This window comes from Taudactylus pleione, unplaced genomic scaffold (genome assembly GCF_031769625.1).
Source record: "Taudactylus pleione unplaced genomic scaffold, aTauple2 ptg000366l, whole genome shotgun sequence".
NCBI classification, from domain to species: Eukaryota; Metazoa; Chordata; class Amphibia; order Anura; family Myobatrachidae; genus Taudactylus; species Taudactylus pleione.
The window spans coordinates 7300512-7372600 of NW_028284767.1; the positions used below are offsets into that span (position 1 = coordinate 7300512).

At 44.1% G+C, this 72089-nt stretch overlaps 1 protein-coding gene across 1 annotated transcript; it reads right to left on the bottom strand.

Moving 5' to 3' along the window:
- Positions 1-19818: 19818 nt before the first annotated feature.
- On the bottom strand, positions 19819-41675 carry LOC148508461 (visinin-like). Its single transcript, XM_088444487.1, has 3 exons — positions 41207-41675; positions 23381-23492; positions 19819-21986 (listed from the first exon to the last, which is right to left on the bottom strand). The coding sequence occupies exons 1-3, from the start codon at positions 41585-41587 to the stop codon at positions 21889-21891; spliced, it is 591 nt and encodes a 196-aa protein (XP_088300613.1). The 5' UTR covers positions 41588-41675; the 3' UTR covers positions 19819-21888.
- Positions 41676-72089: the final 30414 nt, after the last annotated feature.

Consider the following 72089-nt stretch of genomic DNA (forward strand, 5'->3'; position numbering starts at 1 on the left):
ATGGCAATGGTGTAATTTCTAAAAATCATTTTTAATAAAGACCCGAAAATAAATTTGATTGTCTAATGTATTTGGGTAATTAACAGGACCAATTCTATTGGTTAGTGTATGAGTCATGTGTTCGACAAGGCCACAAATCTCTTGAGAGTTATGATAGGCTTGATGCAGTGACATGCGTAAGCAAATTTAAATAAAGAAATGAACCCAGGAAAATATGCATGGTTAAAAACAAATAAAACAAATGTTTAATTGGCTCTAACATGTATTTTGACAAAGAAAAGCGAATGTTTAAGCCGTACGTATTCTGCGGGTAAACACAAACACGGACAAGAGTAAAGTTTATTGCATTGTCCAAAAAAAACAAAAAAAACAATTAAGATAATTGATATATTGATTGACATGATACGATTGAGGGAGGTAGGCAGAATAAAGGAGCAGGTAATCGGAATCTGACAGACCCACTTCCGTTTTGTACTTGTGCGTACGTTCCCTTCAAGCCACTTTGGGGATGTACGCTCGCTATTTGGCACGCTCATTAGTTAGAGGAGGGGTCGGTAGAGTTTGGGGAGGATGTTTAGCTGCGTTCGAGAATATCAGCGTGTGCTTGAATTTACATATGTGTGTACGTACGCCGAACGTACGAACGGCCACTTGCGTCCGGGTCTGAATGAGGGCCTTGGTCGGATGTGGTGTGTCTCTGATACCTACCCCAGTCATGTGGTTCTGTCCTCAGAACCACCAGCACTGTGCAACAAAACTTGTTATGGTAGTGACACTTCGACTATGCAATATATACTTATATAAATACTTATATATTATATATTATACTTATTTATTATACTTGCCTACTTTATGGGGTGGTGTGGGGCTCTCATGTCATTAGGCCCCGTCCCCATCAAGACAAAATGCCGCATATCGTGTGTCCGTGGGGAGGGAGCGGAGCTAAAATGTTGCGATTCGCTGAATTTTATTCCCGTCCCCTACCTACAGATCCGTGACTCCTGGCAGTTATCTCCCCATATAGCCCACCTCACTAGGAAGTGGGCTACAATTTGGAAAGCCATTCCCCAATCTCATTCATTCAGTTAATTTGTGTCTATAATATAGATCTTTCTGAAAGCACCTCATTGAATCCTAAAGTGTATGGTGTTCTACTTTCAACATAAACCTGTAAATGTTGTTATTAGGGGTGTGCACCGGCCACTTTTCGTGTTTTGTGTTTTGGTTTTGGATCTGGATCTTTCTTCGTGTTTTGGATCTGGATTGGTTTTGCCAAAACCACCCTTCCGTGTTTTGGGTTCTGGGTTTTGTGTTTTGGATCTGTATTTTTTTTTAAAAAAGCATAAAAAAAGCTAAAATCACAGAATTTGTAGGTTTTTCTGCTCCTATGCTATTATTAACCTCAATAACCTTAATTTCCACTCATTTCCAGTCTATTCTGAACACCTCACACCTCACAATAGTGTTTTTATGTCCAAAAGGTTGCACCGAGGTAGCTGGATGACTATGCTAAGCGACACGAGTGGGCGGCACAAACACGTGACCCATCTAGGAGTGACACTGCAGTGGCAGACAGGATGGCAGTTAGAAAAACTAGGCCCCAAACTGTAAATGCAAAGAAAAAAAAGAAGTGCAAGATGGAATTGTCCTTGGGCCCTCCCACCCACCCTTATGTTGTATAAACAGGACATGCACACTTTAACAAATCAATCATTTCAGCACCAGGGTCTGCCACACAACTGTGGCTGAAATGATTGGTTCGTTTGGGCCCCCACAAAACAAGCTGGCAATTAATGTGTCCCTGCACAAACTGGCTCTACGGAGGCAAGATGTCATCCTCATCCTCCTCATCCACCGATTCCTCACCCTCTTCAGTGTGTACATCCTCATCCTCACAAAGTATTAACTCGTCCCCACTTGAATCCACCACCACAGGTCCCTCTGTACCTTCTGGAGGCTGGTCTCCCTGGAAGAGCTGATAATTCATTTTGATGAACATCATCTTCTCCACATTCTGTGGAAGCAACCTCCTACGCCTTTCGCTGACAAGGTTCCCGGCTGCACTAAACACTCTTTCGGAGTACACACTGGAGGGGGGGCAACTCAGGTAAAATAGAGCCAGTTTGTACAGGGGCCTCCAAATTGCCTCTTTTTCCTGCCAGTACAGGTATGGACTGTCTGACATGCCTACTTGGATGCTGTCACCGATGTAATCCTCCACCATTCTGTCAATGGTGACAGTATCATATGCAGTGACAGTAGACATGTCAGAAATTGTTGCCAGGTCCTTCAGTCCGGACCAGATGTCCAAACTTGGTCCTGCCTGCCCTGCATCACCGCCAGCGGGTTGCTTAGGATACCTAAGTTTTTTCCTGGCAGCCCCAGTTGCGGGAGAAAATGAAGAAGGAGCCGTTGACGTGTCACGTTCCGCTTCAGCTGACAGTGTGTTCACCAGCAGGTCTTTGCACCTCTGCAGGCTTGTGTCGGCCGGAAAGAGAGACACCACATAGGCTTTAAACCTAGGATCAAGCACGGTGGCCAAAATGTAGTGGTCTGATTTCAGCAGATTGACCACCCTGGAATCCTGGCAAAGCGAATGAAGGGCTTCATCCACAAGTTTCACATGCCGAGCGGAATCGCTCCGTCTTAGCTCCTCCTTCACTTTCTCCAGCTGCTTCTGCAAAAGCCTGATGAGGGGAATGACCTGACTCAAGCTGGCTGTGTCTGAACTGACTTCACGTGTGGCAAGTTCGAAGGGCTGGAGAACCTTGCACAACACGGAAATCATTCTCCACTGCGCTTGAGTCAGGTGCATACCCCCTCCTTTGCCTATGTCATAGGTGGATGTATAGGCTTGTATGGCCTTTTGCTGCTCCTCCATCCTCTGAAGCATATAGAGGGTTGAGTTCCACCGCGTCACAACCTCTTGCTTCAGGTGATGGCGGGGCTGGTTCAAGAGCGTTTGCTGGCGCTCCAGTCTTTGGCACGCAGTCGCTGAATGGCGAAAGTGGCCAGAAATTTTTCGGGCCACCCAAAGTGTCTCCTGCACGCCCCTGTCGCTTTTCAGAAAATTCTGCACCACCAAGTTTATTGTGTGAGCAAAACATGGGACGTGCTGGAATTTGCCCAGATGTAATGCCCGCACAATATTGGTGGCGTTGTCAGATATCACAAATCCCCAGGAGAGTCTAAGTGGGGTAAGCCACTGGGCGATGATTTCCCTCAGTTTCTCTAAGAGGTTGTCGGCGGTGTGCCTCTTACTGAAACCGGTGATACACAGCGTAGCCTGCCTTGTAACGAGCTGGCGTTTCTGAGATGCTGCTACTGGTGACGCTGCTGCTGTTGCTGCGTAAGGTGATGCATCTACCCAGTGGGCTGTCACAGTCATATAGTCCTTAGTCTGCCCTGTTCCACTTGTCCACATGTCCGTGGTTAAGTGGACATTGTGTACAACGGCATTTTTCAGGACACTGAGGACACTTTTTCTGACGTTTCTTTACAGTCTCGGTATCGCCTGCTTAGTGAAGTGGAATCTAGACGGGATTTGGAACCGGGGACACACTACCTCCATCAATTGTCTAAATCCCACTGCACTAATGGCGGATACCGGACGCACGTCTAACACCAACATAGCAGTCAAGCCTCAGTTATACGTTTTGCTTCAGGATGACTGCTGTCGTACTTCATCCTCCTCGCTAAGGACTGTTGGAGGGTCAATTGTTTAGTAAAAGTAGTGGTGTTCCTACTTCCTCTCTGGGATGATGAATGACTCCCAGCAGCAGCAACAGCAGCAGTGGCAGCAGTAGGCGTAGCAATGCAGGATCCTCCGGAGGAATCCAGGATAGGAGAGTCAGTCATGCCAGTGACATGGCCTGCAGGACTACTTCCGATCCTGACTAAGGAGGAAATTGACGAGGAGGGAGTTGACGGTGTGGTTTGCAGGCGCTTGGATACAACAGGACAACGGGATTTAGGTGTCCCTGGACTGCTTACGGTCTTAGCCAAAGTTTCTGAACTTGACAGTAACTTTTTATGAACGCGCTGCAGGTGCCGTATAAGGGAGGATGTTCCTAGGTGGTTGACGTCCCTACCCCTACTTATTTCACCTTTACATATGGTACATATGGCAAGACAGTTGTTGTCCGGATTTGGATAGAAATATTGCCAGACCAAAGAGGTGGAATGTTTGGTCTTCTGCCCAGGCATGACCGTGATGGGCTTTTTCATCCCACGGACAACAACTGTCTCCCCCGGAGCCTGATTTAAACAAACCACATCACCATCAGAATCCTCCTCGCCAACTTCCTCCTCAGCGCCAGCTACACCAGTATCCTCATCCTGTTGTACTTCAACAGTGACATCTTCAATTTGCATATCAGCAAGTGGACTGTGGGTGCTCCTTTCAGCACTTGCAGGGGGCGTGCAAATGGTGGAAAGAGCCACCTCTTCCCGTCCAGTGCTGGGAAGGTCAGGCATCGCAACCACCACCACACTTGGACTCTCCTTGGGGATTTGTGATATCTTCTTAGAAAGCACAGTTCTTCGCTGTGCTTTTGCCAGCTTAACTCTTTTGATTTTTTTAGTGGGAGGAGGGCTTCCATCGTCATGTGAAGCTGAACCACTAGTCATGAACATACTAGGGATCGACCTTAGCCGTTCCTTGCCACTCCGTGTCGTAAATGGCATATTGGCAAGTTTACGTTTCTCTTCTGCTGATTTAAATGTCTTTTTCAAGGTCATTTTCCTGAACTTTGCCATTTGGGATTGTATGTGCCCTCTACTATGACATTGGGCATCGGCCTTGGCAGACGACGTTGATGGCATGTTATCGTCTATGTCATGACTAGTGGCAGCAGCTTCAGCACTAGGAGGAAGTGGTTCTTGATCTTTCTCTATTTTATTTTTATCGGAGAAAGTTTGGTCCTCCATTTATGTTATATCGATTTGATATATACGTGCGGCTAAACACAGAAAATAATTTTTTTTTTGGTTTGGACTGGAGTGTACTTTGTGGGTTACAGCACCCTTTAACGGTCAAGCCAGCCGGCCCTTTACTTATGACACAGGCGCACGCTTGGCACTACTTTGTTGATGCACGTGCGGCTACTGCGCACACAATTCACAAACACAGAAAATAATTTTTTTTTTGGTTTGGACTGGAGTGTACTTTGTGGGTTACAGCACCCTTTAACGGTCAAGCCAGCCAGCCCTTTACTTATGACACAGGCGCACGCTTGGCACTACTTTGTTGATGCACGTGCGGCTACTGCGCACACAATTCACAAACACAGAAAATAATTTTTTTTTGGTTTGGACTGGAGTGTACTTTCGGGGGTTACAGCACCCTTTAACGGTCAAGCCAGCCGGCCCTTTACTTATGACACAGGCGCACGCTTGGCACTACTTTGTTGATGCACGTGCGGCTACTGCGCACACAATTCACAAACACAGAAAATAATTTTTTTTTTGGTTTGGACTGGAGTGTACTTTCGGGGGTTACAGCACCCTTAACGGTCAAGCCAGCCGGCCCTTTACTTATGACACAGGTGCACGCTTGGCACTACTTTGTTGATGCACGTGCGGCTACTGTGCACACAATTCACAAACACAGAAAATAATTTTTTTTTTGGTTTGGACTGGAGTGTACTTTCGGGGGTTACAGCACCCTTAACGGTCAAGCCAGCCGGCCCTTTACTTATGACACAGGTGCACGCTTGGCACTACTTTGTTGATGCACGTGCGGCTACTGCGCACACAATTCACAAACACAGAAAATAATTTTTTTTTTGGTTTGGACTGGAGTGTACTTTCGGGGGTTACAGCACCCTTAACGGTCAAGCCAGCCGGCCCTTTACTTATGACACAGGCGCACGCTTGGCACTATTTTGTTGATGCACGTGCGGCTACTGCGCACACAATTCACAAACACAGAAAATAATTTTTTTTTGGTTTGGACTGGAGTGTACTTTCGGGGGTTACAGCACCCTTTAACGGTCAAGCCAGCCGGCCCTTTACTTATGACACAGGCGCACGCTTGGCACTACTTTGTTGATGCACGTGCGGCTACTGCGCACACAATTCACAAACACAGAAAATAATTTTTTTTTGGTTTGGACTGGAGTGTACTTTCGGGGGTTACAGCACCCTTTAACGGTCAAGCCAGCCGGCCCTTTACTTATGACACAGGCGCACGCTTGGCACTACTTTGTTGATGCACGTGCGGCTACTGCGCACACAATTCACAAACACAGAAAATAATTTTTTTTTTGGTTTGGACTGGAGTGTACTTTGGGGGTTACAGCACCCTTTAACGGTCAAGCCAGCCGGCCCTTTACTTATGACACAGGCGCACGCTTGGCACTACTTTGTTGATGCACGTGCGGCTACTGCGCACACAATTCACAAACACAGAAAATAATTTTTTTTTGGTTTGGACTGGAGTGTACTTTCGGGGGTTACAGCACCCTTAACGGTCAAGCCAGCCGGCCCTTTACTTATGACACAGGCGCACGCTTGGCACTACTTTGTTGATGCACGTGCGGCTACTGCGCACACAATTCACAAACACAGAAAATAATTTTTTTTTGGTTTGGACTGGAGTGTACTTTCGGGGGTTACAGCACCCTTTAACGGTCAAGCCAGCCGGCCCTTTACTTATGACACAGGCGCACGCTTGGCACTACTTTGTTGATGCACGTGCGGCTACTGCGCACACAATTCACAAACACAGAAAATAATTTTTTTTTGGTTTGGACTGGAGTGTACTTTCGGGGGTTACAGCACCCTTTAACGGTCAAGCCAGCCGGCCCTTTACTTATGACACAGGCGCACGCTTGGCACTACTTTGTTGATGCACGTGCGGCTACTGCGCACACAATTCACAAACACAGAAAATAATTTTTTTTTGGTTTGGACTGGAGTGTACTTTCGGGGGTTACAGCACCCTTTAACGGTCAAGCCAGCCGGCCCTTTACTTATGACACAGGCGCACGCTTGGCACTACTTTGTTGATGCACGTGCGGCTACTGCGCACACAATTCACAAACACAGAAAATAATTTTTTTTTTGGTTTGGACTGGAGTGTACTTTGGGGGTTACAGCACCCTTTAACGGTCAAGCCAGCCGGCCCTTTACTTATGACACAGGCGCACGCTTGGCACTACTTTGTTGATGCACATGCGGCTACTGCGCACACAATTCACAAACACAGAAAATAATTTTTTTTTTGGTTTGGACTGGAGTGTACTTTCGGGGGTTACAGCACCCTTAACGGTCAAGCCAGCCGGCCCTTTACTTATGACACAGGTGCACGCTTGGCACTACTTTGTTGATGCACGTGCGGCTACTGCGCACACAATTCACAAACACAGAAAATAATTTTTTTTTGGTTTGGACTCGAGTGTACTTTCGGGGGTTACAGCACCCTTTAACGGTCAAGCCAGCCGGCCCTTTACTTATGACACAGGCGCACGCTTGGCACTACTTTGTTGATGCACGTGCGGCTACTGCGCACACAATTCACAAACACAGAAAATAATTTTTTTTTTGGTTTGGACTGGAGTGTACTTTGGGGGTTACAGCACCCTTTAACGGTCAAGCCAGCCGGCCCTTTACTTATGACACAGGCGCACGCTTGGCACTACTTTGTTGATGCACGTGCGGCTACTGCGCACACAATTCACAAACACAGAAAATAATTTTTTTTTTGGTTTGGACTGGAGTGTACTTTCGGGGGTTACAGCACCCTTAACGGTCAAGCCAGCCGGCCCTTTACTTATGACACAGGTGCACGCTTGGCACTACTTTGTTGATGCACGTGCGGCTACTGCGCACACAATTCACAAACACAGAAAATAATTTTTTTTTTGGTTTGGACTGGAGTGTACTTTCGGGGGTTACAGCACCCTTAACGGTCAAGCCAGCCGGCCCTTTACTTATGACACAGGCGCACGCTTGGCACTACTTTGTTGATGCACGTGCGGCTACTGCGCACACAATTCACAAACACAGAAAATAATTTTTTTTTTGGTTTGGACTGGAGTGTACTTTGGGGGTTACAGCACCCTTTAACGGTCAAGCCAGCCGGCCCTTTACTTATGACACAGGCGCACGCTTGGCACTACTTTGTTGATGCACGTGCGGCTACTGCGCACACAATTCACAAACACAGAAAATAATTTTTTTTTTGGTTTGGACTGGAGTGTACTTTCGGGGGTTACAGCACCCTTAACGGTCAAGCCAGCCGGCCCTTTACTTATGACACAGGCGCACGCTTGGCACTACTTTGTTGATGCACGTGCGGCTACTGCGCACACAATTCACAAACACAGAAAATAATTTTTTTTTTGGTTTGGACTGGAGTGTACTTTGGGGGTTACAGCACCCTTTAACGGTCAAGCCAGCCGGCCCTTTACTTATGACACAGGCGCACGCTTGGCACTACTTTGTTGATGCACGTGCGGCTACTGCGCACACAATTCACAAACACAGAAAATAATTTTTTTTTTGGTTTGGACTGGAGTGTACTTTCGGGGGTTACAGCACCCTTAACGGTCAAGCCAGCCGGCCCTTTACTTATGACACAGGCGCACGCTTGGCACTATTTTGTTGATGCACGTGCGGCTACTGCGCACACAATTCACAAACACAGAAAATAATTTTTTTTTGGTTTGGACTGGAGTGTACTTTCGGGGGTTACAGCACCCTTTAACGGTCAAGCCAGCCGGCCCTTTACTTATGACACAGGCGCACGCTTGGCACTACTTTGTTGATGCACGTGCGGCTACTGCGCACACAATTCACAAACACAGAAAATAATTTTTTTTGGTTTGGACTGGAGTGTACTTTCGGGGGTTACAGCACCCTTTAACGGTCAAGCCAGCCGGCCCTTTACTTATGACACAGGCGCACGCTTGGCACTACTTTGTTGATGCACGTGCGGCTACTGCGCACACAATTCACAAACACAGAAAATAATTTTTTTTTGGTTTGGACTGGAGTGTACTTTCGGGGGTTACAGCACCCTTTAACGGTCAAGCCAGCCGGACCTTTACTTATGACACAGGCGCACGCTTGGCACTACTTTGTTGATGCACGTGCGGCTACTGCGCACACAATTCACAAACACAGAAAATAATTTTTTTTTTGGTTTGGACTGGAGTGTACTTTGGGGGTTACAGCACCCTTTAACGGTCAAGCCAGCCGGCCCTTTACTTATGACACAGGCGCACGCTTGGCACTACTTTGTTGATGCACGTGCGGCTACTGCGCACACAATTCACAAACACAGAAAATAATTTTTTTTTGGTTTGGACTGGAGTGTACTTTCGGGGGTTACAGCACCCTTAACGGTCAAGCCAGCCGGCCCTTTACTTATGACACAGGCGCACGCTTGGCACTACTTTGTTGATGCACGTGCGGCTACTGCGCACACAATTCACAAACACAGAAAATAATTTTTTTTTGGTTTGGACTGGAGTGTACTTTCGGGGGTTACAGCACCCTTTAACGGTCAAGCCAGCCGGCCCTTTACTTATGACACAGGCGCACGCTTGGCACTACTTTGTTGATGCACGTGCGGCTACTGCGCACACAATTCACAAACACAGAAAATAATTTTTTTTTGGTTTGGACTGGAGTGTACTTTCGGGGGTTACAGCACCCTTTAACGGTCAAGCCAGCCGGCCCTTTACTTATGACACAGGCGCACGCTTGGCACTACTTTGTTGATGCACGTGCGGCTACTGCGCACACAATTCACAAACACAGAAAATAATTTTTTTTTGGTTTGGACTGGAGTGTACTTTCGGGGGTTACAGCACCCTTTAACGGTCAAGCCAGCCGGCCCTTTACTTATGACACAGGCGCACGCTTGGCACTACTTTGTTGATGCACGTGCGGCTACTGCGCACACAATTCACAAACACAGAAAATAATTTTTTTTTTGGTTTGGACTGGAGTGTACTTTGGGGGTTACAGCACCCTTTAACGGTCAAGCCAGCCGGCCCTTTACTTATGACACAGGCGCACGCTTGGCACTACTTTGTTGATGCACATGCGGCTACTGCGCACACAATTCACAAACACAGAAAATAATTTTTTTTTTGGTTTGGACTGGAGTGTACTTTCGGGGGTTACAGCACCCTTAACGGTCAAGCCAGCCGGCCCTTTACTTATGACACAGGTGCACGCTTGGCACTACTTTGTTGATGCACGTGCGGCTACTGCGCACACAATTCACAAACACAGAAAATAATTTTTTTTTGGTTTGGACTGGAGTGTACTTTCGGGGGTTACAGCACCCTTTAACGGTCAAGCCAGCCGGCCCTTTACTTATGACACAGGCGCACGCTTGGCACTACTTTGTTGATGCACGTGCGGCTACTGCGCACACAATTCACAAACACAGAAAATAATTTTTTTTTTGGTTTGGACTGGAGTGTACTTTGGGGGTTACAGCACCCTTTAACGGTCAAGCCAGCCGGCCCTTTACTTATGACACAGGCGCACGCTTGGCACTACTTTGTTGATGCACGTGCGGCTACTGCGCACACAATTCACAAACACAGAAAATAATTTTTTTTTTGGTTTGGACTGGAGTGTACTTTCGGGGGTTACAGCACCCTTAACGGTCAAGCCAGCCGGCCCTTTACTTATGACACAGGTGCACGCTTGGCACTACTTTGTTGATGCACGTGCGGCTACTGCGCACACAATTCACAAACACAGAAAATAATTTTTTTTTTGGTTTGGACTGGAGTGTACTTTCGGGGGTTACAGCACCCTTAACGGTCAAGCCAGCCGGCCCTTTACTTATGACACAGGCGCACGCTTGGCACTACTTTGTTGATGCACGTGCGGCTACTGCGCACACAATTCACAAACACAGAAAATAATTTTTTTTTTGGTTTGGACTGGAGTGTACTTTGGGGGTTACAGCACCCTTTAACGGTCAAGCCAGCCGGCCCTTTACTTATGACACAGGCGCACGCTTGGCACTACTTTGTTGATGCACGTGCGGCTACTGCGCACACAATTCACAAACACAGAAAATAATTTTTTTTTTGGTTTGGACTGGAGTGTACTTTCGGGGGTTACAGCACCCTTAACGGTCAAGCCAGCCGGCCCTTTACTTATGACACAGGTGCACGCTTGGCACTACTTTGTTGATGCACGTGCGGCTACTGCGCACACAATTCACAAACACAGAAAATAATTTTTTTTTTGGTTTGGACTGGAGTGTACTTTCGGGGGTTACAGCACCCTTAATGGTCAAGCCAGCCGGCCCTTTACTTATGACACAGGCGCACGCTTGGCACTACTTTGTTGATGCACGTGCGGCTACTGCGCACTCAATTCACAAACACAGAAAATAATTTTTTTTTTGGTTTGGACTGGAGTGTACTTTGGGGGTTACAGCACCCTTTAACGGTCAAGCCAGCCGGCCCTTTACTTATGACACAGGCGCACGCTTGGCACTACTTTGTTGATGCACGTGCGGCTACTGCGCACACAATTCACAAACACAGAAAATAATTTTTTTTTTGGTTTGGACTGGAGTGTACTTTCGGGGGTTACAGCACCCTTAACGGTCAAGCCAGCCGGCCCTTTACTTATGACACAGGTGCACGCTTGGCACTACTTTGTTGATGCACGTGCGGCTACTGCGCACACAATTCACAAACACAGAAAATAATTTTTTTTTTGGTTTGGACTGGAGTGTACTTTCGGGGGTTACAGCACCCTTAACGGTCAAGCCAGCCGGCCCTTTACTTATGACACAGGCGCACGCTTGGCACTACTTTGTTGATGCACGTGCGGATACTGCGCACACAATTCACAAACACAGAAAATATATTATTTTTTTAGCACTTGGGGGGAGCACCCCTGATGGACAGAGCACCCCCTGGACAACACTACAGCACTCCTTTAGGACTGGGACACTGCACAGGACTTTGGAGTGGACACAGCCCCTATGGAGAACTGACTGCACAACACAGTCCAGCCAGCCCCTATGGACTTTGAAGTAGTGGACACAGCCCCTATTAACAACAGCAGCACAGCACAACACAGCCAGCCCCTATGGACTTTGAAGTAGTGGACAACAGCAGCACTACACTACACTACACTACACAGCCCTAACTCCCACCCTCCCTCTTCACTGTCCACAGCCGAGTGAGAAAATGGCGCCGACGTGGGTACCTTATATAGGATCCAAAACCCGCGAGACTCGGAAGGCGGGATGATGATGTTTTGCCTCGATTTCAGATCCGAGTCAGGCGGGAAAAGTCGAGCCTGATTCGGATCGGACTCGGATCGGGGGGGCTCGGGGGGGTTCGGATTTCAGAAATCCGAACCCGCTCACCCCTAGTTGTTATGTATATATGTTATATATAAAGTACAGTGTTGATGTGGGACCTTTGTTCAGTCCTTGAGGTGTATCGGTTGAACAACTTGAGTCATATGATATGATCTGTTTTCATTCAAGTACTTTGTATGCCTATTACATTATTCATATTAACAGTTTCTTTTATCATTGAATATAATACATTATATGGTTGGTTCTATCATTTGTGCTCTCTCTTTGAATAGTAGTTTACAGCCCCAGGGGTGAAATACACATTACATATAAGCCTAATTTGAAATATGTTTTTGATACGGGGCCACATTTTAAAAAGCAATCGTTGTTCTAAGAAAATACACTAGAGGGCGCCCTCCTCATTTACTATTGTTCACGACTGTTGTTAAAAGGACTTTTTTTTTATCTTCCAAATTAATTCTTTGGGGCATATTCAATTGGGCGCGAGGTTTAGCGAGGTAAACTACCTCGCGCCCCTCACACCCAATTTTGGAATACCGTGGGTATGCGCGCTCCCTATACCCGCGGTATCCAATTTAAAAAAAGTGGTTGTGGGGTTTTCAGAGCTGAAAACCCCACGCTGCGTAATTTAAAAAAAACAAGAGGATCTGCACTTCCCTGGCCGGGGGTCTCCGGTGGTCTCCGCGGCTCCTGGTGGCATCCCCTCTATCTTCTTACTGGATAGGGGGCTGCTGGGAGTCCAGGGGGCTCCTGGGAGGCTCCAGGGGCTGGTGGGAGGGGCAAGGGCTGCTGAGAGATGTAGTTCTCCCAGCGCCCATTCTGGAGGACCACATATACTGGGGGTCACACACAGTCATGCACACACACACTCACTCATGCACACTTACAAAAGCTCACACATACTGAGATACTCAGCCTGCTGCAGAAGAGCCAGCTCCCGACGCTGGATACAGAAGGTAAGTAATTAAGGACCAATTAAGCTAATTGGAAACTTCCAATTGCTTAATTAGTCTAAAGGGGGGGTGCTGCAGGGGACCCAGAGCAAGTTCCACTGATTTTTCCTTAAATTAATAATTTAAGCAAAAATCTCACTTGCTCTGGAGGTGCATGAATAAATATCTCCCGGACCTCAAAATAAAAAACACCTACGCACCTAATTGAATAGCAGGGGGCAGGATTGCGAGCCGGGGGCAGGACTGTGAGATCACTTCATCGCAGACCCCTCTTCACAATACCGGAATAAACGTAGCTGTAAAGCATGCGGGGGCCACGATGACACGATTCAGCCCGAATCGCGTTACCAGGCCCCCCCGTTGCGGGTTTCTCTATTTACTCTGGGGGGGGGGAGGCTTGCCAGCCGTTCCGGGGGGGCCAGGAGCGACACCCGATATTCGTGAGGCTCCCGGCCAAATCAGGAGGGTAGGCAAGCCTGGTATAGCTGTGGCCACCAGAGCCGTAACTAGACATTTTGGTGCCCTGTGCCAGAAAGAGCATTGGCGCCCCCCTCATTTTTCAAAGGGACATAATGCACCAAATAAAGGGCCATGGCTTCATGGGGAAGGGCCAGGGAAGAGATAGGTGAGGCCAGGAGATACTGGGGATGAAATAAGAGGAAGCTACAAGCAAGAATGATAATAAACAGAATTTTGACAGGCCCAAACAGCGCCCCCTGACCTGTGGTGCCCTGTGCGATGGCACCGGCTGCACTACCTTAGCTACGGCCCTGGTGGCCACAATATGCAGTATAAGGAATGGAATGACGCTGCAGCTCATATCTAGTGGCAGCAGCTTTTCCTACCCAGCCTGCTTTGTGTGTTGATCTGAGAGCATAATTAGTGTACCAGACTAGAGAGACCAGAAAGCAGTTGCCAGCAAAAAGAGCCAGGCGTCTAAATCATATTATTATTATTATATATTTTCACATTTATTACCTGCTCCCCGGGAGATACCTGGAGAGCAGACACAGCAGGCCACTTTTGGGGCGGGCTGGGTTTCTATGTCATTAGGCCCCGTCTCCATCACAACAAACTGCCGCGAATCACGGGAGTGCGAGGAGGGGTTGGGCTAAATGACGCGTGTTCGTGTCTATTAGCCCCGCCCCCTCCAGAACCGCGATTTGCGTCAATCAGCTCCCCATCCTGCCCACTTCATTAGGAAGGGGATGAGATGTGGGAGATCCGGATCCGCATCCGGATGCTGGGGGGACTACTACTGGGTGCACTGCTGGGGGGGACTGCTCCTGGGGGCATTGCTGGGGGGACTACTACAGGGGTCATTGCTGAGGGGGAGGGGACTACTGGGGGCATTGCTGGGGGGGCTACTACTGGGGGTACTGCACTGGTGGGACTACTACTGGGGGCACTGCACTGGTGGGACTACTATTGGGGGAATTATATAAGGGGCACTGCGTAGGGGGACCACTACCTGGGGCACTATATAAGTGGCACTGCATAGGGGGGCCACTACTGGGGGCACTGTATAAGACCCCTGACAATGAGCAGGTAATTTAAAAGTAATTAGAAGCCTTACTGTGGGGTATAAAATATTGTTAGGGGGCAAATATGTAAGTGGTACTTTGGTAATAGGCATTACAGTGTGCGGCATAATGTGTAATGGGCATTATGGTGTGAAGAATAATGCGGGCATTACTACAAGGAGGAAAAAAACTGCAAACTGTCTAGGGAGGTGGGGCACATTTTTAACTTTTGCACTGGGAGCCAAATAAATTGCGTATAAATGGCCCTGTAATTATTTTACCAAAATGCCATGGGGGGGGGGGCGTCAGAAATATATTTGGCAGGGGGGAGCAAAATTTATAGTTATGCCACTGCCCATCTGACAAAACAGACTCTATACTAGTGTCCTCTCTTCAATACAGAGACCATAACATTGAACTCTATAGAATAATTAGACATGATAAACCAGATCCATAATCTGCCTGCCTCTCCTTGCTCATTAAAATCTGCACCCCTTTTTAGATTAGACCCCAGATTTCACCCACCCAAACCTCCATTAATAAAATTCCTACCCCAGATATGATTCCCCACACACTCCTGATTAAAAAAAGCTGTACCTCAAATTTGATAACTCCCCTTCTTCCTCATGAAATATCAAACCACACACACACCGACACACGCAATTCCCTCATTAAAAAAAATGCACTAGATCACAGGTTCTCAAACTCGGTCCTCAGGACCCCAAACAGTGCATGTTTTCCAGGTCTCCTCACAGAATCACAAGTGAAATAAATAGCTCCACCTGTGGATCTTTTAAAATGTGTCAGTGAGTAATGAATACACCTGTGCTCCTGCTGGGTGACCTGGAAAAAGTGACCTGTGTGGGGTCATGAGGACCGAGTTTGAGAACCACTGCTCTAGAATAAACACACACACTTAAAAATAATGCCACAGATACCTCTCTCTCTTATTAAGCATCTTACACATATATATATATATATCTTAGATATATATACATATATACAGTATATATATATATATATATATATAAGGTAGCGAATGAACAGCGGCACTCGGAGACTGTCAGAGCGGTTTTAATGTGATCCTTTGCAACACCAACGTTTTGGGGCTTGCACGCCCCTTTGTCAAGGTAAATAGTGACTATTTACTTTGACAAAGGGGCGTGCAAGCCCTGAAATGTTGGTGTTGCAAAGGATCACATTAAAACCACTCTGACAGTCTCCGAGTGCAGCTGTGCATTCGCTACGTTATACTATTGCACTGTCAGCACAGGAGCAGGTTGTCCAGATCTTTTAGCAGAGTGCCGGTCCATTGTGTCTCTATATATATATACATAATTACTTAAAGTAGAGATGGTGGCACTCTCGGTTAATATATTCAACTTTTTTATTTATATCAAAATAACCCCGATGAAGATTTTGATATAGGGACATAGTGGAGGGGCACTGGGGCAATAAGTAGGTGATGGCAGAGGTAAGAACAGGGGGGGAGGGGGCGCGGGCGCACCGGGCAGCAGTACGCGAGGTGATCTGGCATATGCTGGGTAACTTTACTTTACATGAGGCCAGCGGGTGTAGGGGTATAGTGAGGGGGCCCTGCGGCAGCATGTGTGGACTTTACAATAGCTGTGTTGCCGGCAGGTGTAGTGACAGAGCGGGGGCACTGGGGCAGCCAGCAGGAGATGACCTGGGATATGCATATGCATATACCCTGGTCTCCTCTGATTGGCTGCTGGCGCATAAGGGGGTGGAGACAACAGGGAGAAGGCAGGAAGACAGCTGTCTTTGCTGCTCCTCTCCCCTAGCAGCACTGCTAACACCACCCTGAGATGGTGAATGCGGAGCTAGCAGAGGTTCCTTTATGAATCGCACTCACCACACAAATGTATAGTGATGTGATACATGCAGGAGCAGACACACCGCTGGAGAAGTAATAAGCTTCTCCAATGAAACCCTGCACTATGAATAGCTCGAAGCAGGGAGGTGTCCTGTTGTCAGCTAAACAGGACACTTCACTGCTTCATGAATAGACCCCCAAGTGTTTTTATATATCCTTTTCATGAAATCCAGTGAGTGCCCATCAGGTTTCTTTCTATGACTATAGTGGCACACGCTAGTATGTTACACATTTAATGTAATAAATGTCCCCTCACCCCTTCCCCTATATATATTTAATAATTATGTACCTCATATACCCCTTCCTTTATATATTTTATAACACTGTATACCCCTTTATATCTTTTGTGCTCATCTCCCACACCCCATACCCTCCTTACCCTTATATATTTTATACCTATCTTCCTTCCCTTATATATTTTATACTGACCTCCTCCCATTTCTTATATGTTGTCTGCCCATCACCCCCTATATATTTTATACCTATCTCCTTTCCCTTATATATTTTATACCTATCTCCTTTCCCTTATATATTTTATACTGACCTCCTCCCATTTCTTATATGTTGTCTGCCCATCACCCCCTATATATTTTATACCTATCTCCTTTCCCTTATATATTTTATACCTATCTCCTTTCCCTTATATATTTTATACTGACCTCCTTCCATTTCTTATATGTTGTCTGCCTATCACCTCCCTATATATTTTATACCTATCTCCTTTCCCTTATATATTTTATACCTATCATCGTCTTTCCCTATATATTTTATACTGACCTCCTTCCATTTCTTATATGTTGTCTGCCTATCACCTCCCTATATATTTTATACCTATAATCTACTTTCCCTTATATATTTTATACCTATCATCTTCTTTCCCTTATATATTTTATACTGACCTCCTTCCATTTCTTATATGTTGTCTGCCCATCACCCCCTATATATTTTATACCTATCTCCTTTCCCTTATATATTTTATACCTATCATCTACTTTCCCTTATATATTTTATACTGACCTCCTTCCATTTCTTATATGTTGTCTGCCCATCACCCCTATATATTTTATACCTATCTTCTTTCCCTTATATATTTTATACCTATCATCTTCTTTCCCTTATATATTTTATACTGACCTCCTTCCATTTCTTATATGTTGTCTGCCCATCACCCCTATATATTTTATACCTATCATCTTCTTTCCCTTATATATATTATACACCTATCAACTTCTTTCCCTTATATATTTTATACTGACCTCCTCCCATTTCTTATATGTTGTCTGCCCATCACCCCTATATATTTTATACCTATCTTCTTTTCCGTATATATTTTATACCTATCATCTACTTTCCCTTATATATTTTATACTGACCTCCTTCCATTTCTTATATGTTGTCTGCCCATCACCTCCCTATATATTTTAAGTACTCGTTTAGCTTACTTTTTGCTTGGGGTGGATTGTCAAAGATGACAAGTTCCAGGGCAAGCGCTCCTCTCAGTGCACATTTATTCTTCCACAAGCAGGACTCAGGAGGCGGAGCTGCCAGGATCGATAAAGGAGGAAACCAGGGACTTGCGCCCCCCCCTATCTCATCTCAGAGGGGTCACAGAAAAGAGGGAGGAGGAGGTGAATGGGTAGGAGATCTTGGTAGGAGGGGATCACATGATGCCGGAGCCCAGAGCACTCGGAGCGAAGAATAGGCCATGAGAGGAGCTGCTGCTGCAGCTAGGCATGCGCAGCAGCCCTCCCACGGCCATTGATTGTACCTTAGGTACAAACTAAGCAGCCCTTTACCGCTTCCCAATCGGAGCTCAGATGAGTTTCCATCGCGGTAGCCATCATTCAGCCCAGCAGCACTGTGAGCCGACCCACAGGGGGGAGCATGTGACAGGTGGCCGGGAGACAGAGAGAAGAAGCTCCCCGGCCGCTCTGACTGTATGCATAACAAATGTTTCCCAGGCGGCCGGGCAAGTGATGTAGCCAGTAGCCCCTAACTTTAAAATTGTAGCGGCCCGGGGGGGCAGATGTCACCCAGCCCCCCGGCACAGCCCACCCCTGCTCCCAGACTTGCTCTAATCCAGAGCAGGGGACTTAGGTTGTGGAATAGTGCCCACATGCAGAGGAAAAAATATTCAGCTCAGGCGGTCTGGACTACTGCCACATCTAATGACTTACTGGGATCACTGGCCCAGTATATGTATGATATCTTACATACACTGCACTTTGTATTAGGCAGACTATACTTTCATCATTTCTAATTATGCCCTTTCCATGGGCTGCCCACACTTGCTTTAACATCAAGCATTTGGAAACCTCCCTCTAGAAATCTTGCATTTGCCTCTGCCCAGTATTATTATCTGCTATTATTATTATTATTATTATTAATAATACAAATTAATATTATTATCATTATTATTATTATTATTATTATTATTATTATTATTATTATTATGATGATGTGCCATTTAAATTATAAACACAATCACAATTTTGTCTGCATCATAACCATCATAGTTCATGTTTTATTACGTTTATGCAGACTATTTGGCTAATGATTGGTTAAAACACACTAATCACAAATATGTTTTTAAATCGATGGTTTTTGCAAATTATTGTCAGTTTAGGCCACCAAATATTCTATTAATGTTTACTGAAACAATGTAACAAAAATGTAGTTATTATAAGAATTGAGATAAACCGATTTGATTGGCTTGACTATAGCTTGTTATGATAAGATGAAATCTCGTCTTGCCCTAGACATTTTCAAACTGAACAATGTTAAGCTGTGAGTGGCTCCCTCTTATGTCATCACTAGTTTTACAGACAAAAAAATGGAATGTTCTTAGGAAATAGCACTTCCTAGTATACATGCAACACTCACTTAACAAAAATATCTTTATTTCTAACACATTTCTAAATGTCTCATATATTAGTCAGCTTAATACGGTCTAAACAGTGGACTGTTGAATGCTCTGTTTGTGGTTAACTGGGTACTAATAATATTTTTGCCACTCTGTATAAAAAAGTTTAGTATTGATCTATTCTTGCTAAAGCAGATGACAGTTTTCAGCACATAAGTAAAAAGCAAACTATTAACTCTATATTGTTTTATTTTTTTATAATAATTATCATTAGAATAAAAATCTTGCTCAAGACACAGATGAGTATGGACATTATCACTTATAACAAAGTCAACGCTTATTATTAAATTGTTCAACATAAGAAGTGATTAAACAATTATATAAATAGAATTATATGTCAGTACTACAAAAATCTGAATTCACCAACGACATATTAACTTAAACATACAGTGCACAAAGTATAAAAGACAGAAAATAATAATACATTGGTCTTGTATCTGACTTATGAACCAGTTATGGAAACTACATCGTAAAATAGTTTTAACCTGAGTGGGAAGTAGCATGGGATCCTTACAATGGAGTAAGAATAATTACTTTGACATTGGAAAGAATGGGCTTATGTGTTGGCAGATCAGATACTTATAGTGGGTCTCAGAAAAAGAAATTACATGATAAAATATTGAATTTCCACTGCCACCATTATGGACATCTGTATTCATTTAATATTCATGAGTTAATTTAGTGGCAAGACCAACCATTCTATTTACCTGAAGGTTTTCATTGAAATTACTTGCTTACTTTAGAACTCCACTGAACTGAAGTTCCCCCTCTCTGGAGCCACAGGTACCCCAGCAATCCACTGATATGCCGCTTTCTGCACACTCCCTGCTGACAGCTGTTGAATTATGAATTTTAAACGGTGCCTCCATTCAGGGCCTGCAGGACTTGTGCAATGGTGCAGACTGGCTGGAACCAGTAGGTGGTTCATTAATATTGTTCCAAGAAAAATTAATCATTCTTAGCAAATAAAATATCAGAAATATTTTATGTAGCAAAATGTCAATTATCAGGACTTAAATTAGATTTAGGTATGAGAGAAAAAAATATTTTATTGTGAAAATAATTTATTCCAATATCTTAACAAGATCCCTATGAAATGGGTCAACAACACCTGACATTAGTGAAAGGCTCATCATTTTACTAGTAACGATCGGGAAATTGGCTAATTGCACCATACACTAACAATCTACAGCCCCGATTGGTCGTGAAATCTACCATGTTGGACAACCTGATTTACAGATTCTGATCACTCTTTGTTTGGAGTCAGCAATCGATGAACCCCATACATTGCAGATATATTTGCACAATCATCTGCAGAACGTGGAATTTCCCCGATTAATTGCTGATGTATGGGCCCCATTTTATATAAACAGCTTTTGCTTCCTCAGAGGCTACTCTAACTTTGTTACACTGTTTCTGATTTGTTACAGTGTTTATGACAGGGTTTATAATCTATGGTGTAAGAGGCAAAGCTGACAAGTAAAACCTACTATATAACTATGATATTTCAGTGGATATTGCAAAAAAAGGAAATCTCATTCTCCATCTACAGAATTACCACAAAAGAGGAAACAAATCCGTTGTTATTTGGAGTCTTTCAAGGATTTTTTAATTAGCATTTTTAAACCATATATAGGAATACAAGAGTCAAATATCAAGCTGGGTGTGGCTAATTATAATTGTGGCATAAATTAAGTATATTTTAATAATGATAACAATGAACGGTTGGTGTATTTAATGATAGTATACAGTATGTTCAGAATGTTAACATTCAGACAATGTCGACATTTTTGTGTTGACATTCTGAATGTGGATATTCTGAACATGGACTCGTCCACATAAAAGTAGTCATGCTTACAATTACCTTGCTCATAGTCATGTCGTGACAGACAATATTATATTTGCAGTTTCTGCATTCATGGTCATTGTTAGAGAATTACAGGGTCACACTTACTGTACAATAGACACACAATTACTGTTCTGCCACACCCTCACAGTGTATCCAATAGTGTTACCATCTTATTGCGATATGATAACTTCCAATTTACTAAAAATCCTTGAGAGGGAAGCTGTATTTGGTGTCTGCTAAACTTAAAAAGTTATTCAGGGACTTGTAGTCCAACAGCTGAAATGATAAAGACATCTATGCGTGTTCTATGTCATAACTGTATAGAGCCTTTGTTGTGGCCTGTAAACATTACAAGATACCTCACAAACACATATAAACCACATGCAATCACGTTTGGCATATTTTTATGCCTTCTAGTATTCCTTCAAGACTTGCTGGTGACTTTCGGGTCATATTGTATAAGCCGCATTATGTCATCGTTCATCATAACGCCTTGAATGAATTCTCCTTCAGCAATTTTATCTAGATGCCAAGCAAAGAAGACATGAATGAGACTTAACAATCGTTACACATGTATAGATACATCTATAACACATCATAGATACATCTATAAAGTATATTATATAGATTTTTCACTTAAATTATTCTTATGTAAATATCAAATGCAATAAGGATTATGCACTATCATTTGTAAATGATTCATATGTGGAGTAAACAAAACCAACCATTACTCTGTTACATTTTATCTATTATTTACTGCAATTTAGAGAATGAACGGAAATGGCCGATTGGTTGCTCTGGCTTGGTAAACATTTTACCTTAAATCAATATGACCCTCAATTTATTATGGATTATTTTTGTGACTGGAGCATGCATAATGGCTCAGTATGCTCTATAAGTGAAAAAAAATTATGTATGGATAATTATGAAAAAATTATTAACAAAATTGATACAGAAACGTTTACACGAGGTTCCATTTGTTAATAAAGAAATGCCACATTCATTCCTGAGATGGAACAATACGCTTGAGCAAAGTTCCCATTAAATGTCGCTGGATAGAACGCTTATGGCCAACTACAGACAATGGTCCTGATTCAGAGATGGACGCTAATGTGATTGCAGCTGCGATTTCGTATGCAACGCAGCTGCGAAAATATGCTAATAGTTCCAAAGATCACCAGAGCATAAGGACGCCCACTGCTGTCTTCTTACATGTGTTTGACGTCGCTTATCTGCATAAATATCGGTAACATCGACGCACATTGATTGACCATCTTGCCCTTGCGCAGACTTGGTAGCTCTCCTGATACGCAGAGGGCTCTCATGCTGCGTAGGAGATCACAAGGGCTAATTTATGCACACCCATGTAATGGCATGTAAACAGACAGACACACCTGCGTTTTTCTGACCACCCCCCACACTGTCAGCCTGTCACTCACTTTGCAATGGTTTCTTATGTGCGTCCGTAGTAGCAATGCGATCACTGTGCACACGCAGTGTGGCTTATACGCAGGCGCGATGGCAAACAATCGCTCGATCTGCGTATGTAATCGCCATTGCATTCATCTCTGAATCAGGCCCAATATTGTTCTAACTATGAATGAAAACTACCTCAGATTTGAAGTCTTTCAGAAGTTGCTGGAGTGTATGTAAGTATGAGCTATGTGTAATAAATTCACATAGTAAAACCTCATGCAGCAATAAGCTATTTATCGCACATGCTTATTTTTAGTGTGTGCTGTAAATGTTTCATTTGTTTTTTTGTCATGAAAAATTAACAAAAGTGCAACTGCAATACAAGTGAATGGATGTGATACAAATTTGACATAACGCAAGAACACACTTCACCTTTGTCATTCCACCAATAAACAAATTAATCTGAAAACTTCAGTACTGATATTTAAACTATTAATTACCATGGTCTTTCTTTTTAAAGTAAAGCCATAACTTGTCTGCTCTTTTCTGTGGTGTATTTTCATCATCTGGTAGATTTTTCTGTTCTTCTGGAGGAATCATCTTGAATATAGCCTGTAAATAAGGAGAATTAAGGATTTATGAGTGAATTACTTATCTGTCATTTCTCTAGGAGAACACCACCACCACCACCACCACCACCAATAATGTAATTCTCTATATACAAAATCAAATGCCCTGATTTACTGACTGGCTCACTGATTCACTGACTCGCTGGGGTTTATTTACTAAAGTGAGAGTTTTTAGAAATGAGTTTTAGAAGAGATGTTGCCTGTAGCAACCAATCAGATTCTAGCTATTATCTTCTAGAAGGTGCCAGTTAAATGTTAAGTAGAATCTGATTGGTTGCTATGGGCAACATCTCTTCTAAAATGTAATTCTAGAAACTCTCACTTTAGTAAATTTACCCCACTGAGCCCAAACCCCTGGACCTTGAAACATGAAACTTGGGGAGTATACACCTTCCATGACATAGTCACCCCCTAAGCAGGGCTTTTTCGAAATTCGGCTCCTGTGGGGGTGAAAAGGGCTAAAATGTTTGTTCCTCCTATGAATGTCCTGACTGACTGACTCATTGTGGCTGCAACACTGTTCGATATTCAAACACCAACTGTCACCCCATATGCTGTCAAACATCACTGTCCGTTGGTGTGGTTCCCCTATTTGAATAGTGAGAAAAGGGAATGTGTTACTACAGAGGTGAGAGAGGGAAATGTGTTACAACAGCAGTAAGAGGGGAATGTGTTACTATATAGGTGAGGGGGGAAATGTGTTACTACATAGATGATGGAGAGGAATGTGTAACTACAGAGGTGAGGGAGTGGAATGTGTTAGTACACAGGTGAAGGAGGGTAATGCCTTACTATAGCAGTAATGCATTACTATATAGGTGAAGGGTTAATGTGTTACTGGAATGGTGAGATGGAAATGGAAACAGTAAATATCTGAGGTCTACCCAGGTGAACCCGGGTACATCAGCCAGTGCTAATATATAAGGAAAATTGAAAAGCTGATACACTTATTAGGAAGTCCTTTAAATTATACCTTTGCTTTGAAATATCTTATGATTTGCCCTGTGTGGAGATGAGCAAAAATGTAGCCATTTGTTATTCATAATATTTTACGTTAGAGTTTGGCAAAACTTGTGAATTAAATTTTGATATTTGAATTAAACCTCCAACCCAAGTAGATCAGACTGGGGAAAAACTTTTACCTGACTTAATATCACACATTATAAATAGATCCAAAAACATACACTGTACACATACAATATGCATGTCTGTCTAGGCCTACAGGAGAGACCTTTGTTGTCTTTTATTGGTCATATTAAAGAAGGCATAGGTGTTGGTAATGTAACCCAGAATCGAGCTAAATATGTAAACAAGCATCCAGCATACTAAAGTGGTTGGAGGGTGAGTGGGTTAGTAAAGACTGTGGATCTGTGGATCTTTCTGATATCAAAGGAAAGAATCTTTCATGGGAAGTCTATGTAATCCTGTGTATCCGATGCAGTCTTAGAGCGAACAGTCATTTACAAAGACAATAAAGATTGCAGCCCAGTCAGAGGATGTAAATATGTAGAGGAATCCCCTAAAAACGTTTTCCATAATGTATTCCTATTTACTGTACTGTAGCTTGAGTTGTGGTTTAAGAAACAAATGACTTTCAGGTAGCTTGTACCAATGAGTAAATTGACAGCATAACCAATAGGATGCTGTTGTAGCAAGGTTTTGGCCCTGCTTATATAGAAGATGTTTATAAAGTGCACATTATCTGAAGGAGAGAATTGCAGATCCAAGACTACCAAAGGAATATATAGATCATATATATTTGTAACCAGGCATATATCAAAACATAAAGTAACCAAAGAATACGGTCTAGAGGAAAACACATTGACGTCATTGATCTAACAACAATATGCAACATGAAAATGGTGCTGATAAATATGGATGAGGAGATCAGGGAGGATAATACTGTCTGTGACATTGCACAAGGGAACAACCCAACAGAACACCTCCCCCCACCCCCCCGCAGCCCAGTGCTGATCGCAGCTGCTGCTCTACCAAGTAGTGGTTTCCAGCAGAACAGGATCCCTAATGTTCCTTTAAATGCAAGCCTGATTCACTAACTGTGCTGGAGGAAGAGCATCTGGGAATAAGAGGAGGCTGATCATCCAAATGTGTCGTGCTAGGAGGGCTAAACAGACAATAGAAACCAATGAATGGTTGCCAGCTCCTGAACCCACATTAGCATCCATGCACTTTACCAAGTTTGAGGAAAATGTTGGAGATATTGATGGACATTTGCAGTTGTTTGAAATTACCTGTAAACTACATGACTTGTTCAGGTGGGAATGAGTAAAACACGTAGGGGGAGATATATCAAGCCTTATAAATAAAGGGGAGATGTTGTCTAAGGCAGCGAAACAGATTCTGTCATTTATCTAGCACAGTGTTTGAAATGACAGAAGCTGATTGGTTCCTTTAGTAACTACTCCACTTTATCTCTCTTCAATGCTTAATACATCTCCCCTTTAGTCCCTACAATGCAAGGATGTGCAGTGGAGGGCTATTGTGCAGTAGAGGCCCTCAAGGACTGTGGAGACTATGAGGTAGTGTGGTCCTAAAACACTATGCCATTACCACTGAGACCTACCAGCAGGAGTTTTGGGACTTACACAAGAGCCCTTAAGTCACCCATACTGGCCAGGGGGCAGTGGAAGCTGGACAGCAGCACCCAGACCCATCGAGGGAGCCTAGAACTCCGAAGGTGCTAGACTCCAGCACTGCCGGACTCGGTAAGCAACTCCGGAGGTGTGTGACATTGATGCTGCTACAGTCTTGCAGGTTCACACTTCCCAAGTTACAGTGGCAGATGTATTTCAAAGAGAAGAGCCCATTGCAAGAGTATGTCACAACTGGGGTGCTGGCAAACAGATGTGAAGTGTTGCCTTCATGGATGGCCTCCCAACTGATGTGCTCTTTGGAAATAATATCACCCAAAACAAAGATTCAGGCAAACAAAAAGTTCCAAGCTGCCAGACTACAAAAATCAGGAATTCCCACAGTATCAACTGGCCCATAGGAAAATATTAAAGATGCTAGATGTTAAGCATGCCTTTTGCCTCCAGTGGAGAGGCTGTCATTTGCAGCTCATTGGAGTTTGTGTACCATGATGCTACTGTCCCTAGTAGTATTACAGATCCAGTTATGAGTAGTGGCATCCACAGTGACCTTGTTTTGACTGACTTTACCCTGAGTAACCCTGGTACACCCAACATAGACCCACCTTCAGTGTTCCCCAATGTAGCAGAGAGTGAGGGCTGCAGGAAAGAGTTCAGGGAAGCCCATCTCTATGTCCATCTCCGGAAGACATTAGTGCAAAGCTGGCAGAATCCTCCCAGGGATGAGTGCAGGAAGAGTAACCTGGCAGAGAGTTACTGTAAAGGTTTGCAAAGTAGGCAGAAGGGAATAGACAAGCCAGTAAGACAAGTTTCATTAGTGATTTCAAAGAGCTTTCACATGCAACTGCTGTCACTAGTCCTCAAAATCCATTTGGCATCAGGGGACGGACCAATCAGTGAACCACCTGACACAGAACATTTTCTTGCCAGGAATGCCAGATAATATCTGTACCATCTGTTAGTACTCTGATGTGCAGTGGAGAACCTATTAAGCTGTGACTAGTAGATTGGGTAAGAGATATATCTTCATCATAGTGGATTATGCCACCTGGAATGCAGAGGCTATGAGTCTGATTCAGAGGTAGACGCAGTGTTAATGCTGTATGCAAGCGGCTGATGGTTTCAGTCTGCTCATGTGTCCTAGTTGAATTGCGCATCTGTCCTGATGATTACGGCCAGGAGGCGCAGAATGAATTTGGATGCAGAGAAAGGCAATTTCAGTTGACGTTTCAGGGTTGTAACAGGGAGGTGGCTAGCCAGACGCGGGTGTGTTATGGTCAGCAACTGCACCTTGCATTGACACCGGTTGCAGTGACACCAGCAGTCATGTTCAGATGGATTATTGCGCCTCCATAGGACAGTGGTGCAATGTTCGATCTGAAGGCTGATGGTATGTCTTAATGTGCACAGCGGTGGATTAGCGCTGCAGCCGGTAGGCATCGTACGATGCCCTTTGGCTGCAGCATTAGCATAAACATGCAGTCACGCTGTGGCAAAAGACACAGTTTTGGCTGCACTAGCAAACACTTCTGAATTAGGCCCTATACTGTAGCTCTGCCCTCCATTAATGTGGAAAAATTAGCGCTGCTAGGAGTATTTAATACAGTAGGTCGTCCTAGTGAGATCAATGGTCCAATACCTCTGCACTGTCACAGTCACTGTAAACGGTAGGATTTTTAACTAATCAAGATTATCATAGCTGAACTCCCGGGTGCGGGGTCTAAGCCACTGACTGGGTATGTAAAGCCAGCTGTCGGGTAAGTATACTTACCCTCTCCCCTTCTGCCCCTAACCCTCCCTTTTTGTAGCCTAACCCTAATCCTCCCCCACTCTGCACCCTAACCCTCCCCTTTAGTGCCTAAACCTAAGTTTCCCCCCTTCGTGCTTAAACCTAAACCTCCCCCCTTAGTGCCTAACCCTAACCCCCCCTAGTGGTGCCTAACCCTAACCTCCCTCCCCAAAACCTAACGCTAACCCCGCTAACTTACCTAAACCTAACCCTCCCCCTGCGGCTAACACTAAGGGTGCTCCGGCTTACCTTTGTTCGGGCAAGTGTCCTCCTGGATTCTGGCGTCGGGATTAAGATAGGTGTTGGTATTTCAATGCCGAACTCCCTTCTCATGACTACATCCGACTGATACTACTGATACAGATTAACAATGGAGCTCGGAGTCGGCCTTTGACACATCATACACAGTGTCCTCAGGCTGCCAGATAATATAGTTTATAGTTGGAGTGTAATATACAGAAAATAAAAGGGGAGTGGTGTTACTTGTCCTCCTGCTCTGACATTATTATTTTCAGTCTTAAAATTTCTGGTTTATCAAATCCCCCTATGGAAAATAGACAAAAAAAAAGTGACAAATATGGTAAAGGAAGAAAAATTTGAAGCAAAGGAGGTGTAGGGGACAGTCTACGAACTTATTGGTGAAGTTCTGGGGCTGTGGTGCAGCTGTGTTCCATTGGCACGCTTTGCTGTTATCTCTAAGCCCCTCATAGTGTGGATAGTCCTACATACATTGGGCTGTATTAAGGGCAGAGGAGAAGCCAGTGGCGTAACTAGGGCAGGGCGAGCGGGGTTCGTGCCCTGGGCGCCGTTGGACCAGCGGCGCGGGGGGGGCGCCACCGGCCACGGTACCGGCCCGCCCGCCCTACATAGCCAGTGTAGCGCCGACCGCAATGAGTGCGGTCAGCGCTACACATTTGCACAGGACCGGCGCTAGGCTTCCAGCGCCGGTCCTGTGCTGCACGCCTGAGCCCATTCCCTCCCCCTGAGCGCTTGCCCAATAGCGCCAGGAGGCGGGCTCAGGCTGTGCATAACACACGCATCGCCGCCAGCGCTGGCGGCGATGCGTGTGTTAAACAGCAGCCAATGAGAGTCAAATAGACTCTCATTGACTGCTGCAGCACCCACTGCAAGAGCCGGACTTCCGTCCGGCTCCTGCAGTGGGTAATGGGACTGACGTCATTACGTCATGACGTCAGTCCCATAATGCTGAGCGCGCCAGCCCGGGCGGACTGGCGGTCGGGAGCGGCGTCGCAGACAGGAGCAGGAGCAGCGTGGAATCAGGTAAGTATATTTTTATATATATATTTATTTAAACCTATCTGCTCAACGGGGGAGGGGTTGGCTACTACTGGGGGGGACCTCTACTGGGGGTGCCATTGGGAGGACCTATACTGGGGGGGGGCTACTCTACTGGGGACTACTACTTGGGGGGGGACTACCACTGGGGGCATTCTAAAAGGGGCCTAGTATTACTAGAGGCACTGCACTCGGGGGACCACTACTGGGGGCAATAATAGGAAGGGCCACTACAGGGACCACTGGATAGGGGGGGGGTCACTACTGGGAGCCTGCATCAGGGGGACCACTACTGGGGGCACTGCATGGGAGGGGGAGACACTACTGCTGGGGGCACTATATAAGGGGCTGACTGCTAGGGGCACTGCGGGGACCACTACAGGGGGCACTAGATAGGGGGGATCACTACAGGGTGCCTGCATAAGGGGACCACTACTGGGAAAACTGCATGGGGGGGACTACTGCTGGGGGCACTATATAAAAGGGCACTGCATAAGGGGATACCGCTACTGGGCGCACTGCATTGTGGGGACTGCTACTGGGGGCACTGCATAAGGGGGAACACTACGTGGGGCACTGCATTTGGGGGGGCCACTACTGGGGGTACTGAGTAAGGGGAACTAATTGGGGGCTGTATAAGAGGGACCACTACTGGGGATACTGTATAAGGGGCACTACTATGGGCCTGCATGAGAGGGACCACAACTGCATACTGGGGGTACTGTATAAGGGGTACTACTGGGGTTAAGGTGCATATGGATAGGAATGTTCAGTTTGAAAATAAAGGGGTGTGTCATGTTGACACGCCCCATTTTTAAGTGACCACGCCCATTTTTTTTGCCGCGCACATGTGGGGGGCTCCCTTTTCAGATTTGCCCTGGGCTCCAAATACCCTAGTTACGCCACTGGGAGAAGCCATAGGGACAGTATCTCAGACAGCAGGCAGAGCTGATGTGGTTTGGAAGCAGCGACATGCCATGAGCCCAGGTAATCCCAGAACTGACAAGAATCTACAAGGTTGACCATTCCCAGACCTAATTATTTTACATGAGGGAATCAATGACACAGGTTACATTACGGGGCTGATTCTGAGTCACACGGCTGTGCCATATGCTAATGTCACGTTCCATTATCGCAAAACTGAGATGCCCACTTGCATCGGTGCACAATTGGACGCGCCATCAAAACGTGCACCAGCCCTATGGCAGATGCAGTTTCTCATCTGACCATGGCCTCCGGCGTGAGCAACTGTGCGTCTTTGGACACAGCCGCCTACAGCTACACGCCCCTGACACGCCCACATCTGCTTAGCTACCCCCATGTTACCTCTCAGGTATGCCCAGTGAATTTCACAGACCATGTGTCCGTTTCTGTAATGCGTCTCTAAGCACTAACAATCGGGACACATGCGCTGTGCAACTGAGATCCATGCGCAGACTTCGGCCAATTGCATGTGGCATCCACACAGCGTGCAACTCATAATCAGACCCTAAATCTGTAGAACTGGCAACTGGCATTCTCAGGGACATTTCCTAATTACTGTGATGATTGATGTGTGTATGGTGGGTTAAGGTGTTAGCAATAATGGAGTCATCATATTTGGGGTCTATTCACTAAGCCTTGGAGAAAGATAAAATGGAGAAAGATAAGTCCCAGCCAATCAGCTACTAACTGTAATTTTTCAAACACAGCCTGTAACTGACAGTTAGGAGCTGATTGGCTGGGACTTATCTTTCTCCATTTTATCTCTATCCAAGGCTTAGTGAATAGACCCCATTGAGAGTTAAAAGATCACACATCCAGGATGTACATGCCAGCTAGAGTGCATGGGTCAGATACTGGCCTGGGTATACATAACATACATGGACAAGGAGCAGTGAAGAGGGCATTGGAGGATTTGGGAGCAGAGACTAATTTAAGGTGTGAACTAGCCTCTTTGCTCTCCTCAGTTGCAATGAGACCATGGAGATATTTGGGGGAACCCCAGGGATAGATGTGCATGCTGGTGGTACTGGAGGGGTTATGCCTTGCCATGGTTTTAGAATTTCACCTAAATGGATATGAGGTGGCCAGTTCGTATTTCCGGCACGGTATATGTGGCCTGTGTGCAATTGGTTGCCTGCTACATCCCTCCCCTTATTAGTAAATACAGTAAGTACAGTGTGTGTGTGGCTGGTTATTATATTTATTTATTATTTATTTATTACCGGTTATTTATATAGCGCACACATATTCCGCAGCGCTTTACAGAGCATATTTTGCCCACTCACATCCGTCCCTGCCCCAGTGGAGCTCACACTCTATATTCCCTACCACATGTATACGCACACACATACAAACTAGGGTTAATTTTTTGGTGGGAGCCAATTAACCTACCAGTATATTTTTTGGAGTGTGGGAGGAAACCAGAGTACCTGGAGGAAACCCACGCAAGCACAGGCAGAATATACAAACTCCACACAGTTAAACAACTTTTAGAAACCTGTTGAGAGCCGCACACAAAACATTTTCTTATTTAAACTAGAATAAAACTTAAATAATATTAATTGTATTTTCCCCACACACTTACATCAAACCCTTCCCACATTTAGGGCAGGGGAAGAGAACTCACTGTCACTCTTGTGCCTCTCTCACCATTAGCACTTAACTGTTCACAATGTCACAGCTCTTAGCAAACATATTTCTTGTTCGGATTTTCTGTGCTTTCCCTCTAATAGTCTTCTGATCAGTGATCCTCCTGATCCGTCACAGCTCTCCCTTCACATACCCCCTGCGCTCTCTTTACTCTCTCACTCCGGTCTACCTTGTCCCTCTCCCGCGCTGGTCTCACACTTTGTACTCCTCCTGCCCGGGCTTAGCTCCGCCCCTAGGGATCTCTGCCAGCTCAGTTGTGTTTAGTTCCCAGCAACAAGGGCCCTCAGAGCAGTAGTTACGTCAACCTTTGCAGGCATTAGTACCAGCTCAGCTGCTGAATTAGTACCAGCTCAGCTGCTGCATCTAATGGGCCAGATCACAGTGCTCAGCGAGTTGAATATGGCCCGCGGGCTGTATATTGCCCCCACTTGAAATAATGCATACTGTATATATTCTACAGCACTTTACAGGGCATATTTAGTCATTCACATCAGTCCCCCTCCCCAGTGGAGCTTACAATCTACTGTATATTCCCTACCACATTTCCCCATACACATACACACTAGGGTTCATTTTTTGGCAGAAGCCAATTAAATTCCCAGTATGATTTTGGATTGTCGGAGGAAACAGGAGTACATGTAGGAAATTCACACAAACCCTGAGAACACAATAAAATAATACATAGATAGGGCCTTTTTTGGAAATCATATACAAGCTCTCTGGCTGTGAGGCCGAATTAACATTCTGTCTTGCCGTATATGCCTGAGCAATTATCATTGCCCCAGCGGGGAGACAGCTAATCCAAAATTAGCATTGACGAGTCTGACTCAGTAGTGTTAGTGCGCCTGTGTTAACTGGGGTTCACGAAGGTGCACAAAGCCCTGGTGTCCGGCAGAAGGAACTGGCCAGTGGTGGAGGGATCCGAAAGTATCTCTCTTCGCAACCCGGGACTCCTTTCCATCTGAAGATGGCGAATGTTCCTGCAGTCAAGCTCTGAAACGTTTGTATTTTTGGAGCTTGATGAATTTAGGTCTATATACTAGTGTATGGGAATGCCGGGTCAGATCGGGACTGAAAGGTAAGCAGGAGATATCTGTGACATCTCCTGCATTACCTTTATAATGAATGGGCCCGATAGTTCATTTATACAAAAGTAGGTGAAAATGTTAATTTTGACCTGCTTTTGTATAAATGAAGTGATGATGAATAGAACCCCGAGGTATATATGTTACTATCACTTTAAAATAAAATAAACTGTGTATTTCCATGACAAGCTTGATCATTGTATAACAGTTTAGAGTTACTGGCCTTTAGTACAGAATGCCAGTATCTCAATACCTATCTCGTGAGATTAGAAAAATCGTATTGCATTATAAAATTAAAAAAGTATAGGCTTATTAAATGGCCTCCATGCAGGTAAATATCAATGTCATCATGTTAATTTCATAGGTTTCCTTACTCCTCTCCTGGACAGTATGTTCCTGCTTGGCTTAGTGACATCTGCTAGTAACAATTTCAATATTCTCTTCTTTTTTTTTTTTTTTACTAGTGTAACACAGAGCATATATCACCTTACTCTCAGGGGCCTATTCATCATCACTTATTTTTCACACAAGCATGTGAAAATTAAAATTTTCACATACTTTTGTGAAAAGTAAGTATCGGGGCTATTCATCAAGTTCCAAAAAAGCATTTTTTTCGGAAGTTGATGATGTTACTGAATGCCACTTTCAGGTTTACACGGCAGCCTGTGAAGATTAACATGACAGCCACACAGCACAGGGATCTATTCAGATCCCTCTCTGTTGTGTCTGCACTGCAGAGCTCCAGGGCACTGCAGACATGTGGCCCGCCTCACCGAAAGAAGACAGGTGAGCCGGGCTAAGGAGAAGGAGGGGGGCCAGACACCCGCAGGTGGGACGGGGGGAGGACACCCACGGTGGGAGGGGGGGCGAATCGTACACCCACAGGGGGGCGGGAAGGTAAAGTCCGCAGCCTGTCTTCAAGCTGCGTATTTGCAGCTGGAAGACAGGCAGCAGTTTTTCAGAGGTGATAGTTTAAAACAGGAGGCATGATGAATGCCTCCTAAACTGTGTTTGAACTCGCAGTGAGTTCAAACCATAATTATCAAGTGAGGGCCTATTCATCAACACTAAAATAATGGTTTTAAGGACATTTTCCTTAATTACCATTTTTTTTAGTATTCATTAACACACTTAACATAGGAGATATCATTGATATCTCCTGGTTAAGTGCGTCTGCGTTCTTTTCCACACTCTCCATACATTAGTACGGGGATGTAGAAATTAGGCTATTCATCAGATTCCGAAAATTATGTATTTTCAGAATTTGATGGTGTTACTATACGCCACTCTCAGGTGGCGTACAGCGGGATATACTTACCTGCTTTCAGCGTGAGCAGGTCCTCCTCGGCTCCCTCTGTCGCTCCCTGGTCCCTCCTCTGGCTCCGGCTGCTGCTCTGACTGTTGTTCTCCCGGCAGAACACAGTAAAGTTTTTTTTTTAAAACAGTAAAGTTAAAAAAAATTATTAAATCTTCAGATGGGAGGTCGGGGTCCGCTGCTGCAGCCAGGCAGGTGGGAGAGGGGAGCGGAGGGGGATGGGGGGTTTGGAAGTGGCAGACGACCACAGAATTACCACAGCTGTAATCAGTGCTACTTATGCGCTGCTTTGTTGAACATAATGGTGCATGCGCAGCACTGATTACAGATGCGATAAGTTAGTGTAGGCAGGGAACAGTATTTATTTTCTGAAAAGCTGTCATCGCAAAAATGACAGCTTTGCGGAATAGATACTTATGGAGAGGAGGAATGATGAATTCCTCCGGTAATTAGGTAGAACTCCATGCGAGTTCTAAACCTAATTACCTCCATCGATTTTTAAGTAATGATGAATAGACCCCATAGTGCATTCCTCACAACTGTACAGCTTTTGGTGGGATAGTCCCATTCAGTAGCGGATTTTACCTAGGGGCTGCAGGGCAACAGCTTCCCCAGTAAAATCCACCACCCACAGTGAGCCAGTGTCTGTGAACTGCAGTCACTAGAACCAGGTGTTTGTGTGTATACACCAGTCCCACTGGTGTTTGTGCACATGTGTTGGTCGCGGCGCCTGCCATTTCCATTGTGCAGGCTGAACTGTCTCTGGACTGCAGCACGGGAAGCTCCCCTCCTCCTTTATGGTTGAAGCCGCCAATAGTCCCATTTGTTAAGGACTGTCCAGATTTGCAGAGGGGCTATTTTTTTTCTCATTGCCGCGCACTGTGGAGGCTGGTGTCTTCACTGTGAGTTTTGTTTAAAATGCCATTTGTTAAAAAATGCCCAAACGCCTCCCTTGTGCCGACGGGACCTCCAATCTTGGTATTTCTTACACTTCTCCTGTCACATGCAGTCCTGTCCTCTAACAAAACCATATGAATGGATACAGAAGGTCCCTTCATCTCCTTGAAGTGCTGCTGCGAACATTCCAGTGACCACAGAAGCAGATTTGCTACATGGGCTGTTCTTTCCACCACAATTCATAATTGTGGACAACTGCATGAGCTATAAAGTAATAAGTATAATAAGAAGGTGATCTGACCTCAGTCAAATACACATTTAAATGGATAGTAGAAAGTTTACGTGACTTTACTAAGTGGTCACCTAATAAAGCATCTTATTTTTGTTTCATTTACAGAGAGGATCAAAGTGATTGGCAGTAAGGGACCATTTGGGGAAGGTAACGGGGAGTGGTGGCAAAAAATGCAGGTGTGTACCTGCCGTTTTTGGAGCATTTCGTAGCCTGCATCTACAATCCCGTAGGCAGATCAAGTGCTTCCAATGGCTCATTTCAGACGGCCATTCTGCGTGACCATAGAGCTATTCAGATAGCTGATTATAAAATGGTCTGTGACGGCGGTTGCGTAACCTGTACGCACTTGCTTGGATCTGTGAAGCCGCCGGTGGGCATCTCAGTACACTTGCAGCCGACTACAGCATTAGCTTATGCAATAATCTACAATGAAAACATCATCTTAAAACATCAGAATCAGACATTTCTATTGAAAGCAATTAATGTACAGGTAAAATAGCTCACAAACGCCAACTGCAAGTGTTGTTGTATTGTCAGTGTAGAATAAGTAGGGGTTTGGATGACGTTGATAGATATATAGAAAATTATATAATCAACTGATAATAATTTCAGTCTTTTCATACTGTTGGAAAGATTTATTTTCTTAACTGAAAAAAAAAACAGCCAACATTTTTTTTTTTTTGGCTTACTTTGTGCCTGTGATCAGATTATGTTAGGGTTTATCACAAACACTTGCCTGTGAAAGCCTATGTTTAAGGAAATAGTCTACTGGCATTCAAATGATTTCACATGTACAGGAAGAGGTCTACTTCCTACTTACAATTGCCTATTCATATCAATATACGCATTTGGAGCTTCTGGAGCTTAAAGTTAATGCCGTAGAAAGGGTTCAGGAAGGAGTCCAGATCTAGACACAAACTGTTATGCATATTTAAAAAGAAACAAACAAAAAAACCCTTGTATATATATTTTCATTATTAGTTTCATGACAGGTCAGTAGGTTAGATACCAAAAAGAAAATAGATATTGTTTTATTGAGGATATATAGAACAATTCAACTCATTACAAGACACACTGCATTCCAGCAATGTACAAGTATTGACATTCATATTATTTTAATTGTAGGTGTATACCAGTTGGATTTGCAACAGATTAATGTATAAAATAATGGATCATATTTATTTGTAATTCGCTTTTCTTTAATATATGATATAATCTGCCCTGAACTTTTCTTTCAGGAAAGAAAATTTATGATGTAATACATTTTTTTTAAATCTGTTCACATGAGTCTCTTTCTAACCTGTTATTGCAGTCACTCTTTCCTATCAATTAATACAAACCAGAATTTATTTGCTCTTTAATGAAATACTAATATGCTGTACTGAAAAAAACACCCAAATACAAATATTTATGAAAAATTATGGTTTTAAATATGAATATTCATGCACTAAATCTACTTATCAGTTTTATGTAGCATTAATAAAATAGAGTTTTACCGGTGATCATATACTGTAGATTCCTATTAGAAATAAACTGTTCTGTGAAATATTAGCTTACTTCTGCATTTTGCCACCAATATTGTATGTTTTGGAATTAAGGGCCATGAGTCACAGGGACATGGCCTCTCTGCATGCCCCTGTCTGTCAGTATCCCAGCCGGGCAGAGCGACAGGAGGCGGAGCTGCTCAGCCAGGGTTTAATGCTGGACCGGCCCATTTGGCCATCGGCCCTTCTGGCATTTGCCAGAAGTACCAGATGGATAGTCCAACCTAGCCTACATAGTATGCCCAAGATGGCTGTCTCACCTGGTACTCTCTTGTGCAGGATGAGCAGGCCATGGTTCTGATGATTTTCCAAAGATCTTTTATCCTGACAAGTATTTTTATCTCTCCCCATTATTTGCCATCTCCTCCAGACATTGCCTATTCTACCCAATGTAATCCTATGTAGTGCACCTAAAATGGCTGCCTGACCTGAATACTTTGTGGGTAGGATGAATAAACCTTGGAACTGATGACCCAAAATGGCTGCCACACTCTTTGTATTATGTTTACGCCTTTATGGTTTATGTATTTTATGCAAGTCTAAAGCTGGGTACACATTAAATGATATGTGTACCCAGTGACGCGACTGGCTCCTCTTCTGCCGACGGGCCAACATATCGGACGGCCTGTACACATTAGACTATTCGGTGCCCGACCGCCCGATGTGATGGCCCCTGTTGCATGGGGTCGTCAGCCGCATTGTCAGGTTAAGCTGCATGTAGGGACGACCTGGCAATGCGGCTGAAGACCAAACGGGAGTGCGCAAAAGCCAACATAATGGGTACACACTAGACGATTTGGACGATATGTCGGCCCGATCCATTGGAATCGGGCATATCGTCAGAGAAATCGTGTTATGCTCATGGTATCTAAAGTGTCTAGAGTCCTATTGGAGAAAAGCTCTGTATAAATAATAATATTATTATTATTATTATAACACTGCTAAAATCTGTTTAATACAGCAGAAAACATTTGCTGGTCTTGTGTTCGAAACAACAAAAATAAAAGTTTTGGTTTACTAGGCACTCAGGAGCATAATATATGCCATAGTGATGAAAAACACCAATCAGTGTCTGCAGAGCATTTTGTGTTGGTCAGTCTGCAAACTTTCTAAAATGCATGACACAATGCAATATTATTTCTATCAGTGTTGTTATGAATATTGGCATACATAGCATGGGCTGCAGAACATGCCTGCTTTTAAAGGTTTAATTGAGGGTTCAACCTTTTCCATTCTCTACCTACATTGCCCAACGCAACATGCTGGTGCTATATAAGTAATAATTAATAAATAAATAAATAAATACTGATCCAGAGAAGGGTAAAGGTGCTTATCCACTAGACGATTATGTTGAGCGATTGAACGATAACAATCGTTTGCAAATCGTTTGCAAATTGTTTGTAAAAGTGTCTAAAACGACCAGCGATGCGCGTGCCTGCTGGTCGTTTAGACATCTAACATCGTGCAAACATGCTGGGCAACCTGACGGTAACGTCAGGTTCAGCATGTTACCAGATGATTGATGAGCCTGCACTGAACGACTGCTCATTCAGTGCAGGCTCATCACAGACTGACAAACGACTGCACGATTACAATGTCGTAATCGTGCAGTCGTTTTCAAATATTTAAGTGGATGGGCACCTTAACAAAATGCCAGTGAGGCAGACCCCCAACTTATCCTCACAGTGGGAAATATTGCATCATGATTATGATTATTTCAGATCAATTAGCACAATTATGTTATCCACTAATTCTAGTGGATCTAAAAGTGCCATTGCTGGCAATAACAGTATCCAATACATTTTATACCCCATTAGCAAGTTACCACATCCCCTGGTAGAGATTTTTCTAGTTGGTCTAACATTACAGTAAAGTTTCCGACTACAGTACGTTGGCTTTTTTCCATTTATAGTATGCATAGCTGCACTTGCACCTACCTTCTTCTATATTTGTGTTTAGAGAGAACAACTAGTTCAATTGTAAAACTCAATATGCATCATATTCAAATGTTTCTATTTTCTTTATCCTGAGACTTTAGCAGCTTTTGCAACAGCTGCTGTGAGTACATCTACTCAGCTTACTGTCTACTACAATTTGTAAATCCTGCTCTAGCACAGATTTATCCAATTATATTCTATTCAATGAATAAGTAGCATAATTGTTCCCATGACTTATATAATCTAACATCTGCTAAACTGTATCTGTCATTTTCACATTTTACTTTTGTGTAAATCTAACTGTTGTGAGTTATTATCATGTTTTGTATTAACAATAGAGATGTGCATGGACCCCGTGTTTTGGTAAAGCAACCCTCAAGTGTTTTGATTTTGGATTGCTTTAAATATTAATAAAAACAGCTAAAATCATCTAACTTGGGCCTGTTATTGTTTCTATAGTATTATCAACATCATTAACATTAATAATCTCCAGTCATTTTCAGTCAATTTTGACAACCTCACAGCACCTGAAATCATGAGACGATCCAAAATACGCAAGATACGTTTTTAGATCCGTGGTCCAAACATGGCAAGAAGATCAGAGTCGGAACTCAGTTCTACTCGGAACCCCTAAGTGACCCGTGCCAGGTCTCAGTTCTACTCACAACCCCTAAGTGACCCGTGTCAGGACTCAGTTCGACTCAGAACCCCTAAGTGATCCATGCCAGGACTCAGTTCGACTCAGAACCTCAAAGTTCAGGTGTATTCATTTTCTTTTTAGCAAAACCGAACCGCTCATCTCTACCTAACAACCTTACATAATTTAGTACCATTTACAAGTATGGACAGCTTACTTATAAAGCCATCTACAAAGTCATTATAAAAATACTAAGAAGGACAAAATACAGTGCAATAACATCCACTGAGCTACCAAGATCCAATTGACAACTTACCTCCTTGCATTTTCTCCCCCTGAAAATAAGGTGCCTGTACCCATCTAAAGTAACAAGACAGTACAAGGTTTATAGTAGCTTCCTCACTCTGGACAAGTTGTCAGATGCTTATTTTACTCGGAGTTGGTATGAAATACCGTCGGCCGCATGGCCGGCGTTTCGATTCCCGTCAGCGGCAGCCCGACAGAAGCAGAGTGCGACGCAGCAGAAGCCCGACAGCGCTGGAAATCACGATCGTGGATAGGTAAGTATCCACTAACCTAACCTAACCCCCCTAACCCTCCTTAGGGGTACCTAACCCTAACTTCCCCCCCAAGTGCCTATCCCTAATCCCCCCTCTAAGTGCCTAACCCTAACCACCCCCTTCCCCGCTGCCTAAGCCTAAGTCCCCCCCGGGGGTGCCTAACCCTAACCCTCCCTCACCCTAGCCTAACCCTAACCCTCCCGGGGGGGTGCCTAACCCTAAGTCCCCCCCCGGGAGCCCTAAACCTAACCCTCCCCCCCGCGGCTGTCCGCTTGCGGCGCCCGGCATCACTACGATCGTGATGCCGGGCGCCGGTCTCCCGGCGTCGGGGAAATGCGGGCGTCTACATCTAGACGCCCGGCATTTCACCCTTGCCGGGATAAGACAGTCGGGAAGCCGGCTGCCGGTATTTAGGCAGTCGGCTTCCCAATTGCCTCCCATTTTACTCATGTATGAAATGTTTTAACTGATTTCTTTTTTGTTTCCGCAGCTAGTTACAAGGGTTAAAAATGATATTAAAAAAGGGGTTGCTACTGCGTATCATCTAGAACGATGATAAAAGTAGCACTGCCTCTTCATAACAATTATTGTATTGCATGACTGACCCACATTTAGCCCATAATGTAGCATCTAAAATAGCAATTGAATTTAATTATTGTACAACATTCTTTACTGTAACCGAATCATGTTCATAATTAAATTAATAGTTGTTAGAATTACCTTGACAGTTTGCACCCCCTTGCCTTCTGGGATATATTTGAGTGAGAGTAGTTTACTTGGACTTGGATACTAAAAAAGTTTTAATAAGATGAATAAATAAAACACTGAACTGGAGTACTTATGTTGTTATGTTCTTATAGAGTATCTTGTTTTACATGATTTTGGGGTCTATGTACTAAGCCTTGGAGAGAGATAAAGTAGAAGAAGATAAAGTACCAACCGATCAGCTCCTGTCATTTTTCAAACACAGCCTGTAAAGTGACAGTTAGGAGCTGAATGGTTGGTACTTTTTCCCTGTCCACTTTATCTCTCTCCAGGGTTAGTACATAGACCCCTTAGTCTTGTCTAGACAGAATGCAAGAGACCAGAGTGTACTTACTGTTATTATTTCGAGTACTTCGACCTTGCTGACTTCACCGTTTCTGTCCACATCAAATAAAGAAAATGCCCATTCTAATTTAAGATTGGTTTTCCCAGAAGAGGTAAGGTGAAGTGCAATAATGTATTCCCGGAAGTCCAATGTTCCATCATCATTTGTATCAAAGCTACGGAATACATGCCTTGCGTAGGTCTTGGGGTCTGAGTTAGGAAAAAAGTTGGCATAGATCTTTTCAAAGTCTGTGCGGCTGATCTTGCCATCTGGGCATTGCTTCTTGAAACCCTCATACCACTTGCACAGCTCTTCCTCTGAATACCTTGTGTTTAATTTTAAATCATCAAGGATCTCTTTAGACAAAGCTCCACTTTTAGTGTTCCCCATGCTATTTGTTCTCTTACTTCTTCCTACTCTATTTCCCACCTGCCACCAAGAATAACTGCAATCGGTAATTCTAACTGGGGTTACTTCCACTGAGCTAAAATGTAGTAAAGATGTCAAGAGTAAGTGATTGCTCTTTTATAGACTCCTAAGTTAGATTACATCACAAGACCAATCCCTTCATCTCTACCATTCAGGGGTGTTTGCGTGAAGGACTTAGTGATGCCTATATCTCTTTAATGAAGGGAGATTTCAATCCTGAGCAGATTTAGTCACGTCTTTCATCTCCACCAGATGCTCTCTGTCATTCTCTCAATAGATAGAAACAACTACAGCAACAATAACACATTACACACTAGATATATAACACTTATAAAACAGTATGTGGAAGTCAGTAGTTTATTCATTTAAAATTGTACAGTAGCTAAAGTACACATTTTCCTTAACATTATCTTACAAATATGTAAATAAATCTCCACAAAGCACATAGGGTAGGATCTTAGTATATGATATATATTTATGGAGCAACATAACTCTAACTTAACCAAGTTAAAGAACTGGGATGCCTGTGAATGAGTGAGGTCTCAGGGTGGTTTATGAATGAGCCTCGCGGGCATGTCTAAGGATTGTGGTGGGAGCAGTGTATTAAAACGCTCAGTCTTGTGCCCAGTAAAACATCCTTGTGGAAGGATTCCGTTCCTAGACTTCAGAATAAGACAGTGCTAACCTTTAAGATGTGTCTGATTATTAACTTTGAACTATAGCTGGAACCTGTAGCCAATTTCTGAGTGTGCATTGCAAAAGGGAGGCTCTGGAAGCCAGTTATAGCAAACTCAAATAATTGACAGTGCAGACTGCAGGGTGTTGTTAGCCTGGTCTGTGAGGGAATCTATTACTATGAGCATGAGTTACTCTCTGAGAGACCTGCAATAGGCCCATATAATCCAAATTTTAGCACCCAAGAGTCCCTAGTGGGGCAAAGTGAGCTAACAGTTACATCACAGTTGTGTGTATGAGCGTAGGAGAATGATAGATGACAGTGACACAGCTCAGTAGCAAATAGGTCAGGAATCGTGAGACAGTGTTACAGTTCCAAGAGAGAATGTCAGCTCTTATCGTCAACTATGTGAGGCAGTGAAATTTATAAATGAAACCAAGAACTGTGGTGAAGAATATACTAGGAGATGTAGTATAGTCGCTATATTTATTTAGTTGAATAAAGATGGTCTGATGCCTATCATTGTAACACACAGAGATTATACTGAGCTATATGCCTGTGCCTGCATTACACAAATTTATCTTGCCATAACCCAGGCACACCTGTTCCCGTTTACCCACCAAAACCTGACATGGAGAGCAGGGGTGTATCTAGGGGTCTGTGCGCCCCTGGCAAAGTAATGGACTGGCGCCCCCTTCCCTCCATATTTTCTGAATAATTACATTCTGTCTTCCCAGCCATTCCCCTTCTGTCTCCCCAGCCATCCCCCTTCTGTGTCCCCAGCCATCCCCCTTCTGTCTCCCCAGCCATCCCCCTTCTGCCTCCCCAGTCATTAGCCTTTCCCTTTCTGTGTCCCCAGCCAACTCTTTTCTGTGTCCCCTGCCATTCCCCTTCTGTCTCCCCAGCAATCCCCCTTCTGCCTTCCCAGCAATCCCCTTCTGTCTCCCCAGCCATCCCCCTTCTGTCTCCCCAGCCATCCCCCTTCTGCCTCCCCAGTCATTAGCCTTTCCCTTTCTGTGTCCCCAGCCAACTCTTTTCTGTGTCCCCTGCCATCCCCCTTCTGTCTCCCCAGCCATTCCCCTTCTGCCTCCCTAATCATTAGCCTTTCCCTTTCTGTCTCCCCAGCCATCCCCTTCTGCCTCCCCAGTCATTAGCCTTTCCCTTTCTGTGTCCCCAGCCATCCCCCTTCTGCCTCCCCAGTCATTAGCCTTTCCCTTTCTGTCTCCCGAGCCATCCCCCTTCTGTCTCCCCAGCCATCCCCCTTCTGCCTCCCCAGTCATTAGCCTTTCCCTTTCTGTGTCCCCAGCCAACTCTTTTCTGTGTCCCCTGCCATCCCCCTTCTGTCTCCCCAGCCATCCCCCTTCGGCCTCCCCAATCATTAGCCTTTCCCTTTCTGTCTCCCCAGCCATCCCCTTTCTGCCTCCCCAGTCATTAGCCTTTCCCTTTCTGTGTCCCCAGCCAACTCTTTTCTGTGTCCCCTGCCATTCCCCTTCTGTCTCCCCAGCCATCCCCCTTCGGCCTCCCCAATCATTAGCCTTTCCCTTTCTGTGTCCCCAGCCAACTCTTTTCTGTCTCCCCAGCCATCCCCCTTCTGTCTCCCCAGCCATCCCCCTTCTGCCTCCCCAGTCATTAGCCTTTCCATTTCTGTCTCCCCAGCCAACTCTTTTCTGTGTCCCTGCCATCCCCCTTCTGTCTCCCCAACCATCCTCCTTCTGCTTCCCCAGTCATTAGCCTTTCCCTTTCTGTGTCCCCAGCCATCCCCCTTCTGCCTCCCCAGTCATTAGCCTTTCCCTTTCTGTCTTCCCAGCCATCCCCCTTCTGTCTCCCCAGTCATTAGCCTTTTCCTTTCTGTGTCCCCAGCCAACTCTTTTCTGTCTCCCCAGCCATCCCCCTTCTGTCTCCCCAGCCATCCCCCTTCTGCCTCCCCAGTCATTAGCCTTTCCCTTTCTGTGTCCCCAGCCAACACTTTTCTGTGTCCCCTGCCATCCCCCTTCTTTGTCCCCAGGCAGGGACAAATGCAGGATTTTTAGGGGGGGGGTTCCACATATCTCTCTCCCTCTCTATATACACACATATATATATATATATATATATATATATATATGTATATGTGAGATACATCCCCATTTTTAGTTACGTGTATCTGTATTGTGACCCTTATGCATTGCCCCCTATATTTGTGCCCCATATGCAGTGTCCTTAAAGTAGTGCCCCTTATGCAGTGCCCCCAGTAGTTTTGCCCCATATGCAGGTCCCCCTAAAGTAGTGCCCCTTATGTAGTATCCCATATGCAGGGCCTTTAAGTAGTGCCCCCAGTAGTTTTGCCCCATATGCAGTGTCCCTTATGCAGTTCCCCCTGTAGTTTTGACCCATATGCATGTCCCCCTAAAGTAGTGCCCCTTATGCAGTGCCCCATATGCAGGGCCCCTAAAGTAGTGCCCCTAGTAGTTTTGTCCCATATACAGCGCCACTTATGCAGTGCCCCCTGTCGTTGTGACCCATATGCAGGTCCCCATAAAGTAGTAGTGCCCCTTATGCAGTGCCCCATATGCATGGCCCCCTATAGTAGTACCCATTATGCAGTGCCCCTCCGCGCCCAGTATTCACCTCATAACCACGCTGGCTCCCACTCTGGCTGGCTCCCATTGCACTGCTGCATCTTCCTGCTGTGGTGTGGCTGCGGCAGGCTCCTCAGTAAGAGCAGCAATGCGGCGTGTGTGACGTCATGATGTCATGTGCGCCTTGTGTAATAAAAACTTTATGAATCATTTGCTCCTACCACTGGCAGCTGCTGGCGATTGCTGGTGGCTGCCAATGGTATGAACAAATGATTCATAAAGTTTTTTTTACACAAGTAGCGCCTGACTGCTGCTCTTACTGAGGAGCCTGCCGCAGCCACACCACAGCAGGAAGATACGGTAAGTATCTGTGTGGGGTGCGAGGGCTGGATGTGGGGGGGAGAGCAGAAGGGGCCCTAATCATCTGCCCGGGTAGGAGTCCCGGCCTGATTCTACCCCTATTCCACGGATGGCACCACCGGATGACGCCCCCCCTTGACCGGCGCCCCTGGCGAGTGCCATCCTGGCCAATCGGTAGATACGCCCCTGATGGAGAGGGCTGAGAAAGTACTGATGTGGCTGGTCCAGCAGGGGTGCAGAAGTGTACCTACTCCACCCGACAAAGTAACCAGGGTGCCTAAATTATATATTGCAAATTCTAACATTATGCTGAAGTTTTAAATTATACATAAATATTTCAGAGGTATTAAAAGAATGTGTAGGTACAGAAAAAGAATCTGTATTTCTGCATAAATGTGTTATAAAATGTGATCTGATCTTCATAGACGTCACAAGAATAGACAAACACAGTGGCTCTAAGTCAGACACAGTCATGGTAGTCCTTGCGTCTTTTGCCACAATAGCGCCTGCGCCTTTATTCTAATGCAGTTATAAAACCCTTCCCTTCCCTTCGTACATTCGAATGTAGCAGGCCTAGACTCAGCGTATATAGGGCCATATTCAATTAGGTTGCGAAAAGTTGGAATCGTCATTTTCGCATGTTTCAATTATCCCCGTATTCAATTTCTTTTTTACAAAGACTTTTCGCCAGTGCGAAAAGTCTTTGTAAAAAAATGGGGTTAACTTTTCACCATGTTTTACATGGCGAGAAAAGAGTGCAGAATTGGGGTTTAGGGGTGCAGGCTTAAAAAAATTAGCCTGCACCCCTGGGAATGACCAATAAAAAAGAAATTAAAAAAAGTCAGGCACCCCCAAAAATAAAGTTTAATTTTGAGGTGTAAAAAAAAAAATAGGGAACACAGTTCAAAAATAGCAAAATTGATTCCAGAGGGGTTCCCTGTAATGCGGCAGGTGTTTTCTTCATTGCAGGAGTAGCTGCATTTTTACAGAATTTTAAAATATAATTTTAGGGACTTAAAAATATGCTTACCCCAAATTTGATAGGAATAGTTATTTGTTAAAAAATTTGATAGGAATAGTTATTTGTTAAAACTATTCTTCACCACTTCTTCATAGCCCAAATATGCACCTGCTGCGGCTATTAGAAAACCCCAACTTCCTTCAGCAGGTAAAAATGGGGGTACCCATAGTGATCCCCCATGTCTAGACATCTTTAGGGGGGTCCCTGGAATATTTCCCGAAAATTCCTGTTTTTTGGTGATACCTTTCCGCCGCCTCCCGTTTTCTTTGATTTCTAATTGAATACGGGGATAAAGCTGGCACGGACTTTTCATTCCAAATTAAATACTCCCCATAGGGCCTAATTCAGACGCAAAGGGATCCGGTCTAAAGATCTACAGTAAAAAGGTAGACGATATCTCTAGATAGACACCAGATGTTAGACAGTCGATAGGTTGACAGGGACAAAAGGTTGACAGGGGCAAAATGTCAACACACTACATTTGTCAACATGTAAAAATGGTCAACTGGGTCAAAAGGTTGACATCAAAATGGGTGACACAAAAATTGTAGACATTTTTTTTTTTTTTTTTTTAGGTTTTTTTAGGGTTAGGCACTTAACCCGACGGTTAGGGTTAGGCACCAGGAAGGAGGGTTAGAGTTATAGGGCCCATACACCTGAACGACCAGCATAAGACCAGATGAATGATACGTTTTCCCTACGATTCTCCCGGAGCTCCCTGGCAGTACCTGCATCATGTTTGTTGTTTTTCTAGCACAGGATCAGTGGTAAGATCGATCCTTTGTATCACAGGCTCATCAGGGGCTCATCAGGGAAACAGTCATTGAAATGACTTGAAATGCCACATGATGGAACGCATGAACAAAATAAACGGCACGATCCTCATAAGGATACGACGGGCAAGATATGCTGCACATATGATCAGAAGAGACGACTGTACGAACAGTGGGAGCGCGCATCGTATCATTTCATAGTAAAAATACACACGTTTCTTACAAGTTCGATCGTACGGTGAGTCGAAAATCATGTAATCGTGCCGAAATCGCGTAGGTGTATGGGGGCCTTAAGGCACTTACCGGAAGTTTAGGGTTTGGAACTAGAAGGGATGGTTAGGGTCAGGCACCTACCCCAACAGTTAGGGTTAGGCACCAAGGGGAGGGTTAGGGTGAAGATTAGGGTTAGTAAACAAAAAACATATGTCAACCATTTTTTTGGTCGGCCATTTGTACCTGTCGACCTTCTTCCATGTTGACCTTTTGTGTGTCAACCTGTTGTCCCTGTCGACCTTTTGTCCCTGTCGACTTATTGACTGTCTAACATCTGGTGTCTAAACATTATCCATCTTTTTACTGTAGATCTTTCAATCCACATTCGACGCAAATGCCATTGCAACTGCCATCGACAACGAATCGCAGTTGTTAAAATGTACTAATGCTTTCCAAAACACATTCGAACATAAGGGACACCCACTGCTGCCCTCTCATATATGTACTATAAAGTGCAACACTCTAAGCATCGGTACCTTCGAAGCACCACAGGCAGCCATGCTTCATATGTGGCAGGGCTGACCAGCTGCAGACTCTGCTTCTTACCGCTGGAGTGCCGCCCGATTGGATTCTGGAGCTCATTCAGAGCCACTCGCTAGATGCGATCGCTCGCATCCAGCGTATGCAAATTCGACAAAGTGACGCCATGGCAGGCGCTCGCTCGGAAAGGCATTAGCACGGCCACTTTGGCTGTGCGAGCGATCGCTCTGTGTATGCAGACGCCCATAAGTGTATGTTGAGAAGCCCACTGGCGCACGTCATCTCTAGGAAGTGTTTTAAAACATTGGTACATCGAGGACCATCGGAAGCCAACGCAGCGCTTGTGGTTGCCTTACCCTACCGCAAGCACAGCTAGAAACGGCATTGGAACAATGTGGCATGCCTGCGTTTGCACCTCCACTCCTCCGTTTTTAGTGTCCTGCCCCTGTTACCACCCACAAACGGCATCTCCTGTCACTCATTTCACTGGGCTGTCTTTGCTTGGCAAGCGAGTGGTTTACGATCGCACGGTTTGCAATCGCACGAAGCGTGCGCATGTGCGTTTTCATACCATCGTGCCGCTTGCGAGCGCACAGCGCCTGTGAGCGGCTCTGAATCAGGTCCTCTGTGTATATATATATATATATATATATATATATATATAATGTATATATATATATACTGCATGTCTGAAATTCATTAAAGAGCACCTGGATTTCTAAAGAAGGCAAAATGTTCTGTTGTAACAAATAACTTGTTTGGAAGAAACACACAACGCGTAGATGTACTAAGCCTTGGAGAAAGATAAAAGGGAGAGAGATAAAGTACCAACCAATCAGCTCTTAACTGTCATTTTTCAAACACAGCCTATAAAGTGACAGTTAGGAGCTGATTAATTTGTACTTTATCTCTCTCCGATTTATCTCTCTCCAGGGCTTAGTACATCATGATCTGCCCATGTGAGGTGAAAAAGGGAACAGCACACTGGCATCAATACTTCATATCAACTATAAAGTATGATGGAGGAAACATCATGTTTTGCAGCTGCTTTGGTACCGCAGGGCTTGGACTGCTGGCTCGTATTGGTGAAAAAATGAATTCCAATGTTGCAGGAGCTGTTCACCAACTGAAGGTCATCAGAAGTTGGGTGATGCAACAGGACAGCAACCCAAAACAGAAGTAAATCAACAACTAAATGGCTTCAACAGATGGAAAATCTCCTTTGGAGTGGCCCAGTCATAGTTCCGACCTCAACCTGATTGAGATGCTGTGGTATGACCTGGAGAAAGCGGATCACACAAGACATCCTAAGAACGTTGCTGAACTGATACAAGGGTCTATGTACTAAGCCTTGGAGAGAGATAAAGTGAACTGAGATAAAGTACCAGCCAACCAGCTCCTAACTGCCATGTCACTGGCTGTGTTTGAAAAATGACAGTCGGGAGCTGGTTGGTTGGTACTTTATCTCTGCCCACTTTATCTTAATCAAAGGTTTAGTAAATAGACCCCACAGTTTTGTAAGGAGTAATGCACCAAAATGCCAACTGACCAATGTGCAGGTCTGATCCGCAGCTACAGGAAATGTTTGGTTGAGAATATTGCTGCCCAAGGAGGGTCAACCAGTTATTTCACCTTCTTGTTGTATCCTGCACTGTGAATGTCTACAGGGCGCTCAATAAAGATATCAAAACACATCATTATTTGTGTGATATGCATTTAAGCAGGCTGTGTTTGTCTATTTTTGTGAAAATTCATGTAGATGAAGATCCTATCACATTTAATGACTGATTTGTGCAGATAACCAGCTAATTGACCAGACAGTTACAGTGTGCTGATTCTGCTAGCACCTTCTCAGGCATAAGGTAAACTGCAAAACTGTCTGAAGTCATTCATGCAACTTCTGCGCTTAATTAAATCAGACCCATATATATAAATATGTATTTGTGATTTTACTTTAGAAAACCCTGTAGTGTCCAGAAGTGCCCATTACATTATATTAAAAAAACTAATTGATGAATGAACTTTTAGGGGCATAAAACTCCTCAGCCCTATAATCTAAGGGATAAATTTACTAAAATTCGAGTCTGTTCGAATTTTTTTTAGCATCGCCAAAACTCGGGTGATTTGGGGCCCATAAAACTCACAAATTTACAAAGAAGTGAGTTTAGCTGAGAGTGAGATGGCCAATGGTGAAACAGATCGAGATATCTCCCCCGAGTAGCAAGTTTTGAAGGAGATTTCTCACCCGAGATTGCAGTGTCTTCTCTCTGTAAAACTCTCCCGAGCAAGCAGCCTGCACATATCAGTGAGATATGTGAAGCCTGCTTGTGTGTTGTAGCTGTAAAAAACGGGTTAAATGTAAAAAAAAAAATGACGTAGGGTCCCCCCCCCCAAAAGCATAACCAGCCCTGGACTGCACAGCGAGTCCTTGTTTCAAAAATTACAGGGAACAAAGATGTTTAGGGTTCCCCCATAATTTAGAAACCAGCACCTGGCTGCACGGCCTGTTCTTGTTTTAAATATAGGGAAGAAAAAATGCGTATGGGTAGTAATGCGTAGAAACCAGCACCGGACCCAAACCGACCGGGGTGTAATGCCACAGCCAGGAGACCCTATTACCGGGTTTCCATGGCCAAAGCATTAACACCCCAAGCTGGTCAGCCCAAGCCGGGGATCTCTGGGGAGGTGGGGACCCCCCAAAGAAGGGGTCCCCCCTCTCCCGAAACCCCGGAGTTGGGCTGAAACCTGGGCTCTTCCCCGCACCCCTGGGCTGTGGGTACGAGGTTAATAATGTGTTAAATAGTTGAAAACTATTGGAATTTACAGTGGAACAACAGGTGCCAGCATGCCTGCCCTTTGGCACTTGTGGAACTAATTTGCACCTGCTTTGCAGCAAAATATACACCTCCTAGCAAGCATATATGCATGTTTCTGCAGATCTGCACAAGCTACATTTGTGTGAACCCAAATTTACTGTACTCGGCTTGAGACTGCACAACCCTTCACTCCAGCCCCTTTATACCAGCACCTCTTCCACCGTTTTGGTGTGTGCACATTCTTTATGGCTGCTGCTCTATCCCCTACACCCCAGCCCTAGAGGCACTTTAAGAGAGGAGGGGGCCCGTGTGCAGGGTCCTCTCTGGTGGCTCAGTAGACTCTAGCATTGTGCCAGTGTCCACTGCGCATATGCAGGTCTCCGGGAACATGGCACCCGGGCCACGTTTCCGGGACATCTCTGCTGCCATTTTCCTGGTGATTTCCTTAGCTCTGCAGCCAGCACTGAGCCGACGGAGAGGTAAGCATATTTTAAATGGGTGCAGGGTGTGCGGTGTGTGGGCCCCCCTGGACCCAGGGGCCCATGTACACAGCACACCTTGCACCCATTATAGATACACCACTGCCCAGCTCCATGTTCAGTCTCTGGTATCCGTGGAGGTATCCTGCTGGGATCACTGCTGGCGGCCGGCTGAGGGATGATTCGTCTGCATCCAAAGCTGACTACAATTTGATCGGTCTGCGGCTGTGATTAGGCACTGACTGCAGTCAGATCACCTTCAAATCCAGGGACAAGCTTGGCGGGGAATTCGGGGTAGTCTGCACAGAGGCAGTCCAGGCACTGCCTCATAGTGATCTCCTGACCAGGTTCCTTTAGTATTATCTGTGGGCTGTAGCCCCCTTGGCTATTCCTCCAGTGACGAGGCCCTGGCTGTTCCTGTGCAGCTCCTGCCACTGTGGTTACTTCTACTGACATCGGGACACAGCTGCTTTAGTATTTTATTCAAGTATGCTTCTTCCCCATCCCACCCCAAGTGAGCTTTGATCCCCCTCCCCAAATGTGCCCCTGCAACCAATCCCTCCCCAAGTGTACCTCTGATCCTCCCTGCCCAAATGTGCTTCCGCCACCATCCCTTCTCAAGTGTGCCTCTTTCCTTCCTGCTCTCCAAGTGTGCTTCTCACCCCTCTCCCCATGGGTGTCTCTGACAACTTCTCTGATGTGTTTCTTTAACCATCTCTTCCCATGTTTTTCTCTGAACCCATCCCTGTCTCTGACACTTCTGCCCCCCCACCCTTCTCTAATAGCCTCTTTGACTCCGCTCCCTTTGGCTGGTAGCTGACGCTCAAAAGTAGCATGGATGATCAGAGGTAAAACCGTGTTCAATGCCACATAACTGAACCTATGAACCTAAGATGACAGGTGAGTACAAATTTTGTCATGAGGGAAGGTCTGATGGAGACTGGAAAGGTCTGTTGCGCATGAGGCGCATGTTAATACTGTTGGAGGCATAATAGCCTGTGTGTCCACCGAGTTGGAGAGGGGCCCTACTTGTTTCATCTGTACTGGGGCCCACAATTTCTGATGGAAGCCCTGTCGACATGTTCACAATGACGACATCTGAAGTGTTGACATGTGAAATGCCAACATTCTCAGAATGACGACAGTTACAGTTATGCTGCATATGGGGAGGTTAGGGTTAGGCTTCAGAAGCGGAGTGTTAGGGTTAGGCTGTGGAAGGAGAAGGTTAGAGTTAGGCTGTGGAAGGAGAAGGTTAGAGTTAGGCTGCGGGATGAGAGGTTTGGGATGGGCTGTGGGGGGGAGGTTAGGCTGCAGGGGAAGTAGGGTTAGGAATAGGCTGCAAGGGGATGGTTAGGGTTAAGGGGTTAGCATTATTCATTATCGGAACTGCTGCAAGATCAGTTGGAACCCACCATAAGCTTCCCGCCAGACTGAGAATTTTTTGTCAACAATAATGAATGTTGATGTGGTCAGTGTCAACATACCAAACACTACAACATGGTGTATGTTGACATTACGACCATGTTCATATTCTCATATCGACATTATAAATGCCCATATGGTGAATGCTGAGAAAATATACCCAAATCCTGCCACAGTTATAGTATGCCCTAATAGCAGAATTGTGTCAGGGTATCCTGGGTAGTCTAGCTGCACAACAGCTGGAGTGCCACAGGTTGCCCTGATCTAGAAGAAGCCTTTCTGCTTTCTACACTTTTGCTGTCTCGAATTGAGATCCTGTCTCGGAAAGAATTTGAAGGGATAGGGCCGGTGCAAGGTCTCTCTTCACCCTAGGCAAAGCTTCAGCCTAGCGCACACCCCCCCTCTATTCCCAGAGAGGTGATGCAAGTGGCCACTAGGTGGGCTGGGGTGAATTGCGTCATTATGGCCCCACCCCCCACAGTGCAAAGCTACACACAGTTGGGTGTGGAGTCTCTATGGCATGATTTACTGATCAATTTTTCCTCATGTCTCCAAGTCCTGCCCATTTCACCCTGTAGACCTTGGAGACTCCCTAAAATTCAAGAGTTTCTCAGATGTTTTGGGACTTGGAGAGTAGGAACATAAGATTCACAGCCACTGATTGCAAACAGAAACAAACTGGGAAGATGATGACATAGCTAAGGGGTGTGTACCGGAAGGTGTAGGGTGAGGCTTACCCAGCATACAGTAACTCTAGACGTCACATTTTCTAAATCTACTAGTCTCCTATTGAAAATGCACATGGTTTGAGGCTCTTTTTCAATTTCTTTACCAGGAGATAAAACTGCTTTTAACTTCTTTTGAAAATGGTTAATTCAGTTTAATTGTTCATATTGCAACATTAATCTTAAACTAAGAATTTATTAGCATAAAACATATTGGAATGGGTATGTAATACCGGCAGTCGGGATGCCTCCTGTCAAAATACTGACAGCGACATCCTCATGGTTGGTATCCCGACAGGGGTCGGGTAAGTATACTTACCCTCCCACCTTCTCCCCCTAACCCTCCCTTCTTGTAGCCTAACCCTCCCCACCCCACACCCTAACCCTCCCCCTTCATGCCTAAACCTAACCCTCCCCCTAAGTGCCTAACCCCCCCCCAGTGTTGCCTAACCCTAACTCCCCCAGTGGTGCTTGACCCTAACTTTCCCCCCCTAGGGGTGCCTAACCTTAACCCCCCCAGTGGTGCCTGACCCTAACCTTCGCCCCTAGGGGTGCCTTACCCTAACCCCCCCAAACCAAACCCTAACCCCGCTACGCTGCCAAACCCTAACCCCCGCAGCTAACACTAAGGGCGCCTTGGACTTACCTTGTTAGAGCTGGCGTCCTTTTGTGTTCTGGCATCAGGATTAAGATAGGCGCCGGTATTTTGATACAAGAAAAAAAAAATAGTGCGCAGGTCCATTGCAAAATCATTAGCCGGTATTTTGATGCCTATCTTAAGTCCCATGTTGGGCTTCCCCCGTAGGGATTTAGACAGGCGGCATCGCGGCCGTCGCTCTCATAACTACATCCCAATAAATACATGAATTAAATGGACTTATTCATTTTACAATACTTATTCATGTACCAAATAGGCAATAGAAATACAGTATAAGATCATACTATGGGCTGATTCAGAGGTGGATGGAGAGCGGCTAAGCAGCTGTCTACGTAACCTCTCTCACCATCACGCCCGCGACACTCCCATAACACGCCCATAAGACGGATTATATCTGCGCTTGCGCTAAGACACCTTCCTGTCACCACCCAGGGACCCCCACTACATTTCCAGGACATTCTGATACCATGCATCTCAGTCGCACCAGCATCATGGTGTGTACACTCTGTGTAATGCATGCGCTGTCGGAGTTTTTATGGATTTTTGCGCACACGCATTAACTACTGATTGCCTGTGACATGCCAATAGTCATGCACATTGACGCTCGCAAGCTAAATACTGATTACCTTTATAATTCTGCCAATGTAAGGGAAATGAAAAGAGACTTCTCAAAAATTAGGTGGCATATTACATGAAAACATATATTACCAATTTATTTGTGGTAAACTTGTTCTAGGCTACTGGCTTGTAAATGCAATTACAAAAGACCTGATTTAGCTTTAATTTCCACTACCACATGCTTAATCTTGTCCTCATTGATCTGTCACTAAAGAGGAATTACTGTCACTCCTTATCCATCGGTCGCAGTAAGGTGAGGAGTTCACTTCTCCTCCAATACCCTATATGCATTAAGCTTATTACTGGACTAAAATTAACCATTGCACTAATGGAGAAGGGAACTCTGTGACGTGTTTCTCTTATGATCATGGCTGACAGCTATACCATAATATAAAATAGTGGCTTCTCAGAACAACCTAATGGTCTTTCACAGGTGCATGAAAGGGAGGGGCTTATACAGCTATACCATGAAGCATGTAAAATCAGTAACATTATGGTTACCATTATTGTGTATCATAGCTCTCTACATAGTCAAACATACTAAGGTACACCCATAAAAAATCAATTTGCAAAAAGGATAACTGGCTGATTATCAGGAATAACAGCTATAACATGTGGCATGTACAATCAGTTACATAATGGTTACTATAGTGAGTTCTTATTTATCATTTACATAGAAAGTAGGGCACAGAGAAGACTTCAATCTGCGGTGAGAAATTAGTGGTATGTGTACATAATATTTTGCCGTACAATTCCACATTTGCTAAACTTCTAAAAACTGGTTATCCTTATTTTATTCATGTAACGATCTGTCACTGTGTAGCTGGTGTGAGGTGTAAGAGTAAACAGCTCACCTCCACACTGATGCATCCCCCTATCCTGGCCAGCTTACGTGGGCTATTGTAGGCTTATGTTACCACTCAACATACTGTTTCGGTGGCATTTGGCCAGTGCCTGCATCAGTGTGTGTGTTTGTGTGTGTGTGTGTGTGTGGGGGGGGGTGACAGAGAGGGATCCAAAAGGATCCCTGATACAGTAGCCCATACTATAGGCTAAGGCTATCTTTATATGGCATTGGCTATCGGGGCCAAGCACCACAATGCTTTGCATTCCAGAGCTTGGTATATCCAACTGCATAGCATCCCTCATGGAAACCTATATATGCTGCAGTCCCTCACTGTTAAATCCTGTGGATCTTTAATATTTGCTGGACCCCCCAGCTCTGAGTGGCCTATTCATCAACACTAAAATACAATTTTTAAGGACACCTTCCTTAATTACTGTTTTTGTAGTATTCATGAACACACTTAACACAGGAGATATCACTGATATCTCCTGGTTAAGTTCACCTGCGTTAATTTCCACACTCCCCATACATTAGTACATTAATATGGGGATATGGAAATTAGGCTATTCATCAAATTCCAAAAATGATGTATTTTCACAATTTGATGGTGTTACTATACGCCACTCTCAGGTGGCGTATAGAGGATGATACCTGCCTTCAGTTGGGCAGCAGAGCTGTAACTAGACTTTTTGGTACCCTGTGCCAGAGAGAGCATTGACGCCCCCCCAATTTTTTGAATAGGGACATAAGATAGTGCACCTGAAAAAGGGCCATGGCTTCATGGAGAGCCCATCGCTCGCCGGGTCTCGCGCATGCGCACGACGGAGCTCCCTCCATCGTGCGCATGCGCAGTGGGGGAACATCGACCCGCTTGTGAGCGTCCTGCACACGCGAGCGGGTCTGAATGACCCCCTCAGAGCTAACTGAGAGTTTTAAATGTCATATTCATTCTTTGCATGCTGAAATCAATTAGAAGTAACTGTTTTCACATCGGAAACATTTTCATTGTTGTACAGTGTAATTAGGTAGAACTCCATGCGAGTTCTAAACCTAATTACCTCCAGAGAATTTTTAGTAATGATGAATAGGCCCCTGAATCTCTTTATGTATTACTGCTCTGCATCAGTTTATGTATCACTGCTCTGTATATTTTTATCATTAATCTGCATCTCTTTATCACAGCTGTGCATTTATTTATCACCGTCCTATGGGGCCTATTCATTAAACATAAAAATTCTCTGGAGATAATTAGCTTTAGAACTCTCATGGAGTTCTAGCTAATTATAGATGGAATTCATCATTCCACCTCTCCATAAGTATCTATTCCGAAAAGCTGTCATTTTTGCGATGACAGCTTTTCGGGAAATAGATACTTTTCCCTGCCTACACTACCTTATCGCGTCTGGAAACAGTGCTGCGCATGCGCTGTTACATCTGTAAAACTAGCGCATGCGCAGCACTGCCTACAGATGCGTTAAGTTTCGTACCCCCCCGTTATTTTAGTGTTGATGAATAGGCCCCTATGTCTCTTTATCACTGCTATGCATCTTTTTTTGTCATTGCTCTGCATTTCTTTATCACAGCTCTGTATCTATTTATCTTATCAGAGGTCAGCATCTATTTATTACTGCTCTGTAGCACTTCTCCTCCGACTTTGGGACTCTTCTGCAGCCTCAGCCCTCACTCACTTAAGGTTTCAATCAGATCTTTCCCAGTGTCCCCCGCGGCGCACGTCCTTCTGCACATGTGCATAAGGACGCCAGAGGGGCTACTGGATCATAATCCCGGAATTCCCTAACCAGCGTCGTAGCTAGACGGCAGTGCGCCCTGTGCAGCACTGCTGCCCCTCTCACTCCCTCTCTGCCCCCTCCCCCCCCCCCTGAGCTCTTACCCTAACTTCCGAGGGGAGGAGGGAGGGCGGGATCTTCCGCCGATTTTCACTGTCCACTGTCCGGCGCGCACCACTGCCGGAGGTCTCTATCTGCAGACCTCCGGCACAGAGAAGTGTGTGGCCGGTGCCGCTGGAGGATGGCGCCCGGTGCACATGACCCCTCTGCCCCCCCTAGTTGCGGCCCTGCCCCTAACTTATCGGGAGAACTCCCTCCCCCATTTTGTGACAGACGACAGTAGAAGTGAAGAGAAGCAGCAGAATCGTGTATTTGCGGAGTTTGCAGTGAAATAAGTAAGTATCGCCTGTACACCCTGCACCACTAATGCATATTAACCCCTGCACCACCAATGCATATAAACCCCTGCACCACCAATTCATATTAACCCCTGCACCACTAATGCATATGAACCCCTGCACCACCAATTCATATTAACCCCTGCACCAACAATGCATATTAACCCCATGCATCACCAATGCATATTAACCACTGCACCACCAATGCACCCAATGCCACCAACGTACTAGCCCATCAATGGTTAATATCCACCACACCTGCAATGTACCCACTGCCCCAGCCAATGTTATGACAGTGTAGCACAATGCAAGTTGTCCCCCAATTGTTTAAAAAAAGAAATGTACTATGAAAATAAACTGACAGATTTAAACATGTATTTAGGACACATTAAAAACCATATAAACTTATTAAAATTGTTCAACTGATAAAACATTCAAACTTTAAAATTTTATTTGAACACATTAAAAACATATCAACTAATTAAAATAATTCAACTGGTAAAACATTCAAACTTTAAAATTTTAAAATCAATTTTTGTTCTGTTTTCCCACAAAAATGACCAGTGCAAGAGAGCGCCAATTTGTCACCGGTTTTCTCGAGTGCTATCGCCCCCATGAATGTCTGTGATGCATAAAGGGGCCCGACTACGGCAATAAATACAAGAGAGCTGCTGCAATTGAAGAGCTCGTAACATTCAGCAAGCCATACCATGACGAAGCTTCCCCGAAGTGGGTGAAAGCTATAATACAGAATTTACGTATGGTGTACGTCAAAGAACATAAAAAACAGCAGGAGTCACGGGCATCTGGAGCGAGGGCAGATGAGGTATACACCAGTATCTTGTGGTACTTCGACCTCCTTAAGTAACTGCACAAGCAGGAGCCGCAGTGAGCTTCTCATGCAATCATTGTTAAGAGTGTCCCTGAGGAGCAGAAAGAGGACAGCGCAGAAACAGAACAATCATCCTCTTTGGATGTGGTAAGTACAGACATAGTGCATACACACTAGGGGTGAGCGGGTTCGGATTTCTGAAATCCGAACCCCCCCGAGCCCCCCTGATCTGAGTCAGAGCCGAGTCAGGCTCGACTTTTCCCGCCTGACTCGGATCTGAAATCGAGGCAAAACGTCATCATCCCGCCTTCCGAGTCTCGCAGGTTTTGGATCCTATATAAGGTACCCGCGTCGGCGCCATTTTCTCACTCGGCTGTGGACAGTGAAGAGGGAGGGTGGGAGTTAGGGCTGGCTGGGCTGTGTAGTGTAGTGTAGTGTAGTGCAGAGTAGTGTTGTGCTGTGCTGCGCTGTGCTGCTGTTGTCCACTACTTCAAAGTCCATAGGGGCTGGCTGTGTTGTGCTGTGCTGCTGTTGTTAATAGGGGCTGTGTCCACTACTTCAAAGTCCATAGGGGCTGGCTGGACTGTGTTGTGCAGTCAGTTCTCCATAGGGGCTGTGTCCACTCCAAAGTCCTGTGCAGTGTCCCAGTCCTAAAGGGGTGCTGTAGTGTTGTCCAGGGGGTGCTCTGTCCATCAGGGGTGCTCCCCCCAAGTGCTAAAAAAATAAGATTTTTTGTGTGTTTGTGAATTGTGTGCGCAGTAGCCGCACGTGCATCAACAAAGTAGTGCCAAGCGTGCGCCTGTGTCATAAGTAAAGGGCCAGCTGGCTTGACCGTTAAAGGGTGCTGTAACCCCCAAAGTACACTCCAAACCAAATAACAAAAATTATTTTCTGTGTTTGTGAATTGTGTGCGCAGTAGCCGCACGTGCATCAACAAAGTAGTGCCAAGCGTGCGCCTGTGTCATAAGTAAAGGGCTGGCTGGCTTGACCGTTAAAGGGTGCTGTAACCCCCAAAGTACACTCCAAACCAAAAAAATATATATTTTCTGTGTTTGTGAATTGTGTGCGCAGTAGCGGCACGTGCATCAACAAAGTAGTGCCAAGCGTGCACCTGTGTCATAAGTAAAGGGCCAGCTGGCTTGACCGTTAAAGGGTGCTGTAACCCCCAAAGTACACTCCATTCCAAACCAAAAAAAAAATTATTTTCTGTGTTTGTGAATTGTGTGCGCAGTAGCCGCACGTGCATCAACAAAGTAGTGCCAAGCGTGCGCCTGTGTCATAAGTAAAGGGCCAGCTGGCTTGACCGTTAAAGGGTGCTGTAACCCCCAAAGTACACTCCAGTCCAAACCAAAACAAAAAATATTTTCTGTGTTTGTGAATTGTGTGCGCAGTAGCCGCACGTGCATCAGCAAAGTAGTGCCAAGCGTGCGCCTGTGTCATAAGTAAAGGGCCAGCTGGCTTGACCGTTAAAGGGTGCTGTAACCCCCAAAGTACACTCCAGTCCAAATCAAAACAAAATATTTTTTCTGTGTTTGTGAATTGTGTGCGCAGTAGCCGCACGTACATCAACAAAGGAGCAGCGCCAAGCGTGCGCCTGTGTCCCATAAGTAAAGAGCCGGCTGGCTCATTTCTTAAAGGGTGGTGTAACCCACAAAGTGCACTACTCGCCAGCAAAAATAAAAAAATATTTTCTGTGTTTGTGTGCGCCTTAGCCGCACGTATATATCAATATAACATAAATGGAGGACCAAACTTTCTCCGATAAAAATAAAATAGGGAAAGATCAAGAACCACTTCCTCCTAGTGCTGTTGCTGCTGCTGGGAGTTGTTCATCATCCCAGAGAGGAAGTAGGAACATCACTACTTTTACTAAACAATTGACCCTCCAACAGTCCCTAGCGATGAGGATGAAGTATGACAGCAGTCATCCCCGGTTCCAAATCCCTGTCTAGATTCCACCTGCATCCTCAAAGCAGCAGCGACAAGCGTGCGTCTGTCTGTTAAAGGATGGTGTAACCCTCAAAGTGCGCTCCACAAGCAATAAAAATATTCTTCTTTTTTCTGTCTTTGGGAATTGTGTGGGCTGTAGCCGCACTTGCATCCTCAAAGCAGCAGCGACAAGCGTGCGTCTGTCTGTTAAAGGGTGGTGTAACCCTCAAAGTGTGCTCCACAAACAATAAAAATATTCTTCTTTTTTTTTCTGTCTTTGTGAAATGTGTGGGCTGTAGCCGCACCTGCATCCTTAAAGCAGCAGCGACAAGCGTGCGTCTGTCTGTTAAAGGGTGGTGACACCCTCAAAGTGTGCTACACAAACAATAAAAATATTGTTCTTTTTTTTCTGTCTTTGTGAATTGTGTGGGCTGTAGCCGCACTTGCATCCTCAAAGCAGCAGCGACAAGCGTGCGTCTGTCTGTTAAAGGGTGGTGTAACCCTCAAAGTCCGCTCCACAAACAATAAAAATATTCTTCTTTTTTTTCTGTCTTTGTGAAATGTGTGGGCTGTAGCCGCACCTGCATCCTTAAAGCAGCAGCGACAAGCGTGCGTCTGTCTGTTAAAGGGTGGTGTAACCCTCAAAGTGCGCTCCACAAACAATAAAAATATTCTTCTTTTTTTTTCTGTCTTTGTGAAATGTGTGGGCTGTAGCCGCACCTGCATCCTTAAAGCAGCAGCGACAAGCGTGCGTCTGTCTGTTAAAGGGTGGTGACACCCTCAAAGTGTGCTACACAAACAATAAAAATATTGTTCTTTTTTTTCTGTCTTTGTGAATTGTGTGGGCTGTAGCCGCACTTGCATCCTCAAAGCAGCAGCGACAAGCGTGCGTCTGTCTGTTAAAGGGTGGTGTAACCCTCAAAGTCCGCTCCACAAACAATAAAAATATTCTTCTTTTTTTTCTGTCTTTGTGAAATGTGTGGGCTGTAGCCGCACCTGCATCCTTAAAGCAGCAGCGACAAGCGTGCGTCTGTCTGTTAAAGGGTGGTGTAACCCTCAAAGTGCGCTCCACAAACAATAAAAATATTCTTCTTTTTTTTTCTGTCTTTGTGAAATGTGTGGGCTGTAGCCGCACCTGCATCCTTAAAGCAGCAGCGACAAGCGTGCGTCTGTCTGTTAAAGGGTGGTGACACCCTCAAAGTGTGCTACACAAACAAAAAAAATATTGTTCTTTTTTTTCTGTCTTTGTGAATTGTGTGGGCTGTAGCCGCACTTGCATCCTCAAAGCAGCAGCGACAAGCGTGCGTCTGTCTGTTAAAGGGTGGTGTAACCCTCAAAGTCCGCTCCACAAACAATAAAAATATTCTTCTTTTTTTTCTGTCTTTGTGAAATGTGTGGGCTGTAGCCGCACCTGCATCCTTAAAGCAGCAGCGACAAGCGTGCGTCTGTCTGTTAAAGGGTGGTGTAACCCTCAAAGTGCGCTCCACAAACAATAAAAATATTCTTCTTTTTTTTTCTGTCTTTGTGAAATGTGTGGGCTGTAGCCGCACCTGCATCCTTAAAGCAGCAGCGACAAGCGTGCGTCTGTCTGTTAAAGGGTGGTGACACCCTCAAAGTGTGCTACACAAACAAAAAAAATATTGTTCTTTTTTTTCTGTCTTTGTGAATTGTGTGGGCTGTAGCCGCACTTGCATCCTCAAAGCAGCAGCGACAAGCGTGCGTCTGTCTGTTAAAGGGTGGTGTAACCCTCAAAGTGCTCCAAAAAATAAAAAACTATTTTTTTAATGTGTTTGTGACTTGTGTGCGATGTAGCCGCACGTGCATCAACATAGTAGCAGCACCAAGCGTGCACCTGTGTCATAAGTCAAGGGCTGGTTTGGACATCTGGTCCAGACTGAAGGACGTGCCAACAATTTCTGACAAGTCTACTGTCACTGCATATGATACTGTCCTCAAAGCAGCAGCGACAAGCGTGTGTCTGTCTGTTAAAGGGTGGTGACACCCTCAAAGTGTGCTACACAAACAATAAAAATATTCTTTTTTTTTTCTGTCTTTGTGAATTGTGTGGGCTGTAGCTGCACTTGCATCCTCAAAGCAGCAGCGACAAGCGTGCGTCTGTCTGTTAAAGGATTACATCGGTGACAGCATCCAAGTAGGCATGTCAGACAGTCCGTACCTGTACTGGCAGGAAAAAGAAGCAATTTGGAGGTCCCTGTACAAACTGGCTCTATTTTACCTGAGTTGCCCCCCCTCCAGTGTGTACTCCGATAGAGTGTTTAGTGCAGCCGGGAACCTTGTCAGCGAAAGGCGTAGGAGGTTGCTTCCACAAAATGTGGAGAAGATGATGTTCATAAAATGAATTATCAACTGTTCCAGGGAGACCAGCCTCCAGAACGTACAGAGGGACCTGTGGTTGTGGATTCCAGTGGGGACGAATTAATACTCTGTGAGGATGAGGATGTACACAACACTGAAGAGGGTGAGGAATCGGTGGATGAGGAGGATGAGGACGACATCTTGCCTCCGTAGAGCCAGTTTGTGCAGGGACAGATTAATTGCCAGCTTGTTTTGTGGGGGCCCAAACGAACCAATCATTTCAGCCACAGTCGTGTGGCAGACCCTGGCGCTGAAATGTTTGGTTTGTTAAAGTGTGCATGTCCTGTTTATACAACATAAGGGTGGGTCGGAGGGCCCAAGGACAATTCCATCTTGCACCTCTTTTTTTTCTTTGCATTATGTATAGTTTGGGGCCTAGTTTTTCAAACTGCCATCCTGTCTGCCACTGCAGTGTCACTCCTAGATGGACCACGTGTTTGTGCCGCCCACTCGTATCTCTTAGCATAGTCATCCAGCTACCTCGGTGCAACCTTTTGGACATAAAAACAGTATTGTGAGGTGTTCAGAATAGACTGGAAATGAATGGAAATTAAGGTTATTGAGGTTAATAATAGCATAGGAGCAGAAAAACCCACAAATTCTGTGATTTTAGCTGTTTTTATGCTTTTTTAAAAAAAAATACAGATCCAAAACACAAAACCCAGAACCCAAAACACGGAAGGGTGGTTTTGGCAAAAACCAATCCAGATCCAAAACACGAAGAAAGATCCAGATCCAAAACCAAAACACAAAACACGAAAAGTGGCCGGTGCACACCCCTAATACACACCATGCCAAATGTCTTTTAAAAGTTCAATAGTCCAATTGTCATGGTTCCTGCTGGCCTACCCTCCAGATATGCCAATCTGAGAATTGCCACCCGTGACTTTTACAAGTTACCTCAGCACGTGTGGTTAAATAAACCGGGTAACTGCCACCAGCAGAAGGAACTGTAATGCTAAAGCATAAGGTGGGCTTCTGCTCTCACCTGCACACACACAATTATCAATACTTACAGTAGAAAAATAGGTAACAGGAGCCATATGAGGCCTTGGGTCATAAAAAGAAGAAAAATTAAAGACTAGCACTAACCAATCCAGTAGACACAATATCACAATAATAGAGAGATGTCACGGCTTGGAGCAAACCTGGATCCAGAGTGGAGTCGGAAGGGGTTTGAAGGGTTGCTTTTTGGTACTGGAAGGCAGCCGGTCTTACCGGGGTCTAACTCATGAATGGGGAAGTAGTATCTGGAGTCTTTCGTAGGGCGAGGTCGGCTGTAGAGTTACCGGCAGAACTAGCAAACCGGGGTCAGCCGGGCGTACAGTAGATGGTGAGTGCCGGGAGCAGTTGGCAACCGGGAGCTACACTGGAAGCAGGCTATGAGACAGAGGTGCTGGGAAGCACTGGTACTAGAACACACTGGTACTGGAACACACTGGTACTGTGGAATACAGAGGCAAGGGAGCGCAGGGAACTAGCTCACAGCATAAACTGTGATAGACGTTGCACTGGCAACTAAACAGCCTCTTGACAGCCCTTTAGTACCCTCAGGTAGTGCAGGATTGGTTGCTAGCACTCCAGCCCAAGCTGCAAGCTGATTGGCGCAAAATGGACATGTAACCCGGATCCAAGATGGCCGCGCCCAGCGGTCACAGCGCGGAAGCGCTGCCAGTCACATCCCCTCTCACATGTCTCCAAATGGAAGCCTTCAGTCTGTAAAGACTCCCTGTGCCCAGCGCCGCTCTCCAGGACCCTGCACCCGTGCCAGAGTGCCCGGAGCGGTAAGGACTGCAATCTCAGCAGCCCCTCAGCCCTGATCGTGACAAGAGAAACTGATGTGTCCACAATAATGTTGCTGTCCAAATAGACAGTAAATAACTAATGTAGACACAATATAGATTACAATATTGATAAGAAACTTATGTCCACAATAATGCTGCTGTCCAAATTATCAATGGTTATCTGATGACATAGGTACAACTAAACATGGAAAAAGGAACAGCGCAAATGTAATGGAAATATAAATAGCTGCACGTAATGGTTCAGAATATTACATTTATTATAACAATAAAAACCAACATATTAAAACATATAAATAAAAAAATGAATAATGAATAAAAAATATATTGGTAGAGTCTGAGCAATATATATGCAAAAGTATGAATATACTCATATGGTGAATCTCTGGTATAAATGGAATTGGAACCTGTCCCGCAGGTATAATTATATCTCCGTTCAAAAAGTAATATCCATACCATCCATAAAGAATGTTCCTTGGTAAAAGGTGGATCCCTGCAGCTTAGTGCAGTCCTGTTGTGGGGAAAGGTGGTGATGATGACTTAATTCCAGCAACTACGTACTGTCCTGCCTGGGGTGTAGATGAATTCAATGGGATGTCCAACCAGATGTTCCGATATGATTGTGGTATTAGGATGAAAACCAGAGAAAGACAGAAACTCCTGAATGATCAATAGGTACGACTAACGCGTTTCTCTGTCTGTTACAGCTTCGTAAGGCTTAAATGACCCAGCATGTCCTTTTTGGATTTAAATACCCTCAGATATTAAGTAAATCACATGCAGTTGTGCAATCAAAAACATGTGAGATTAATGACATTACGTGCAGCTTAACTAATCTAAATACATTTTGTTAGAGGATATGAGAAAAAAAGAAAAGCAATTTAAAAGGTATTTACCTGCAAAGGTTCCGATTCAAATATTAGATGTTTCCGCTGAATTCACTTGTAAATACAAGTGCTTTACAGCTGATCCCATTCTAAAGAATATATTGCGGATCAGGTGACATGGATGTCACGTGGTACAAATGTCATGTGACACTGCGTCTCTGTTAATAACAGACGACACGTTTTCAGAGATGTTATGACATAGCGTTCCGTAACCTAGGAACAGTCTGTAAAAAAATAGATATCTGAATCAGGAGTTATATTTAAAAGTTTTCAATCGGAAGGTTAGTATAGGTAATAACATAACATAGTACTACTTGAATTATATTCATATAGTGTCCTGTAGTCAATATTGATATTCAGTAGTCAAATAATGGGTTACACTCATAAATATCATACGGATATGAGATGCAGGGCAGGTGCTACCATTGGGCAACCTTAGGCGGCCAGCTAAGGGCGCTGGCCACTGGAGGGCGCCACTGAGTCCACAAATAAAAAAAATGAATGGCTTAAATCATGGCTGAGTGACATATAATTAATTTGTGGCACAGCTGTGTGGCATATTATGAATTGCATCAGTGTAAATTATGATTTTGGTGCCCTGCTGTGTGTAAAATTCTATATGTTATTTAACTGGGGAGACTGATGCATGGCATATTATCAATTGGAGGGAGCAGGGGCGGTTGGTGAAATGTTGCCTAGGGTGCCCGGAAACCTTACACCGGCCCTGATGAGATGATGTTATCATTATTTATGGGTCTTAAAATAAGAGGTGTGTTATTCATATGCCATCAAATCAAAGTCTAAAAGCAATTATTTCTTGTGTGACTCATAAACGCTAAATAGCAACAATTTTAGAGTGTATAGATAGGTAGGAATCCATAATTGATATTCAGTAGTCAAATAATGGGTTACACTCATAAATATCATACGGATATGAGATGATGTTATCATTATTTATGGGTCTTAAAATAAGAGGTGTATTATTCATATGCCATTTATATGCTATTATATTATCTATATCTAAACCAATAATAGTTATCCTATTACATAGAAAATTACAACAAATATCTATAGCCAGAAACCTAAGCATTATTATATAAACATTTTATCCACTAGGATAGATATGTTAAGACGTTTATGAGAGAGAAAATCAAATAAGAATTTAGGAATGTTACTTAGAGGAATGAAAAGTATAAAACTCCTGAGGATTATATTGTACATGAATTTTTATTATTATAATAAACACATTAAACAGCTATTTATTTATTATTTCTTATATTTCTTAAATCTCAAGAATAAAGGAAAAGGAAGAGTACAGGAGGGAATAAAGTGGTGTTTGGCGGAAATGATGATTCAAAAAACAAGGAATAGGACAAGGGTCAGATAGTGAGGCCGGACAGCCTCTAAGATCTGGATGATAAGGAATTGGATTATCTAATGGAATTGAGTTCTATAGCCTCATTGAGGCCTTCAGGATAGATGGTATTTAGGGCCTGATTCAGAGCCGAACGCAATTAGCGCTCGCTCGTCCTGAAAATAGGGGTGGCTATTCAAATGAACCGTTCGCTGTTTGCGGTCTGTTCACGCCTCTAGGTCTGAACGAGCGTACAAAACTTGAGGTCGTTTTTGGGCAACTACGCCCGCTGGCCGCTCGCATCCTATGTCATGTCCGCTATTTATTAGATTAATCAAGTACATCGAACAGGGTATGAACTGCTCGCTATTCTTGTGGTTGGTTTTTGCTACCACAATTTTGCGAGCAGTTCTGGCTTAAAAAAAACCCAGTGACGTGGTCAATGACGCTGCTGTTTTAAATATGCACACCCATAAAACGCCCGTTTTGACCTTTAAGCACGCCTGCGATCGGATCTCCACTCCCCGTTTTCAAGCACCTTCCCCTGTTACCACCCACATACGCCTCATTCTGTCACTCAGATTATCAGGCATTCGCTATTTTGCGAGCACATGAATTTCGGCCGCACTGACTGGTTCGCGCATGCGTATAGCGATCCGTACGCATGCGGAGTTGGGCAAACATCGCTCGGAGCGAACGAGCTGCCGCTTACGAGTGGCTCTGAATCAGGCCCTTAGTTTGTACATCCAAAATAATTCTTGTTGGCATAATCGTTGGAATCTATCTCCACCTCGGTCAGTATTTGGAATATATTCAATTCACAGTAATTTCAAATGTGCTGCATCACTATGATGCACTTCAGAGAAATGTCTCAGGACACTATGGTTCATCACCTTATTTGTGATGTTCCTCCGGTGTTCCAGAAATCTCTTTTTGAGTGGACGAGTTGTTCTACCAATGTAAAAACATGGGCAGCTACAAGAAAGCAAATAAATAACAAATTTTGTATCACAATTAATAAATTGTTTAATTTCAATATGCGTCTCTTCATTATGATGTTTAAAGCTTTTTATGCCATTTTGTGCATATGTGCATGTGATGCATTGTTTTCCACATCTGAAAAAACCCTTTGGACGTGTTGATAACCAAGTTTTAGTATCTGTATTAGGTAGAATGGTTTTTATATGGCTAGGTGCTAGTAGGTTCCTTAAATTCATTTTCTGTTTATAAATAATGGTGGGTATAGTTGGTATACAGTTGACCAGTAGAGGATCATTTCTCAAAATGGAATAGTTTTTTTGGATAATTTTCTTTATATCTATTGAGTTCTTATTGTATTTAGATACAAAAAGTAAAGAATCTTCCTTTAATGCTTTTTTTATCATTAATTCTGGGTTTCATCGATATGAGTTCCAATGGATCTAGAACTCTGACATCTTCTATCGCTTTTTTGAGAAGTGGTTCAGGGTATTTTCTATCTCTAAAGTTGTTAACCATCTCTATCGCTTCATTTTCAAAGATATCTTGTGAGGAACAATTTCTTTTGATTCTACGCAGCTGCCCTTTAGGAATATTGTTTTTTCAAGGTTTGTGATGTCCACTATGATAATGCAAATAATTATTTGCATCTGTAGGTTTGTGAGAGTTAGAAGTTTCTATTTTATTATTCATGATTTTTAGGGTCACATCCAAAAAATTAATAGTGGAAGTGCTATAAGTGTGAGTAAATGACAAATTACACGTATTGTTATTTAAATAAACAACAAAAGAAAGGGCTGAGTCAAGATCTCCATTCCAGACTATAAAGAGGACATCTATAAAGTGCCCATAGAGCACCAGGTTCACCGCGAAGGGGCCAACCCCCACATGGTGGGACTCAAAGTCCCCCATGTAGAGGTTGGCATAACAGGTGCCACATTATTAATATATTTCTATGACAAACAGCGCTCATTTATCCAACAATATTTTATTGAGCTGCTTAAACATAATCAGCGCGGCAATCATACATCCATATGGAATCAGTATGAATTACCGCTGGACTCCTGGCACGCAGTTCAAATCCAGACAGCGGCTGGCTGACAGAGGAAATCCCGATCATCCCTGGGTAAGTATCAACTAACCTATTTTTCCGCCTAACCCTAACCCTCCTTTAGGGTGCCTAACCCTAACCTCCCCCCGGGGGTGCCTAACCCTAACCCTCCCTTCCCCTAGCCTAACCCTAACCTCCCAAAGGGGTGCCTAACCCTAAGTCCTCCCCGGGAGCCCTAAACCTAACCCTCCCCCCTGCAGCTGTCTGCTGCGGCACCCGGCATCCGCTCGATCGGGATGCCGGGCGCCGGTCTCCCAGCATTGGTAAAATGACAAGCGTCTAGATTTAGACGATTGTCATTAGGGTCATTCAACCCTTGTCAGGATTAAATTGTCTGGAAGCCGGCGGTCGGCATTCTGTCTGCTGGCTTCCTAAACGTATACCATCCATATATAGCTATCCTTTAAGACACCGCTGCAGAAACACAATGTCTTATTATATGTCTATATATGTTACACACCCAAACTTGAGAAACCAGTTAGATGATGTCTTCAATAACCAATTAAAAGATCAGGAAATAAATATAGAACAAGATTCGGGGGCGAAAGGTTTTGTAGCCAGTTTCTTAAACTAGAAAAATGCTATAATCAAGAAGTAAAACAATGATGGCAAATCACCACTCTCAACAATTATATTGAATACAAAATGATCCCCAAAGGCTTACATATTAACAAAATAGCCACATTCCAACCAATCCCAACCAATTTTTATGAAAAATGGAATACCATTCTAGACTCCTGTTCAACTCAACTGATGAAGTTAATAGTTGAAGATAGAAAACTAATGTTGGTAAAAACAAATGAAAATATTGAAATATATGAAAAAAGGTTTGAGAGTCTAACTACAATGGAGGACTTCAAAAATCTCATTAAGAAGACCAATGAAAATATAGAAAAATTAGAAGAATCACTTATTGCACAAAAACAACAGAAGTTTAGAAGGGATATGGAAGAATTAGCCATATATCAACAAAAGAGGAATGAAAAACGAACATCAATAAAAACATCACAACAATTAAAGACTTATCCACATCAACAGAAACATCAGTTCATGAACAAACAAACACAAGGACAACGTACATTTCAACCTAATAATAAGCCATACCCTTTTGTAAAAACACATGACGAGCAAAATTGGAGAAGAAAGAAAGAAGCTTTAATTAAATAACACCAAAAACGAAGAATAGGAGACAAGATTACCAACCATATAACAGAAGAAACTTCACCTATGAGAAAAATCCCTACAAATGAATAAAAGACTCATATAAAGCATGACGTGTAACTGCTATAAGGGGAGAACGAACCATCTTCAATTCCCTGTTATATAATATATCCCAGAAAGATCAGGAAGAAAATCCAGCATACAGCGACCAAGAAAATTCTCACCAAAAAGGAACTTTTATGAAGAAACAGATGAGGATTATGAGGAGGAGGAGGATTTTTTAGACATAACCCATGGATTGAAGAAACCACCGGATTATGTCTCGACTCAACAAAACAAAAAATTAAGAAGAAACTCTATATCAGAAATAGAGGTACAAGAGGAGGAAAGAATAAAAGACAAAAGAAGAACTCAACAGAGTCCAAAACCATAATCTTCAATCTAAGCAATAAGACATTAACACAATCAGAAACTTTATTAAAAAAAGGGCTAAAATTTGCCCCTCAATCCTTTATCAATAAATTTGACCTTTTCATTGATGTACACAAATTTATAAGGAAATTATGCATAACATTTTTTTTTTTCTAGGACATCTGTGAAACAACCAATTGAGATGGGAGATGACACCTTCAAGCACACAGATTTCAAACCCCCCTCAAGTTTTAATCTGATGCATTGTAAAGGCCCACACATTGAGACATTTCAGAAACTGATAGAAAAGGATATCTCCGCTCTTCCAGATAAACAAAAAATGAAGAACACTCTATCAGAGGCGGAGAAAAGAAGCCTAAAAGAACTTAAAAAAGGATACTTCAATTATTATCAAACCAGCTGATAAAGGGGGGGGGGGATTGTAATTATGGACAAAATCAAATACAAACAAGAGGCAGAAATAATATTGGCAGATGAAAATACATATGAATTATTACAAAAGGACCCAACCTCGAAATTTGCAAAATAATTGGAAGCGATAATAAGTGAAGGCCTACAACTTGGAATTATCAATAAAAAAGAATATGAATTCATTTGGGAAGACATTCCAAAAATACCAACATTTTATTTTCTACCCAAAATTCATAAGGACCTGCAAAACCCCCCTGGATGCCTGATAATATCAGGTTTGAATTCGATTACAACTAACTTGTCAAAATACATCAACTCCTTTTTACAAAGTCTAGTTTCCCAACAACAGAGCTATCTTAACCACTTAACTGACAAATTCTTTTTCCAAAAACCGCTTCAAAATTGTCGGTTTCTTTTATGATTGAATTAGGTCAAGAACATCATTTTAAACTTATCCTTCACTATTTTATTTAAAATTTTTTTTTTTTAAAACACAGTATACCATAAAAATAGCAATTTTTATGTTATACTGTAGTGATGGCCATTGACAGCTGTACCATCGATGGTTCATCCATCGTTAGAAGCCATCCATTCTTTAGCGATTGGTCGAGATCTCTGTAGACCACAACTGCCGATGTTCCCTAAACATCGATTGAGGGTTACCATCGATGGTGCAACATTGCTAGCCACCAGCAATGGCAAACCACTCGTTTTCAATCATACCATTGATGGTTCACAAACCATCGATGGTTGGCTGCCATCCCTATTCAGAGGCTCTGTGATATCTATCATTATATATATATGTATACAGATATATATATCGAACATGTGTGTGCATATATATATATATGTTGCACACACATGTGTGTGTATATATATACACACACATGTGTGTGTATATATATATATATATACACATACATGTATATATACAGGTATATATATTTATATATATATATACACACGTGTGTATATATGTATATATATATATATATATACATACATATGTATGTATGCACATATGTATAAATATATATATTTACATATATATACACATATATATACACATATATATATAATATCCCTTATAAAATCGGGCATCATTGGGGAGGAGCTGAGGCCGGATAGAGTGTTCTGGGCTTCCTGGAACTGGAAGCAGCAGCCAAAGCCACGGCTGCTGCTCCTTCACGCACAGTGATCACTGTAGTTCTGGAGCCGCAGCGGGAAGGTGTCCCACTAGTTACCCGGATACATAGCTGCTGTAGCCGCCACTGCTCCTTCACACACAGTGATCACTAT

Excerpts from the sequence above, each read along its gene's own strand:
- LOC148508461 (XM_088444487.1), bottom strand. The coding sequence starts at position 41,587 with ATGGGGAACACTAAAAGTGGAGCTTTGTCTAAAGAGATCCTTGATGAT. Across the intron at positions 23,493-41,206 it reads AAGTACTCGAAATAATAACA|GCTATATTCAAGATGATTCC; the intron begins GTAAGTACACTC and ends CCTTATTTACAG. Across the intron at positions 21,987-23,380 it reads CTTTAAAAAGAAAGACCATG|ATAAAATTGCTGAAGGAGAA; the intron begins GTAATTAATAGT and ends CTTGGCATCTAG.